The sequence below is a fragment of the Amphiprion ocellaris genome, chromosome 21 (genome assembly GCF_022539595.1).
Source record: "Amphiprion ocellaris isolate individual 3 ecotype Okinawa chromosome 21, ASM2253959v1, whole genome shotgun sequence".
NCBI lineage: Eukaryota > Metazoa > Chordata > Actinopteri > Pomacentridae > Amphiprion > Amphiprion ocellaris.
In genome coordinates this window covers 573,651-645,739 of record NC_072786.1, presented here as the reverse complement: position 1 = coordinate 645,739, position 72,089 = coordinate 573,651, and the positions used below count along the sequence as shown (strand labels likewise).

At 43.3% G+C, this 72,089-nt stretch overlaps 3 protein-coding genes across 4 annotated transcripts in view; all 3 read right to left on the bottom strand.

Moving 5' to 3' along the window:
- The window catches only part of LOC111571319 (potassium voltage-gated channel subfamily A member 1), a 46,677-nt gene extending 43,019 nt beyond the window's left edge, over window positions 1-3,658 (bottom strand). For both annotated transcript variants that reach the window (XM_055006760.1, XM_055006759.1), the window contains exon 1: window positions 1,020-3,658. In XM_055006760.1, the coding sequence (XP_054862735.1) occupies window positions 1,442-3,145 (1,704 nt within the window). In that variant the 5' untranslated portion in view covers window positions 3,146-3,658 and the 3' untranslated portion in view covers window positions 1,020-1,441. The remainder of the gene's footprint in view (window positions 1-1,019) is intronic.
- Window positions 3,659-28,942: 25,284 nt separating this feature from the next.
- On the bottom strand, window positions 28,943-36,553 carry kcna1b (potassium voltage-gated channel, shaker-related subfamily, member 1b). Its single transcript, XM_023274069.3, has 2 exons — window positions 36,102-36,553; window positions 28,943-35,863 (listed from the first exon to the last, which is right to left on the bottom strand). Exon 2 carries the CDS (start codon window positions 35,734-35,736, stop codon window positions 34,246-34,248), a length of 1,491 nt encoding a protein of 496 aa, XP_023129837.1. The 5' UTR covers window positions 35,737-35,863; window positions 36,102-36,553; the 3' UTR covers window positions 28,943-34,245.
- Window positions 36,554-47,900: 11,347 nt separating this feature from the next.
- Window positions 47,901-65,722, bottom strand: LOC111571019 (shaker-related potassium channel tsha2-like). The gene is made up of 2 exons (XM_023274071.3): window positions 62,303-65,722; window positions 47,901-51,201 (listed from the first exon to the last, which is right to left on the bottom strand). Exon 1 carries the CDS (start codon window positions 65,262-65,264, stop codon window positions 63,801-63,803), a length of 1,464 nt encoding a protein of 487 aa, XP_023129839.1. The 5' UTR covers window positions 65,265-65,722; the 3' UTR covers window positions 47,901-51,201; window positions 62,303-63,800.
- Between the last annotated feature and the right edge of the window lie 6,367 nt (window positions 65,723-72,089).

The following is a 72,089-nucleotide window of genomic DNA, read 5'->3' as shown; positions in this document are numbered from 1 at the left end:
ACATGTCAGGGTTCCAAGAAACTTCTAAATCTTTTGAATGTTGAGCTTCTTCAGCAGATGGATGTTTGTTAGATCTCCACTTTTAAATCAGTTTCATCAAAACCAGGCAACTGTTTTTATTTAACCCTCCTGTTGTCTTCATTTACAGGAACCAAAAATATTGTTTCCTTGTCTGAAAAAAATCCAGAAATTCAGCAAAAAAATTCCCCAAATTTCTGAAAATTTGCAAAACCTTCAGGAAGAAAATTCCAATAATTCCTTAAAAGTTTCCCTTAAAAGTTTTCTTTTAAAACAAAATCCCCCAAATTTGGCAAGAAAATTCTTGTAAATATTTTCAAAAAATGAGTAAAAATCTTCCCAAAAAAATCCTAAAAATATCTAAAGTGATTCCATATATATCAGTAAAACTTGTAATATTTTCTTTAGGAACATTAATATAAAAACATTTTTATGTGAATGTTCTTCAGAAACATTTTTAACTTTTCCTTTTTTCCACCAAAAAATGTTCAAAGATTTCCCAAAAATGTTGAAAATGTGGACATCAGAAGCTTCTCTGTGAAAATAGATTTTTTTTCCCCACATTTTCAAACTTTAAACCGATTTTGACCTGCAGGACGACATGAGGGTTAAAGTTTTCAATCAGCTTAAATCCAGAACTTTAATCAGGTTTCATCAGTTTCTATGATAAAAGATTTCTGCTTTTAATTTTCAACAAATTTGGAAAAAAGCGACATTTAAATCTTAAACATAGTGAAGAGTAAAGTTCCTGAAGAAATGTTTTAATATTATTTATAAAGATTAATAATCTGAGAGTTGAATCCATGAAATCTATGAAAAAAGTCTGAAGGATGTTTGTGATTCTGCACCTTTGAATGAATTAAATCTAACGGAATATTTTAGATGATGTTTACTGACAAACAGTTTTCAACCTAAAGCAGAAACCAAACATCATCTTCAGTGGATCTGAAGAACCTGAGGAGTTCTGGGTTCTCCTGATGCTGGAGGAGATGAAGACTCACCTGGTTCCAGTGCTGCTGGTCTCTCCAGATGTTCTCCTGGTTCTGCATACTTCCATGTTCTGTCCTTTAATTAAAAAAATGTTCTGTGGTTTAAAACGAGCAGAACAAGGCTGAGGTCCTCTGAGAAGAAGCTTCACACCCGAGCGGTGTCAAAAATAGACTTTTTTCCTCCAGAATCCAGCAGCTGGAATATTTACACAAAGAGCAAAAAGGCTTCTGTCTGGCTCTGCTTATTATGGGCTGTCCCAGCTTTCTGTACAGACTGCTAATCCTTCATGTCCTGCGGGCTCTGCTCATCAGCTCTGGAGGTGTTCTGGTAGTTAAAGGGCCGCTGGGTGCATCAGACCAGCGGATTAAATGTGCTTTTTAGAAAAACTCTCCTTAGTTCTGCTCTCTGCGGGCCGGACGTCCTGGTTCTGATTCTACAGGTCGGTCTCCCGGGTGTCCAGGCAGAAGGCGTACAGAGACCTCTTCAGGTCCAGGCTGCTGTTCGCCTTCATGTTCTTCTCCACCGCTGCGCCCGCCTCGTTGTTCTCCGCGTCCTGGGACTTGGCGGAGGATTTGCTGCCTTTGCGCTTCAGTTCGGGGCTGGTTCTGCCGCTGTTGGGTTCGTCCTTCAGGGAGGACTGGTCCTGGTCCGTCTCCCGGTGGTAGAAGTAGTTGAAGTTGGACACGATGACCGGAACCGGCAGCGCGATGGTCAACACGCCGGCGATGGCGCACAGCGAACCCACGATCTTCCCTCCGACCGTCACCGGCCTCATGTCCCCGTAGCCCACCGTCGTCATGGTGACCACGGCCCACCAGAAGGCGTCCGGGATGCTGGAGAAGTGAGACTCCGGTTCGTCCGCCTCGGCGAAGTAGACGGCGCTGGAGAAGAGGATGACTCCGATGAAGAGGAAGAAGATGAGCAGCCCCAGCTCCCTCATGCTGGCCTTCAGAGTCTGACCCAGGATCTGGAGACCCTTGGAGTGGCGGGACAGCTTGAAGATCCGGAAGACCCGGACCAGGCGGATGACCCTCAGGATGGCCAGACTCATGGCCTGCTGGCCGTTCTGGTGCTCCTGGCCCTGCTGCTCCGCCAGCTCGGTGCCCACCGTGATGAAGTAAGGCATGATGGACATGATGTCGATGATGTTCATGATAGTTTTGGAGAACTCGGACTTGCTCGGACACGCGAAGAAGCGCACGAACAGCTCGAAGGTGAACCAGATGACGCACGTGGTCTCGATGATGAAGAAGGGGTCCGTGAAGGTGAGGGAGGGTCGCGGCGCGGTGCTGTTGTCCAGCCGGCTGGTCACCGGCAGCTCCCGCTCGTCCCGGAACTCTGGCAGCGTCTCCAAGCAGAAGGTGATGATGGAGATGGTGATGACGATCACGGACACGATGGCGATGCCCCGCGCGGGGCTGGAGCTCTCCGGGTACTCGAAGATGAGCCAGACCTGCTTCTGGAACTCGTTCTGCGGCAGCGGCTTCTCCTCCTCCTTGATGAAACCCTCGTCCTCGCGGAACCGCTCCATGGCCTCCTCCCCCAGCTGGTAGAACCGGATCTCATCCGCAAACACGTCGATGGACACGTTGACGGGTCTCCGGATCTTCCCCCCGGACTGGTAGAAGTACAGGATCCCGTCGAAGCTCGGCCTGTTGCGGTCAAAGAAGTACTCGTTCCGGAGCGGGTCGAAGTATTTGATCCTCTTGGCGGGATCTCCGAGCAGCGTGTCCGGGAACTGGTTCAGGGTTCCCAGCTGGGTCTCGTAACGCAGCCCGGCGATGTTGATGAGAACCCTCTCGTTGCTCTCCGTGTCCATGTCCATGTCCAGCATGTCCTCGTCGAACAGATGGGGACTGTGGTCCGCGCGTAAAAGCGCATCCATGGCGTTCTCGCTGCAGCTGAAAGTGTTGTTCATGTCGTTGATCTTCCAGGAGCTCTGCTGAGGAGGAGGAGGAGGAGGAGGAGGACCGGAGCTTCCTCGGGTGTTCAGCTCCTTCCCGAAGTCCTCTCCGAGTCCGCTCTGAACAAAGCCCGACTGAGGCACATCCAGCGCGTTCCGGCAGCTCTCCTCCGCATTGCTGCCGCCGCTCCCTTTGGCGCCGCCGTTCTCAAAGCTCACCAAGGCTATCTCCATTCCGCAGCCATCCAGTTACCGACAGAAGGAGGGAGACTTGTTGAGCCGCAGCGCGAACATCCTCCCGACGCGTCCACAGGAGCCCAAGTGCAGCAGATGGAGACGGAGCCGCGCTCTGGACCGGGCCGGTATTGCGCTCTGGACCGGGCCGTGCTGCTCCAGCCGCCGCTCCGCTTCACGTCCTCGCTGCTCCTCCTCTGTTCGGGTCTGAACGGGACTAAACGGAGCGGCGGAGACCCGGATGAAGCCGCCTGATTATTCCTGACGTCAAAAGTGGAGCTGAAGCGCAGAGAGTGTCTGAGAGACAAGCTGTCATCCGCTGTTCCCTCCATCTGGCCTCCCCCCGTCGCTCCCCGCGGACACGCGCTCCGTTGGTGACAAAGTGCGCGCGCTGGCCGTCAGATTTGTTCCCTTCTTTTATTTAAAACGTCAATCAGAATGAGAACCTTTAATAGGACCAGAACACATGAAGTTCCTTTGGTTTAAAGGAAATAAACTAGAAAGTTCCACCTGTTTCTACAGAACCACAGTTACAACAGGAAGGTTCTACTGTTAGAACTCTGTTAGTGGAACCAAAGTTCTGCAGCAGAAAACCTTTTCTCTGTTTTAATTCTCACATTAAGAATCAAACTGGGTCAGAACCTGAAGTTTGGATGGGAACAGTCTCAGAACAGCAAAAACACTTTGGACAGAACATTCTGGTTCTCCATCGTTTATATCAGAACCAACTTTAGCAGCAGCTCAACATTTTCTATCTGTTCATTAAGAAGCTGGTTCTAAATTCAGTTCCCACTGTTCCACCTCAGCTGCTGTAGAACTGGACAGAACACTGGACTCTGCTGGGAAAGAAGTTCTGGTTCTGGTTCCATCCACTGTGGAGCTTCAACCTTTGATGTCCTGCTGCTCAGATCATCAGCAACTCCACAGTAAGAATCTTCAAATCACACAGAACCTCCTTTTAGAACCTCCTCACAGAACCTCCTTTTAGAACCTCCTCCCAGAACCTCCTCATAGAACTTTACTGATAACTGAAGCTGTTCTTCTCCAATCCACCACCTGAACCTAGAACCTGGAACTTCCTGAAATCTTCTTCTTCTTCTTCTTCTTCTTCTTCTTCTTCTTCTTCTTCTTCTTCTTCTTCTTCTTCTTCTTCTTCTTCTTCTTCTTCTTCTTCTTCGCCTGCTCGCCTCAGCAGCGCCACCATCAGGCGGCTCAGAGTCTTTATCTCCAGTAAACCTAAAAGGTCTTAATTGTGAGATCTTCAATAGAGTGGCTTGATTTCTTGTTTTAACTTAGATTTAATGTTTTTCATTGATTTTAGTCCACTTGTTGAAGTCCTCCAGAAGACTCCAGAAGACTCAGAAGTCCTGCAGTGTCTGAATCAGTGATGGAGGCCTGAAGTTTGTTGTAAAGAATTCTTTTGAAGCTCATACTTTAAATCTTGATTTTATTTTCTATCTTTTTTAACAGAAATTCCTGTTTTTTTTTAAACTATGACAGAAACGTTCCTTTAATGTTCCCGTTGACTCCAGAAATGCTGACAATGATTTTACTAAACATCACACCCACTGGAACACACTTGACCTGATTTTAGAGCAGAAGCAGCAGCATCACTGAGAGGAACATCAGATGTCCATTTTAGAAACATCTCACTCTGTTCCACACTTTAATGAGCAAAGTTCTCAAAGTTCTGCTCACTGTCTGATAACCAAAGTTTACTCCAATCTGAACATCCAAACACTGAACACCGACTGTTTACTTCAACCTGTTGATCACCATTAAATATTATTATTATTATTATTATTATTATTATTATTATTATTATTATTATTATTATTATTATTATTATTATTATTATTATTATTATTATTATTATCATTATCAATAATAATAATAATAATAATAATAATAATAATAATAATAATAATAATAATAATAATAATAATAAATATTATATTTATTTTGTTGCAGGACTGAAAAGGATCTGAAACCAGAGGACACCTTCAGAGGGCTGTGGACCAATCAGAGAGGAGCTCCAGTGTACTGCAGGTCTTAATGTTGTGGCTGATGGTGTCAGATGTTTTAAACCAGTTTTGAAATTGTTAATTGTTAACAGCAGCAGGAGATGAGAGTTTCTGTGGAAGCAGATGTTAAATCATCTGATTTACCTGCAGCTCCAACATTAACGTTTCGGTTTGTTTTCAGACCTGAATGCTGCTGCTTCCAGTGTGAACATAAAGGCTGCTTCCACATGACGACGGCCTTCATTCTGGGCTCTTTGTGGTCTTTGTGTTGGACTCCTGACGTCCACCAGAGCCCCAAGGCCACACTCTGTTCCTGCTGCCTTTACAGGAGAAGCTCTTCATTCTTCGGAGCTACAAAGGCTGAAAGCAGCTGTCCTCCTCAATGCCAGAGTCCTGAAGCTGCTCCGACTAACATCATGGAAAATAACTGTAGACTTCAGAACCGCTTTACACTTTAAACTCTGGATCCTCCTGCAGTCACAAAACTACACATGTACAAGTATTCATTTGGTTTGTTTTATTGTAAATGTAGCATCATCACAGCTCTGATTATTATCGCGAGTAACTGAACAGAACAGAATGTTTAATGAAATGGAGCATTTTTGGGTCCCATATCAGATGTAGAAATGCATTTTATCCAATTATTTTTTAAAGATAGATTTTTTGGGAGAAGAGTGGGACAAGAACCTGCAGTAAATATTTATGGGTCGGACTAGAACCTGACCACTATAGTTCCTGTTTGTGGGTCGGACTAGAACCATGATCACTATAGTTCCTGTTTATGGGTCGGACTAGAACCATGATCACTATAGTTCCTGTTTATGGGTCGGACTAGAACCATGATCACTATAGTTCCTGTTTATGGGTAGGACTAGAACCATGACCACTATAGTTCCTGTTTATGGGTCGGACTAGAACCATGACCACTATAGTTCCTGTTTATGGGTCGGACTAGAACCTGACCACTATAGTTCCTGTTTATGGGTCGGACTAGAACCATGATCACTATAGTTCCTGTTTATGGGTCGGACTGGAACCTGACCACTATAGTTCCTGTTTATGGGTCGGACTAGAACCATGACCACTATAGTTCCTGTTTATGGGTCGGACTAGAACCATGATCACTATAGTTCCTGTTTATGGGTCGGACTAGAACCATGACCACTATAGTTCCTGTTTGTGGGTCGGACTAGAACCTGACCACTATAGTTCCTGTTTATGGGTCGGACTAGAACCATGACCACTATAGTTCCTGTTTATGGGTCGGACTAGAACCTGACCACTATAGTTCCTGTTTGTGGGTCGGATTAGAACCTGACCACTATAGTTCTTGTTTATGGGTAGGACTAGAACCATGACCACTATAGTTCCTGTTTGTGGGTCGGACTAGAACCTGACCACTATAGTTCCTGTTTGTGGGTCGGACTGGAACCTGACCACTATAGTTCCTGTTTGTGGGTCGGACTGGAACCTGACCACTATAGTTCCTGTTTGTGAGTGGGTCATTCTGTTCTGGTCTTTGTTTTTCATCTCTTCATGACTTGTGGGATTTTTATGGTCATTTTGAGTGTTTTTACAGAGTTTCTTGGCCATTCTGCTTATTTTTTTTTTTTTGATTTTCTTTGTATTTGATCATTTAGACTTCTCGTTTGATGGTTTGTGTTTCTTTGCCGTAGTTTAGTTTGCCTATCAAGCTTTGTTGTGATCTTTTTGTGTCTGTCCAACATGAAGCCGTCACATCAGTCCTGCAGGAAGAATAATCCTGTTCAGGATGTTAAAGTGTGAACAGGATCCTGAATGCATGATGGCGATGCAGCTACAGAACATCAGTCTACATCCTGTGAGATTAATATTCTCATATTTTAGCCGAGGCCGATCCAAACAGAACCGAGAGAACAAACAGAGGACAGTGAGATGCTGAGAGCCGGCGGACAGAGCCTCAGTGTTGGTTTCTAAAAGCAGAGAAGGTGACCTATTTAAAAGGTTAGTTTCTTAGCCCTGTGGCTGGATTAGAAAACAAAGCACGAGCACTACATTTATCCTTTTCCTTATCTAATGCCCCCGCCTCATCATGATAAGAACTATGTGCATCTCCCCGCCCCTGGATTAATGCACTGTCCTCAGACTACTGCAGCCATGAATAATAACTCACCATCATGCAGCCACTGGCAACGCTGCGATTTCACGCACTGGATACGGCCATTAGATGTTTTTACAATAAACTTTATCATATTTGTCATGCACCGTCAGCAGCTCTGAAAACGTGAAAGTGGCTTCATGCTGTGAGGAACAAAATCAGTAAACAAGGAATAAAATCAGAAACAAGCATTTACCTCAGAGAGATTCTCCGTTAGAAGAACACGTATGTGAAAATATTTTCACCCTGATTATAGGAAAGTAAAATGTTTAAGTCACTCTGAAAGAAAATATGGTTTAACTCTCCTGTTGTCCTCATTTGCCGGCACCAAAAAATATTGTTTCATTATCTGAAAAAAATAAAAAAAATTCAGCAAAAAAACTCCCCAAATTTCTGAAAAATTCCAATAATTCCTTAAAAGTTTTGTTTTAAAAAAATCCCCCAAATTTGGCAAGAAAACTCTTGTAAATATTTTCAAAAAATGACAAAAAATCTTCCAAAAAAAATCCTAAAAATGTCTGAAGTGATTCCATATATATCAGTAAAACTTCTATTTTATTTAAGATCATTCACAAAAAATCACCCGAAATCCAGTGAAATTCGCTGGATTTTGGTTGATTTTTATGTGAATGATCTTAAACATTTTTAACATTTCTTTTTTTCCACCACAAAATGTTCAAAGATTTCCCAAAAATGTTGAAAATGTGGACAGAAGTTTCACTGTGAAATTTTTTTTTTTTTCACATTTTCAAACTTTAAAACAGGTCTATTTGACTAGCAGGACGACACGATGGTTAATGAATGTCCTCCAATGATGTGATGTTAACATAAGAAGTTAATCAGCTTCAAACAGGAAATTAAATATAGAATTAGGCAGCAAAAAGGCCCCAAACAGCTGCTGCAATAGAAGTTAAAAAATCTAATTGTCAACCTCATGGTGGCACTAGAGAGAAAGTCACATGACCACCATGTCAATAGAAAATCTCATCAACCTTCATCCAATACTTTCAGTCTGGAGATGGAAGAGTTTTTACATGCAGTACAACAGACTTTTATTGTGAAAACTGGAAGGTTTTCTTCATCACAGTCGACAGACAGAACAATAAAATCCAGTGAAGTCAGCAGTTTGAACTGGTTCCAGCTGGTTCTAGCAGTTTGAACTGGTTCCAGCTGGTTCTAACAGTTTGAACTGGTTCCAGCTGGTTCTACCAGTTTGAACAGGTTCCAGCTGGTTCTAACAGTTTGAACTGCTTCCAGCTGGTTCTAACAGTTTGAACTGGTTTCAGCTGGTTCCAGCAGTTTGAACAGGTTCCAGCTGGTTCTAACAGTTTGAACTGCTTCCAGCTGGTTCTAACAGTTTGAACTGGTTCCAGCTGGTTCTATCAGTTTGAACAGGTTCCAGCTGGTTCTAACAGTTTGAACTGCTTCCAGCTGGTTCTAACAGTTTGAACAGGTTCCAGCTGGTTCTAACAGTTTGAACTGCTTCCAGCTGGTTCTAACAGTTTGAACTGGTTTCAGCTGGTTCTACCAGTTTGAACAGGTTCCAGCTGGTTCTAACAGTTTGAACTGCTTCCAGCTGGTTCTAACAGTTTGAACTGGTTCCAGCTGGTTCTAACAGTTTGAACTGCTTCCAGCTGGTTCTAACAGTTTGAACTGGTTCCAGCTGGTTCTAGCAGTTTGAACAGGTTCCAGCTGGTTCTAGCAGTTTGAACTGGTTCCAGCTGGTTCTAGCAGTTTGAACTGGCTCCAGCTGGTTCTAGCAGTTTGAACTGGTTCCAGCTGGTTCTAGCAGTTTGAACAGGTTCCAGCTGGTTCTAGCAGTTTGAACTGGTTCCAGCTGGTTCTAGCAGTTTGAACTGGTTCCAGCTGGTTCTAGCAGTTTGAACAGGTTCCAGCTGGTTCTAGCAGTTTGAACAGGTTCCAGCTGGTTCTAGCAGTTTGAACTGGTTCCAGCTGGTTCTAGCAGTTTGAACAGGTTCCAGCTGGTTCTAGCAGTTTGAACTGGTTCCAGCTGGTTCTAGCAGTTTGAGCTGGTTCCAGCTGGTTCTAGCAGTTTGAACTGGTTCCAGCTGGTTCTAGCAGTTTGAACAGGTTCCAGCTGGTTCTAGCAGTTTGAACTGGTTCCAGCTGGTTCTAGCAGTTTGAACTGGTTCCAGCTGGTTCTAGCAGTTTGAACAGGTTCCAGCTGGTTCTAGCAGTTTGAACAGGTTCCAGCTGGTTCTAGCAGTTTGAACTGGTTCCAGCTGGTTCTAGCAGTTTGAACAGGTTCCAGCTGGTTCTAGCAGTTTGAACTGGTTCCAGCTGGTTCTAGCAGTTTGAGCTGGTTCCAGCTGGTTCTAGCAGTTTGAACAGGTTCCAGCTGGTTCTAGCAGTTTGAACTGGTTCCAGCTGGTTCTAGCAGTTTGAACTGGCTCCAGCTGGTTCTAGCAGTTTGAACTGGTTCCAGCTGGTTCTAGCAGTTTCTACTTGCTGAGATGATGATGGTGTGTTTGTGAAGGACAGTAAACGTGTTCACTATGATACCAAACTTCATGTTCTATTGAACTGAGCTGTACTTCTACTGAATATGCAGCTGATCTAAAAGGTTTCGTGTCTTTAAGGAGCTTCTTTAAGTGACGAAAGTGTGCTGAGCTGGTTATGAAACCAAACTAAACCAGGGTTTAAATTGTCCCAAACCCATCCATCCTGTGTTCTGTGTGGGAGATGGAGAGCTGAGCCCAGTCCCACTCTGTGGTACTTCAGGTCCTGTTGCCAGTTACAGAGGGAGACGGTAACCATAACAACAGGTAACCACTAACAACCAGCATCCATAATGACTGCAGCTCGCAAATCAGCTCTCTAATTACAGACGCAGTTCAGAGCTGCAGCAGTTGATAACAACAGGCTTTCTCAAGTGTTTTCATTTCTGAGTAAAACAAACGGCAGAAAACAAGAGCTGGTAGTCAAAGACATCAGCTACTGGAACCTCCTGAGAACATTCCAACATCTGACCTCCAACAGTTTCAGTCCAGAACAATCATTGCTCTCCATCCCATACTCCCAGATCTTTCTCCATATTGTCTTCTTCTTCTTCTTCTTCTTCTTCTTCTTTTTCTTCTTCTTCTCCTTCTTCACATGTGGTCCCTACCAGGTTGGTGGAACCTAAACATCCCTAAAAAGAACCCGTCTTCATTGTGAAGCAGCTGAAGGGTCTCAAAAATCAGCACATAATGCCACGTTCTAAAGAGATTTAAGAACAGATGAGGAACAAAGTCACTGACATCCATCAGTCTGGAGGGTTCCAAAACCATAGCTGAGGCTCTGGGACTCCAGAGGACCTCAGTCGGAGACATTATCCACAAATGGAGAAACATGGAAGAGTGGAGAACCTTCAGGAGTGGACCAACTATCTACATTTCTCCAAGAACATCAGCATCTAATCCAGGAGGTCACAAAAGAACCCAGAGGAACATCTAAAGATCTGCAGACCTCACTGGCCTCAGTTAAGGTCCGTCTACATGGTTCCACTATGAGGAAGACTCTGGGTTAGGGTTAGAATGAGATCCACATAAGGTACAATCCACTACTGACCACAAAAAACCCATACAGGTTCAACTGGTGTTTGCAAAAAAACATTTTGTCATCACTGATGGATCCATGAATTTGGTTCTCTATTAGAAGATTCTGCTGGAGAACATCCACCATCAGATCATGACTTGAAGCTGAACACTTTTGGGTCCTGCAGCAAGACAAAGACCCAAAGAACACCAGGAAGTCCACCTCTGTGTGGCTCAGCAAGAACTAAATGAAGGTTCTGAAGAGGACGAGTCAAAGTCTGGACTTGGATCCAGCTGAGATGCTGTGAGAAGACAAAGATCAGTTCATGATCTGAAACGATCGAATGAAGACAAATTAAAACTACTCTACAGAGAAGAGTGGAACGTTCCTCTGTGGATTTAGATGATGATCACAGCTTGAACAAACATTTAACTGTTGCTGCCAAGGAACTAACCAGTTTCTAGGTTCTTGGGGGCAATTATTTTTTCATAAGGGGATTTAAGTTTTCAATAATTCTTCAATTGACTCGGGTGGCAACCTCATCACAATGGAAGCAGACTGCCTCGAATGCTGGAAAGAGCACTTCAGCCTCCTTCTTCAGCACAACACCATCCCGGCTGATCCCAACATCGCAGCAGCTGCAAACGCTACGGTCCCCAATGACACCTGCTGCACAGACCCTGTCACAACTGAGGAAGTCCGAGCCGCTCTGAAAAAACTGAACAACAAGAAAGCCCCCGGCATTTGTGCCATCACTGCTGAGATGCTGAAATCAGGCGGCAATAGCATCATTGAGTGACTCACCCACATATTCAATCAGGTGTGGGAGACAGAGAGGCTTCCCAGCGACTGGACCAGAGGAGTCATCCTGCCCTTCTGAAAACGTAAGGGAGACAGGCTTGTTTGCAGCAACCACAGAGGCATCACCCTTCTCTCCATCCCCGGCAAGCTCTTCACCAGGATCTTGCTCACTCGTGCTCTCCCAGCCATCAGAGGCAGCCGCCGTCCCCAGCAGGCTGGCTTCATGCCCAACCGCTCCACAACAGACCACAACTACAACACCATTCTCCAGTTCGACCCGAAGGCCGCAGGTTGGACACGACCACGAGGCAAGCCCCGCACCCGATGGCTCGGCGTTGTTGCGGGCGACCTCAAACAACATGGAGTTGCTGTGGAGGATGCAGAGCTGCTGGCACAAGACCGCCAGCAGTGGAAGAAACTGGTTCATCTGGTCGGCTCGATGCACATGGATGGGATGCCCCGCCCTCTGCAGGAGCCCTAAGAAGAAGAAGATAATTCTTCAATAAACCATAATTTAAAAATGTCATTTTGTGTTGTGTGGGGTATCTCTGTATAATAATATATAAATATAAACATTAGTTTGATGATCAAGAACATTTAAGTGTCAGAAATATGCAGAAATAGATTTGTGTAGGGGGGCAAATACTTCTGCACGGCGCTGTATGTCATCTCGTGACTTTATATGGTGTAGCAAAGACGCTACAAATTCTAAACAGAACCCAACAAATCCAAAGTTTCCTTTGGGTTCTCTTTGAGTAGCACTTGGTGACAAAAGGAACAAAAAAAAACTCCTTTAGAACCAGGCAAAACCAAGTCAGGAAGAACCAGAACCAAGTGTAGGGAGGGCAGAGGTCTGCCTCGCCGGTCAGGGTGAGGGTGGAGAACAGACGTCAGAGAACAACAAAGACAAAATGTGAACTCTGTAAACAAAGAAAGGAGAGAGAACAGATGAAGCCTTGGCGTGTTCCTGAACATGTGATCACGTGTTCGTTGGTACAGTAGCGGTAAAACATCAGATTTGGACATGCAGGAGTCGAGCCGCCGCCGGCCGACAGTCGCCTGAGTCAGACTCCAACACCTGAGGCAGCATCACCCACCTCCCATCAGCACATCCGTGTGCGTTTCACACCGTGTGTCCTCACCGTGTTACTGTGCTGGATGTGTGTTTGGGCTCAGGGCTGCATGCAGAGCGGAGAAACGCTGCGATGAGTTTAAGAAGTCTTGACAGCAAATGCCTGCATAATACCACACAGAGAGGACACGTGCAAGCAGGAAAATCAAGGACACCACGTCATGCGTGCCACTCATTTAAAGTCACAGTTTCCTCCACAGCTTAAACATGCAGCAGATTATGAAAAGTCTGCAGATGCTAAATGGATTTGTAAATCGGTGTTGTGAAATGTATCCGTACAGGGATTTTAACAGACTTCTGTATTTTAGAGGTCAGCGCTGTTGCCAGGGAGGAGACCTGATGTATGGGAGGAAGTCCACCTCCAACCATAACTGGTCCTGATCCTCACAAACTCATGTTCCTGCCTGGTGTCCTGATTCTCAGAGAAAAACAACCAATCAGAGCTCATTCTGCTCCAGAGAGCCGTCGGTGTCAAGATGGCAGCAGTTTGAATGTGCTGCCTCCTCCACAGTGTGAGAGTCTGCTATCTCTGTGAGGACCGCTGGCTGCTGGGATGATACCTGGTCAGGTTAAAGCTCCGCACAAACCAAAGCCAGTAAAGCAGCTTCACTCAGAGTTTCCACATGTTGGCAGAGGAACATTCTGCTGTTGGTTTACCTGCTGCAGCTTTCTGTTTACTGCTGTTTCCTCTGAGCTTTCGCTGCAGATGAACGAAAAGCAAACAGAGTCCAACTGTTCTGTCTCTTTTCTCACTGTGCAGAAATATTCATATTCGATAGAAATACTCTGAAGCTTAAAGACTTTCTGTGAAACTAAAATACAATATTTCATTAACCCTCATGTTGTCCTGTGGGTCAAAACTGACTCATTTTAAAGTTTGAAAATGTGGAAAAAATATACATATATTCACAGTGAAACTTATGATGTCCACATTTTCAACATTTTCAGGAAATTTTTCAACATTTTTTGGTACAAAAAATGTTAAAGAAATTTGTCTTTAAGAACATTCACCAAAACATCTTTTTACTGGTATACTGGTTTTACTGATATATATGGAATCACTTTAGATATTTTTAGGATTTTTTTTTGGAAGATTTTTCTCATTTTTTGAAAATATTTACAAGAATTTTCATGCCACATTTGGGGGATTTTTTAAAAAATAAAACTTTTAAGGGAAACTTTTGAGGAATTATTGGAATTTTTCTGAAGGTTTTGCAAATTTTCAGAAATTTCGTGAATTTTTTTGTGGAATTTTTGTATTTTTTCAGACAAGGAAACAATATTTTTTGGTGCCCATAAATGAAGACAACAGGAGGGTTAAAACAGTGAGATCCTGGGGCACCCAGACCCATGAACAGGGGCAGCGGCCTGGGTTCGATTCCTGCTCACGGCCCTTCACGGCATGGCTTCTCCCTACTTTCTTGTCTGCCTCCCAACTGTAACTATCTAATAAGGCCAAAACAATAACTCCTGTCAGTCCTGCTTTATTTCCATTTATGTGTCTCCCAGCAGTGTTTTCCAGTTTCCTCCTGGTTGATGCTGTTCTCAGGCCAGATGAGATATAATCCAGACTGACCAGAAGCTGAACCATGAAGCAGGTTCAACATGTCTGTCAGTCGGCTCAACAAAACCTAAAACTCCTGTCAAAGATATCAGGTATCAGACGGTAGTTATCAGCTGTATTTGTTAAACAGGTTTTATGTTCAGATTGACCATATGATTATTAAACATTAACCAGTAACCATTAACCACTCACCATTAACCATTAACCATTGACCATTGACCATTGGCCATTCACCATTAACCATTAACCACTCACTATTAACCATTAACCACTCACCATTAACCGTTAACTATTAACCATTAACCACTCACCATTGACCATTAACAACTCACCATTAACCATTGACCATTGACCATTAACCATTAACCATTAACCACTCACCATTAACCATTAACCATTAACCACTCACCATTAACCGTTAACTATTAACCATTAACCATTAACCACTCACCATTGACCATTAACCACTCACCATTAACCATTGACCATTGACCATTAACCATTAACCATTAACCACTCACCATTAACCGTTAACTATTAACCATTAACCATTAACCACTCACCATTGACCATTAACCACTCACCATTAACCATTGACCATTGACCATTAACCATTAACCATTAACCACTCACCATTAACCATTAACCACTCACCATTAACTATTAACCACTCACCATTAACTATTAACCACTCACCATTAACCATTAACCACTCACCATTAACCATTGGCCATAAACCATTAACTATTAACCACTCACCATTAACCATTAACCACTCACCATTAACTATTAACCACTCACCATTAACCATTAACCACTCACCATTAACCATTAATCACTCACCATTAACTATTAACCACTCACCATTAACCACTCACCATTAACTGTTAACCATTAACCATCGACCATTAACCATTAACCACTGACCATTAACCATTAACCACTCACCATTAACTATTAACCACTCACCATTAACTATTAACCACTCACCATTAACCACTCACCATTAACCATTAACCACTCACCATTAACTATTAACCACTCACCATTAACTATTAACCACTCACCATTAACCACTCACCATTAACTATTAACCACTCACCATTAACTATTAACCACTCACCATTAACCATTAACCACTCACCATTAACCATTAACCACTCACCATTAACTATTAACCACTCACCATTAACTATTAACCACTCACCATTAACCATTAACCACTCACCATTAACCATTAACCACTCACCATTAACTATTAACCACTCACCATTAACCATTAACCACTCACCATTAACTATTAACCACTCACCATTAACCATTAACCACTCACCATTAACTATTAACCACTCACCATTAACCATTAACCACTCACCATTAACCATTAACCACTCACCATTAACTATTAACCACTCACCATTAACCATTAACCACTCACCATTAACTATTAACCACTCACCATTAACCATTAACCACTCACCATTAACCATTGACCATTGACCATTAACCATTGACCACTCACCATTAACCATTAACCACTCACCATTAACTATTAACCACTCACCATTAACCATTAACCACTCACCATTAACTATTAACCACTCACCATTAACCATTAACCACTCACCATTAACTATTAACCACTCGCCATTAACCATTAACCACTCACCATTAACTATTAACCACTCACCATTAACCATTAACCACTCACCATTGACTATTAACCACTCACCATTAACTATTAACCGCTCACCATTAACCATTAACCACTCACCATTAACTATTAACCACTCACCATTAACCATTAACCACTCACCATTGACCATTAACCATTAACTGACCCATAGACTCTAACAGCTGGATCCACCTGAGATCTGGAAATCATGGTCACATGTGGATCTACAGTAACACAATAAAGACCATTGACTTTTTTGGTGTTGTGGTGCACTGTAGGCAGAGACACAGGATTACACACTACACACACACTACATACACACACACACACACACACAGACACCGTGTCTGTCTATGTGTGTGTGTGTGTAGTGTGTGTGGTCTGTATTGGGGGGTTTGCGTTGAGGATTTTAATTGTCAGCTGTCTAAATCCTCAGACTGCCCCCCCTCAGTCAGTATTCAGGGTATTAACAGTGAAACGCATTAAAAGCAGATTTAAGTCTTCCACTCTCTCTCTCTCTCTCTCACACACACACACTACACACACACACACACACATATATACATATATCTAAACACATATATATGTACATGTGTATAAATTTCAGCTTTGCTATTTTACCAACAGACTTCAGATCATTTTAAACCTGACGCTAAACCAATGAAAAGCAATTCTTCAACAGAACAGAACTTGTTGGAACTAAACACCAGTTCTGATGTTCTCCAGTCAGGACTGGGCCTTGGAGAACATCAGTCTGCAGTGACCTAAACCTGGAGTTCCAGTCTTCCTGGACCGCAGTGCTGCCCTCTACAGTCCACCAGGAGAAGGTCCTGGACCAGCTGGAGGACTGAGTGATGAACCCGTCTGGATTAGTGTCTGTAGACCATAATAAGCTGTGGAGTTTGCCATGGCTCCTTTCTGGAGCTTCTTCTGTTCTATAAGAACATGAGATTCTAGAGAACAACCAGATCTTTAACCAGAAGTCTGCAGACGACCCACAGCTTTATAAACGTCTTAGAGGACCAGATCCACATTTAGAGCTCAGGATCCAACAAACCCGTTAAAAACTACAAACCAGAACCAGAAACCACCTGAAGAACATCCAGACTCAAAGGACTCACATCTGAGCAGGACTCAGAAAAACCCGATTGGACCAGAGTTCTCAGGTCTCTAAGAACTCCGTCCAACAGCTGCAGCTGCTTCAGAACTGTAGACCACATCGGTCCAGTTCTCTCTAAACCTGTTGGTTTATAAAATAGATCTGTCATCTGCTGAACCATCCAGTCGACCTTCTGTTGTTCTCTGTTTCTAACTGTGTTGAAACGTTGTTTTTAGCTGGTTCTATGTTCCATCAATGCTTTTTATGTGAAACCCTTAGAACTAGTGTTGAAATGTTACAACTAAAAAACTTCTGTTTCTCTGAAAGCTGCTGTTCTGGTTTCTGGATGTTCTACGCTGTTAGCTCTGTGTTCTGTAGGGGTTCTCCAGGTGTTGTCCAGGTGTTCTGTTTGGGTTCTGCAGGTGTTCTGCAGGTGTTGTGCAGGTGTTGTTATGCATCAGTTGTTTAATCTGCTCTCAGTCTGTTTCTTCCATCAGGAGAAAAGTTCTCCATCAGGAAGGCTCCAGGAGGAATCCATTATTTTGGAGGAACAGATCACCTGTGGACACCTCCATGTCTTCACACTCTTTTTTAATGAACTAAATCCTACTCTGAAGCTAAATCACATCACTAAATGTCTCGTTCTAAACTTTCCAGAAACCAGCAGAGAGAAAAAGAAATATGGAGATACTTGATGATCTACAGGACGACGAGATGTTTGTTCCACAGCTTTAACATCTGAGAAACCATGTTAGGGATGATGATTCCCTTTTGTAAAATGAATCTTTATTTTGCTGGTTTCCATGGCTCTCCCTGACAGACAGAAGGTGTCTCTGAGTTCTCTCCTTCATGATGTTCTGGTTCCTCAGAGATGCAGGACTTCCATGAGGAGGTGAAGTGTGTGACCTCAGATAAATGTGTTGTTTGTTTGAGAAGCGCCAGCAGGAAGAGGCTGTCCTACTTTATCTCATTAAGCTGGTCACACATCAGCCTGGAATCATCAGAGTTCCTCTAAATCTCTGGTTGGATTTCAGTCTCATCTCTGAAAACCAGCTCGTCCTCCGGGAGCTTCTCTTACATCATGTCATAATAGCTGTTTGGATTTCATCTTCCTCCCTCGCTTTTTGACATCTCCTCCTGTCTTCCCTCTCACCAGGTTACCATGGCAACACATGGTAGCATTTGCCTGTTGCCAAGGCTCGTCTCCACACAGCATCCTCCCACGGCGATGTGACGGAGCGTGTCTCCATCACGCTTCACCAGGAGATAAACCACCTGCAGTGCTGCAGAGACGCCACCAGGTGGAGCTGTAGGCCTGCTGATTGGACAGGAGAATGGATAGATACACCTATATACCTGCAAATATAAATAAAGATGCAACTCAGGGAACCTCTTCTTTCTGCAGGTGTTTGCATCTAGGGTTAAACCGCTCACTAACTCATCTCCTCTTTCAGCTCCAGACATTCTGCTGTGAATCTTTCATGAGCTGATATGATCCATGGAGGAACTGGACACCCAGCAGAGCCCAGCTCTCCGGGTTCCCCCTCAGGTCTCTGTGAGTCCAGGATGGTCCAGGTCCTCCTGAGAGAACGTCTCATTTATTAGCTACTATTTCTGCTTTGGTTTGGATTCCATAAAATCATTTCCTCCACAGTCGACCTGAACCCGGTTATTTAAACGTGATTAATAATCTGCAGTGGCAACAGAAATGGAGCTGGTTGTGGACCTGGTTCTGGTCCTGCTGGCGTCCTGCTGGTGGTCCATATGGATGCTTGGCGCCGGCTGCTCTGCTCTGCGTCACAGGAAGAGATGAAACCTGAGCGGCCGTCTGTTCTCAGACTGTCTGCTGCTTTGTGTTGGTTAGAGACAGACAGGCCTGGCCCGGCTCGGCTCGGCTCGGCCCGCCTCCTCTCCGCCTGAATGCATCGATGGCGGCTCAGGGAGGAGCTGAAACGCTGCAGTGGAAAATGAAACTCGAGGAGACGGCGATTAGCCTCGTCTGTCTGCCGGTAATCAGCAGCAGAACCTCAGAGGTTCTGGTTCTGTTCAGAACAGCTGACTGGACCGGCTTTCAGCTTTTATTCATTCAGCTCCAAAAGGTTCTGATCCAAGTTGAGTCTTTTTATACACTGAATTCTGGAATTACTGCAGAATAAAGACAATAAAGCTTCTGGTTCTCCTGGAAACACAGAACACAGAACAGCTGAATGATGTTCAAACTGCTGCTGCTTTATCTGGAACTGATCCAGAACTTATTTAGAATTTATCTAGAACTTATTTAGAACTTATGTAGAACTTATCTAGAACTTATTTAAAATGTATCTAGAACTTATCTAGAACTTTTAAAACTTATCTAGAACATATTTAGTTCCTGTTTTCAGCTGATGGAAGCGTTCAATGGGTTTCTGAAACACTTCCAGGACTGATGGAGCTCCATCTGAAGACAAATCTTCTGTTCAGGACCTCAGAAGCTCCAGGGTTAGGGGTAGGACCGTGTTCTTGGAGCTGCTTCAGACCAAATTCTCTGATTGTTCTGTTACTGAAAACGCAGCGACGTTCATCCAGAGCAGTCCCTGTGGAGTCCTATTCATTCTGTGTAGGAGGAGTTGGATCTACTTCAAACAGCTGGACTCTCTTCATCTGTTTCCATTTTCAGCATCATTTGTGGTGAATCCTGTAGTCTTAAAGCCTCCAATCCAAACCTCCACCTTTCAGTGACTGAAACTCTAACCGATCCTGCTACCAGACTCACATGTGTGCTGGTCAGAGCATTATTAGCTAGCTAGTTAGCTTAGCATCAGCCTGAGATTTAAGGTGACATGTTGGAGAAATGTGAATGGATTGGTGGTGAGATGCTCGGTTTGTTTGTAGACTCAGGTTTGTTTAATCCTGAGTTTAAGGGTTTCATCCGAATTTCTGCCATCTGAGCCGAGTTAAAGATAAAATCTTGCATTTATTCTCCAAACAATAATCTCCAGGTGTTTTCGTTTACATTTGGTGAGACGTTGAGCCTGTAAGCTGCTTTTTGATGCTGAATGGAGATAGACGAGATAAAAAGTGGACAGCTGCAGTCGATCTAAGGCAACATGCTGCTGATAGAGTTCTCTGTTACCCTGGCAAGAATAAAAGGTGAAGTCTCAGTGGTTCCAGAGCCTGTTGACGCCTGCAGCCGTGGCTCTGCTAAAGACCACGTTACGAAGACTTGGCTTTCCGAGCGTGCACCTCTTCCTCTGGGCGGCCGGCCTTTGCATCATTTACATAACCCTGCCCCTTACCCTTTGTTTTCTCCATGTCTCCGGCTTGTTTTCTGCACTGTCGTCACCCCCTGCCTGCAGTGAGGCCGAAGCCGGATGGCCGGTGAGGCTCTAATGCTTCCTGACAGCAGACCGGCTCTGCTTGTGTAACGTACTGTAAGGAGGCCGGAAACACTGTGCTAAAAATAGGAGCTGTGAATAATACCGCAAAGTCTTCAGGACGTTTGGACACGCATCTTCAGAGGGACAGAACCAGAACCAGAACCCTTTCAGCAGCTCTGGGGTCATGTTCTCCAGAGGATCAGGGATCTTTTCTCTGAGCAGGTTCATGTCTAACAGGTTCTCCTGAACCAGAACACGATGCCAGCTGGAGCTCCAACATCAGGATCTTCCATCACTTCAGTGCCTGAACACAGGTGTGTTCACCTTCCACATCCTGGGAGGAGCATCACCTGAGGAGACCCTGAGTTTCCCAGCATGCACCTTCAGCTGGTGCTGTTTGGACTAACAGCCTCCTCCATTAGATTAGTGCTGCTCAGAGGGGATTTGGGAGGCAGCATTTTGCTAAGGCGACCCATCGACAGCCCATCACTCTCATCAGCAGCAGGAATGTAGAAATGTGTCATCTGCTTGGCTATTTTAAGGCCACTGCAGACTAATATTTATCCAGAAGCAGCAAAGCAGCGTAAGTGCAGAGCTGGAAATGGGAGCAGAAAAAAGATGAAACTCTGTCAGAGCAAACAGCTGATTAAAGCTCTCAGAGATCTGCTAAAAACTGAGAACATTCAGCTGCTTCACAAAAGACTTCATCTCAGCTGCTTCTGGTCTAGGATGAAGGTTCAGATGAGGGTTTGATTGTGTCCAAATATGTAAAATATCTATAAACAGGAAGTATTCATTCTCTCATCAGTCCTCATCCTCATCCTAACCCAAACCCTAGTAACCCTACTAACCCTAGTGACCCTACTAACCCTAGTGACCCTACTAACCCTACTAACCCTAGTGACCCTACTAACCCTACTGACCCTAGTAACCCTAGTGACCCTACTAACCCTAGTGACCCTACTAACCCTACTAACCCTAGTAACCCTAGTGACCCTACTAACCCTAGTGACCCTACTAACCCTACTAACCCTAGTGACCCTACTAACCCTACTAACCCTAGTGACCCTACTAACCCTAGTGACCCTACTAACCCTACTAACCCTAGTGACCCTACTAACCCTACTGACCCTAGTAACCCTAGTGACCCTACTAACCCTAGTGACCCTACTAACCCTAGTAACCCTAGTGACCCTACTAACCCTAGTGACCCTACTAACCCTACTAACCCTAGTGACCCTACTAACCCTAGTGACCCTAGTAACCCTACTAACCCTAGTGACCCTACTAACCCTAGTGACCCTACTAACCCTACTAACCCTAGTGACCCTACTAACCCTACTAACTCTAGTGACCCTACTAACCCTACTAACCCTAGTGACCCTACTAACCCTACTAACCCTAGTGACCCTACTAACCCTAGTGACCCTACTAACCCTACTAACCCTAGTGACCCTACTAACCCTACTGACCCTAGTAACCCTAGTGACCCTACTAACCCTAGTGACCCTACTAACCCTAGTAACCCTAGTGACCCTACTAACCCTAGTGACCCTACTAACCCTACTAACCCTAGTGACCCTACTAACCCTAGTGACCCTAGTAACCCTACTAACCCTAGTGACCCTACTAACCCTAGTGACCCTACTAACCCTACTAACCCTAGTGACCCTACTAACCCTACTAACTCTAGTGACCCTACTAACCCTACTAACCCTAGTGACCCTACTAACCCTACTAACCCTAGTGACCCTACTAACCCTAGTGACCCTACTAACCCTACTAACCCTAGTGACCCTACTAACCCTACTAACACTAGTAACCCTACTAACCGTAGTAACCCTACTAACCCTAGTAACCCTAGTGACCCTACTAACCCTAGTAACACTACAAACCCAAAACCCAAACCAACATCCAGTTTAGACCTCAGTTTGTCTCCTTGTCTCCTCTGTCCTCGTCTCCTCTGTCCTTGTCTCCTCTGTCCTTGTCTCCTCCATCCTCGTCTCCTTGTCTCCTCTGTCCTTGTCTCCTTGTCCCTCTGAATGATTGATCAGAGACTAACAGGTAAATCGTCCCGTTAATGATAGATGATCAACAGTCGACTCTCCAGTTACAGCAAAACACCTGACACTGTGTGTGTGTGTGTGTGTGTGTGTGTGTGTGTGTGTGTGTGTGTGTGTGTGTGTGTGTGTGTGTGTGTGTGTGTGTGTTATATAAAGCCTGCAAGTACACAACATAAAGACACAAAACAACAGAGAGAATCAGAGATCTGAGTTATCGATAAAATTGATCAGTTCTAATTAATAAAGTTGATCAGTTGTTTTATTGATCATTCTGTGTAACTGAAGGTTGACTGGATGTTTTTAAGGAACGTTTTTCTAATCAAAGACGTTTCAGAAATTCAGATGTTCCTTCATCTCTCCAGTGTTTCTGCATCAGATCTTCTCCAGAGTTTGGTTTCATATCCAGACGTTTCCACCAGCAGCTCCTCTACATCTAGTGAACGTTTAATAAGAATATTTCTGTTGTGTTTTTCTGTCTCAGGCCTTGTCCACACGTAGCTGGGTATCTCACAAAACGAAGATATTTTTCTACGATTCGGCCTATCATCCACACGAAAACGCAGATTTACGTCATCATAAACGATTCTTTTTAAAAATTCCGACCAAAGTGAAGATTTGCGAATTCTCCGTTTTATGCGTCTGCATGTGGACATCAGTAACCGGGGTTTTGCGTTTCGAAACGTCACCGCCTGCGACAAAATATGTTCTTACGTCACATATGCGACCTGTGTTTACATTTGGTAACAGTATGGATGCTCTCACAAGGTTTTGGGCGATGTTTCTTGTACAGGCGCTTTTTACTTGCTTGTTTTTACAAGCCCAGATACTGCTCCACATTCAACAACACAGGCGAAGGACGACGTTAAGGACGGTTATTCTCCACCACCTTGCTAGGATTTGGGGAACTACTGCCACCTAAAGGTCCGGCATGCTTATGAATGTGCTTAAAAACGCACTTATGCGGTTAGGTGTGGATGAAGTTTTTTTCTGAAAACGAGGTGGTGTGTACGTAAGTTTTTTTCTAGACGGAGGGGGAAGGATATGCGGTTTTACAAAAACCCGGCTACGTGTGGACAAGGCCTCAGTCTCCTTGTTCTTTCCTCAGATAGCGAAGCTCTCGGTGTTTGTCTCTGATTCAGTGGAACTCCTGTGCTTCCACCCACATCAGCCCAGCATGGTCTCTGCCCCAGGCTGCCTCATCTACTGAAGGTTTACTGGATCTGCAGCTCACTGGGATTCATCCTGATAAAACCAGTGGAGGACTAAAGTCCAACATCTACAGGAGACGAAAAGCTCCAGAAGAACTCCAAAGTTTTCATTTCTGGAGGCTGAAGTTTGTGTTCAAACTTTCTTCACTTAGCTTTGTTTCATTTCTCTAATCTCCAGGTCTCATTGTTCTCCACTGTGGTTCATGTTTAAAGTCCTGCAGCTCTGAGGAACCAGAACATCATGAAGGAGAGAGAATCAGAGATGTCTTCTGTCAGAACGATGGAAGCCAGGATAATGAAACCTCTCTTTGGTTATTTATTTTCCTAACATGTAAAAACCAACATGTTTCCTCAGATGTTAAATTCATCTCCTCGTCCTGTAGATGTTGGACTGGTTACACGTTTCTCTACAGACCAGAAGAAGGTTTTTACAGAACCTGGTTGGAGCAAATAAGTAGCTTCAGGGGAATTTTAGAAACCAGAAATGCAAAATGAAGTGATTTTGATCAAATATGAGGATTTTAAGCTGAAGTCTGGTTCATTTTTCTCGCAGAACATTAAGTCACACACGATACATTCAAGGAACGTTAAAAATCCGACAATCCTTTCTGTTTTTACAATTTCTGTCATTTTTAACTAAACTTTTAAAGCAGCCAGCAGGTTTTTCTGTCAGGTTCAGTTCAAGAGAAGATCCTGGTTTGGGTTAACCCTCGTGTCGTCCTGCGGGTCAAAACTAACTCGTTTTAAAGTTTGAAAATGTGGTGAAAAAAAATATTTTCACAGTGAAACTTCTGATCTCCACATTTTCAACATTTTTGGGAAATCTTTGAACATTTTTTAGTGGAAAAAAGAAATGTTAAAAATGTTTCTTAAGAACATTCACAAAAAATAAACCAAAATACAACAAATTTTGCTGGATTTTGGTTGATTTTTTGTGAATATTCTTCAAGAAAATATTAGAAGTTTTACTGGTATATATGGAATCACTTTAGATATTTTTAGGATTTTTTGAAAGATTTTTACAAATTTTTTTGAAAATACAAGATTTTTTTGCCAAATTTGGTGTATTTTTTTAAAAATAAAACTTTTAAGAGAAACTTTTAAGGAATTGGAATTTTCTTCCTGAAGGTTTTGTAAATTTTCAGAAATCTGGAGAATTTTTTTGCAGATTTTTTGCATTTTTTTCAGACAAGGAAACAATATTTTCTGGTGCCTGTAAATGAGGACAACAGGAGGGTTAAACATTATTTCACAGCGCTAGCTCTATGAGAACCTTCAGACTGTTTCAGAAACTCACTGGTTTTATCTTCTTCATCTTTATCCTGCATTTTGATGCTAAAGTGAACTTCCTGCACTCAGATGTGACGTCCTGATGAAGCAGCCAGACATGAGCTCATCCACAAAGAGCTTAGCTTAGTTTAGCTTAGCTTTTCAGAGTTTCCAAACTATTGACTCTCGACAGTTCGACCGTTGAACAAACATCAGAGACTGAAGCAGCCGTCCATCAATGTTCACTCACCAATGCTGTCACCATTCCTGCTTCCTGAATGGATCTTCAGGTGGCAGGTGGTGCTATGCCTTGCCAAAGGGAAGCCGGCTGTTAGCAGCTAACGCTCATATCTGAGGACTGTTCCTCTATCTATCCACTACCTGAGGACCTGCTTCTGAGGACCTGTGGATGAGGGTTGTCATCTCCACACCACTAACACCACTTTGACCTTCTACATCGGGTAGAAACAAGACAGATTGGACTCTTCCTGAACGCTAGAAAGGTGAAGTTCATGCACCTGAACCCAACATCTGAGGAGACACTGCAGCACTAGATGGGTCAGAAATTGAAAAAGTTGATGATTTCCTAGATCTTGCAGGCTCCACCAACACAGCACATGATATAGAAACAACTGGTAAAGCTTGGGGAGCGTTAAACTCTCTGTCAAAAATATGGGAATCTCCAATTAAAACAACACCACAATGAGAGGATTCAAGGCATCAGTGGAATCCATCTGGCTCTATGGATCCGACTCCTGGTCATTAACGAAGACTCTCTCAGAAAGAACTGGTGGGACTTCTACCAGAATGTTAGGGATGGAAAAGAACACCTGGACATCACACCTCACCAACAAGTCTCTGTACGGTCCACAGCCACGCTGGGCAACCATTATTAGACAACGTAGACCAGCCCTGGATGGACATGTGGAGACACAGCGAAGCAGCTGGTCGTTGCTATGGAAAACTGATACTATCAGAAGAGCCGGAAGGTTCTAGAAGAAGACACTGGTCTGGACGGACTGCAATGCTGGACAGAGGGAGCTGGAGGAAGAACCGTATTCATTCAGCTTAGCTTAGCACAAAGACTGGAAGCAGGTGGAACTTGTTAGCATAGCTCCATCAGACTCAAATATCAGATGTTACCAGCCTTTAAATGGGATTTTATTCCCAGTCAGACTGACCAGTTCAGACCAGTATCACCTCATTCAGTGCTAACATTGAGGCTCCACCTGGTCAGGTGCAGAAAGGATCAAATAACCGTTGATGTTCAAAGCTCCACATTTCTAGAGTCACCAGCCGTTTTACATGAATGTTTTCACACCACTTCAGATGACCGTTACTTCTGTCAGAAATCAGAAGAATCCGGAGCTGCCAGAAGGTTGAGAACGTTCCTGCTGGTCCAGATATCTGGAGAAGATGTGCAGTTATAGCAGTCATTTAACACTGGAAGCCCAAAGCCACAAAGAAACAGATTTTAATTAATGAGAGCAGAAAATAAGAAGAAAGAAAAGAAGAAAGGGGAGAAGAGTGAAGGAAGGAGAGAAAAAGGTAGTGAGATGTAAACAGGAAACAGTGGGAGGAAAACCAAAGAACCAAAGAGAAAAAGAAAAGTTTAGGTTCCAACAGGACTCTGAGTGTTTTTAAGCTTCAGGACAAACTGAGTCAGAATCTGCTGCTGGTGACCTTCAGTGTTTGCAGAACATCTATAGACTCCATAACGTCCTGAAGAGAAGCTGCTCAGTGGGACGAAGTGAGTCACTGCAGCTATTCTTACCCCGCTAAGAATACACACTGCAGCTACACAATGCTGCTACACACAGCTACACACTGCAGCTACACACAGCTACACACTGCAGCTACACACTGCTACTCACTGCAGCTACACACTGCAGTTACACACTGCTGCTACACTCTGCTGCTAAACACTGCAGCTACACACTGCAGCTACACACTGCAGTTACACACTACTTTCTTTTCTTTTCCTGCTCTCTTCTGTTTAATTTCGTTTCATTTTTGTTTTCTTTCCTTTTATTTTCCTTTTCATTTACTTTCCTTTTCTTTTCTTGTCCTGCTCGTCTGTTTCATTTCATGTCTTTTCTCTTTCGTGTTGTTGTCCAGGATCAGTAGCTGACTGACGACTCCTCACTGCTTTAAATGCCGTTTCTATTTTAATCGTCTCCACGTGCTGCTGCTGCTGCACTGGTTTGTTCTTTGACTTTGTTGGTGTTGATCCTGCAGAGCTGCCAGTGATTCGCTTCCAAGGCGTCCCAGAACCGGATTCTATTACTGAGCAGCTCAGTGTTCTCTCATTCAAAGGACTCAGGCTTTATTTATACATACAGGTGATAGAAAACATGATGACTGGAGTGATAACCGGACCTTTATGTGGGGATCAGTTCTTCTGAGCAGGACGTCCAGATTTTACAGATAAACCTGCTGAGACGAAACATTCTACCCTGAAGAAGCGGAAATAAACAAGTTCCGGGGTCAAAACCACCAAAATAATAACCTCCAGGGTCAAAACGACATCAATAAAGAAGCAGTTCAGATTAAACACTGGGAGGTTTAACGTCCCGTCCTCCACCCCGACCTCCTCTCTGCTGCCACAATCACTACCACCTCCAGAGGGCGCTGTGGCAGGAAACTAAAGGGTGGAATAACAATAACTTATCAGCTCAGTGCTGATTGGCTGAACTCAGAGAGAACAGAAGCTGATTGGTTGAACTCTTAACCAGTGATCTGCTGGTTCTTCATTAATAAACACAGAAAGCAGTTTATTGTCTGCAAAGAACTAATAAAATAAAGTTTAAAAAAACTCCCTTCTGCTTCACATTAGTGAAATTTAAATGGTTTAAACTACCGCAGAATGAAACACATTTAACCAGAACAGGAAAGTTTCATCTTTCAAAATTTATTGAACTGCTGTTATATGATGAGATAGACATGAATTAACCCTCCACCCTCAGCATCACAACAAACACTGGACCCTGCAGCAGAAAAACCAAAACACCAATGAAACGCTGGGATGGAATGAATCCAGGAGGGAAACAGGTCTGATGTCATTCCTCATACTTTGGCTTCTGACTGAGAAAACACACAAATAAAGCTAAACGAGGTCCGTCTGACTGAAATAAAAACACTTTTTTAACAGAAATAAAGCTAAACGAGGTCCATCTGACTGAAAAAAACACTTTTTAAACAGAAATAAAGCTAAAAGAGGTCCGTCTGACTGAAAAAAACACGTTTTTAAACAGAAATAAAGCTAAACGAGGTCCGTCTGACTGTATTTTAGAACATCGCCCTGAATAAAGGTTTCATCATCGTGTTCGTATGAATTAAAAGTATTTATCAGCAGCTTTAAGTTCAGGTTGGAATCATGTAGTTCATCTGGTTCAGGACATCCAGAAATATCTCCAAACTCTTCATCATCATCATCATCATCATCGTCATCATCGTCATCATAACCTTCATCATCATCATCATCATCATCATAACCATCATCATCATCATCATCATCATCATCATAACCTTCATCATCATCATCATCATCATCATCATAACCTTCATCATCATAGCCTTCATCATCATCATCATCGTCATCATCGTCATCATAACCTTCATCATCATCATCATCATCATCATCATCATCATCATCATCATAACCATCATCATCATCATCATAACCTTCATCATCATCATCATCATCATAACCTTCATCATCATCATCATCATCATCATCATCATCATCATCATCATCATCATCATCATCATAACCTTCATCATCATAGCCTTCATCATCATCATCATGACCATCATCATCATCATCATCATCATCATCATAACCTTCATCATCATCATCATCATCATAACCTTCATCATCGTCATCATCATCATCATAACCTTCATCTCCATGGTGGTTCCTCCAGATTTCCTCGAGAGTTCCTCAACTGGTTCCTTCCACTTCTCAGAATCAGATCAGATCCAGAATCAGAGTTCTAACGTTTTAAACGGATCAATTTATTAATAATTATTTAACTATTTATTAGAACCAGAAGCCTATTAATGTTCCTCAGGTGTTCTACTAATGTTCCTCAGGTTTTTCTACTAATGTTCCTCAGGTTCTTCTATTAATGTTCCTCAGGTTTTTCTACTAATGTTCCTCAGGTTTTTCTACTAATGCTCATCAGGTTCTCTACCAGGCTGTTTGATCTTTCAGTGGATCTGAACCAGGCTGAGGAACTCTGTTAGAATCATAAAAATGTTTTAGGAGTTTTTCTGAGAGAAGCAGAAATAAGAAACGATTTAAACGTTTGATCTGCAGCTCAAAGCCGATCGATCACTGATAACCTCACTGATTGGTCGGTTTGGACGGGGTAGTAGGAAGCTTGTAAACGGACTCAGATTGATGGCAGTTTTAGAATCTAACTCGGGTTCTTCTGCCCTGTTCGGTTCTGTGATCGTTTGAGCTGAAGATCTGATGAAGTAGAAGCTGGTTTGGTCCCTTAAAAACCAACAAACAGAAGCTAAAAGCAACAAGCTGAAGATGTTCCCACTGACTCCACAATTACGTCTTCTTCTTTGTGATTTTACCTCTAAAAAAACGTGGAATTGTAAATTTTGCTCCCTCGGGATGAAGCTCTGATTAATTTACCTCTGAAATGTTCTTTAAAGGGATTTTTGATTCAGCAGCAGTTCAGGAAACAGATTGTGGTTGGTGACACACAGCTCAGTACACCTAGAAGATGAAGCTAAAACCAGAAGAAGAAATCTAACTTTTATCAGCGACTCGTGGAAACAGAAAAGTTTGGTTTTCTGTCTTTATCATATGATGGAGAATTTTTCATAAATCAAACAGAAGCTTTGGCTGAACTTAACGGGATGATTAGATCATTAGAGATCAAATTTTCAGTTTTTTATCATTGTTTTTAATCAGGTCATCTCATCATCAGTCCAGCTGCAGCAGCAGATCAGGAGACTTCGTGTGGACGTTTGGTTGGATCCTGATCGTAGTTATTGATCACACCTGATCACATCTGTGTCTGTATCCAGGAATACTAAATAAAGCAGTAAACTGGTTGGATAGTAAATAAAGCAGTAAACTGGTTAGATATTAAATAAAGCAGTAAAGTGACTGGTTGGATAGTAAATAAAGCAGTAAACTGACTGGTTGGATAGTAAATAAAGCAGTAAACTGACTGGTTGGATAGTAAATAAAGCAGTAAAGTGACTGGTTGATTGAAAGACGCAGCGTTTTTCCCTGAACTCTGCAGCAGCTTCAGAGCGAGGAGGAAACGGCAGCAGCAGCCATTTTACGGCTGCAGAGTGACTAACGCCTGTGGTGATGTTGTGTAGAGGAAACGCTGAGGTCAGATCCATCATCTCTGCAGAAACATCCAGCCAAGCCTGGCAGTAGCACTGAGCTGCATGTTCTTCTCCAGAAACGCTGAGTTAAACCATCATTTGCTCCATTTTTACTGCAGTTTTTCTGATCTGTTTTCAGTCAGAACCTTCCTGAAGTTCTAGAAGATCGGCTGCTTTAACAACACGGAACATTTCCAGCTTTTCTTTACATTTTTTTATGAATTTGTCCATAAACTGGTTCATCTCTCTGATTTACATTTAACCCTCGTGTCGTCCTGTGGGTCAAAGTTTGAAAATGTGGGAAAAAATATATTTTTATGTCCACAGTTTCAACATTTTTGGGAAATTTTTTAACATTTTTCTGTGGGAAAAAAAAAGCAATGATTTAAAAAAAATGTTAAAAGATTTACTGATATATATGGAATCACTTTAGATATTTTTTGGCTTTTTTGGAAGATTTTTGCTAATTTTTTGAAAATATACTTTTAAAGATTATTGGAATTTGCTTCCTGAAGGTTTTGCAAATTTTCAGAAATTTGAGGAATTTTCTTCTGAATTTTTTTTTAATTAATCCAAGGAGCTTCTTCTGAGTCTGGTTTAGTTTTTTAACTAGTAGTTTGTTGGATAAACCAGAACCAGGAAGCTAAAGCTGCTAATCTGCTGAATAATTAGCATATTTTATTCTGTGTAGACTCAGCTAGCCTGGTTAGCCAGTTAGCCTCCATAGCTAATCCAACAGGATCGTTTCTGTTGCATCATTAGCCACAGCTGCTAACACACAGCAGCAATGTGGGCATTTCTATCAGTTAGCTTCTATGGCTAATCCAGAGCTAATAGAATGAGCATGTAGTTAACCGAAGCAGATGATATAAGATGGTTTCTTTGAGTTTGAATCTGTAGACGAACAGCTGAACCCTCATTAGAACCAGAAGCAGCTCAGTTCAGATCTACTTCTGCTGCTTCATTTCAGGTTTATTCTCATTAACCCTCCTGTTGTCTTCATTTACCAAAAAATATTGTTTCCTTGTGTGAAAAAAAATCCAAAAACTCAGCAAAAGAATTCCCCAAATTTCTGAAAATTTACAAAACTTCAGGAAGAAAAATCCAATAGTTGATGAAAATTTTCCCTAAAAAGTTTAATTTAAAAAAATAATTTGGCAAGAAAATTGTAAATATTTTCAAAAAATGAGTAAAAAGCTTCCAAAAAATCCTAAAAATATCTAAAGTGATTCCATATATATCAGTAAAACTTCTATTTTCTTCAAGAACATTCACAAAAAAATCAACCAAAATCCAGAGATTTTCGCTGGATTTTGGTTGATTTCTATGTGCATGTTCTTAAGAAACATTTTTTTTCCACCAAAAAATGTTGAAAATATGGACGTCAGAAGTTTCACTGTGAAAATATACGTTTTCCACATTTTCAAACTTTAAAAATTTGACCCGCAGGACGACACGAGAGTTCAAGATTCACTGCTTAAAACTGCATTTCTCTAATTTCCAAGTGAATAAGCAGCAATATTTGGCGAGAACATTGAGGAGGAACACTAGAACACTGAAGAACCTGCAGATATCCAACAACAGAAGACACATATTTGACATTTTCTGTCTTTTCTGCCGCTGTGTGTCACCACCCAGGACCGGTTTAATAAACTGCTGAATAAATTCAGTTCCAGAAGTTCAGCTCTCTGTCGCATCGGAGGCACTTTATTCTATGGTCAGACGGGGTTCAAGGCACTAGAAGCTAACTTTAGACACACCTGTGAAGTCTGATAAATATTCCTGCCTTCCTTCTTGAACGGATTAAAGGTTGAAATGAAAACACAGAGATGACCCATGCACTCCTTCATCAGAGATCACAGCTTCAACAGAGAAAGTCTTTTTTTTTAAAGAGATCCTCAAATTCTCTTTTTTTCCCCCTTGATTCTGTTTTTTTTTTTTGTGTTTTATTCTAGCAGATTTGTCCCCTTCGGCTCCGTCATGCATCCTGTCGACAGTAATGAGGATCATCGTCATCCTCACCTTCATCCCTCCATGACTGCAGGCATTAATACTGACACTGTCATGCATTGAGTATACGTAGCTAAACCATGGAGCTAATTAGGCCTTGATGCTTTAGTATTTGGACATGCCATGATCTTCGTAAAGGTGGAGTCCTGTTCCCTTAAACATTCAACACTGAACGCTCCCGAAAACAGAACAAACAGCCAGTGCACTTTGGTGAAAACTGATGAGAGAAAATCCAGGAGGAGATGAAGGACAACAGAGAAAAAAAATACAAAAAACAAATGAGGTAACGTCTTGTGCATGCCGATATAAGAGAAGAGAGTCTCCACATGCGTTGGTATAAAGGAGCGTTGCATGGAGGAACCCCGCAGCCTCCCGGTCCTTTAAGGTGCCTGAAGAACGTCCCTGATGTGCCACAGAAGAACACACCTGAGCTCCACCTGGAATCCAGCAGGATGTGAAACTTCCTCCAATCTAAGCTGGGCTTCGTTTGTTCCTCGATCCTGAAATCTGAGTCTGACGCACAAAGTCTGGCAGGTTTGATAAATTATCGGCTAATTAGTAAATTGTCCCCACAAAGAGTAAAAGTAGCTCCAGTTATTCTGCTTTTATTCTTTTAAAAACCAGAACAAACAATTAATCGCCATCAATTATTCAGTTTAACCCTCATGTCGTCCTGCGGGTCAAATTTTTAAAGTTTTAAAATGTGGAAAAAAATCGATTTTCACAATGGAACTTCTGATGTCCACATTTTTAACATTTTTTGGGGAAATTTGTGAAAATTTTTTGGTGGAAAAAAAGAAATGTTCAAATGTTTCTAAGAACATTCACTTAAAAATCAACTAAAATCCAGCGAATTTCACTGGATTTTGGTTGATTTTTTTTTTGTTAATGTTCTTAAAGAATATATTGGTAGTTTTGCTGATATATATGGAATCACTTTAGATATTTTTAGGATTTTTTTGGAAGATTTTTACTAATTTTTTGAAAATATTTACAAGAATTGTCTTGCCAAATTTGGAGGATTTTTTTTAAAAATAAAATTTTTAAGGAATGATTAGAATTTTCTTCCTGAAGTTTTTGCAAATTTTCAGAAATTTGGAAACTTTTTGATGAATTTTGGGATTTTTTTCATACAAGGAAACAATATTTTTTGGTAAATGAAGACAACAGGAGGGTTAAGGAACATTTCGGTAAAAACGTCTGAATGTTTTCTGGTTTCATTCTCTCTTTGGACGAAACGAGACATCTGAGGAAACTGATCCACATTTTTCCCAGTTTTCTGATCATTTCTGATGCAGATATTTGACTAAAATAACGATCCCTTCCTGCTTTATTCTCTGTAAACCCTGCAGCTGCTTCTACTGCCTGTTTTTCTGTCACATGTAAAGTGCAATGAATGGTCTTATTGTTGGAAAGTGCTGCTAAATAAACCTGCATTGCGTTAAACTTGCAGACCGGATCGTCTACGGAATGTCGAGTTTGAACCGCTTCTATCTGAAGTATCTCGGTGCAAAGTGGCAGTGCTATTGCTGTTAAAGGGGAACTCCGTCAGGTCTGTTTTAGAGAATATTTCTGCTGAAAAGTGGCAGTTTAAACTCAAACAAAGCGGCTGCACCCCACGGCAGTTGAAGTGACTCTAGATCAGAGGAGTTCCTGTAATTTAGCGAGAGAATTCGAGGGCACAAGTCACTACATTTAGAGAGTAATTCATCAAAAACACCTGCTCGTCTTTGTGCTATTGCCAAACAAATCTGCACGGAAAGTCTTCACACGTCTGAATGGATGCAGAGAGAGTCGAATGCACCATTGGGAGTAAAGCATCCGGGAATTTCTACATATTTACAGGAGCGTTTCCGTCTCCGCCTCACACGTCGGTGAGCAGCTTCGTCTTGTTCACGCAGTTCTGGCTCGGCGCCGTGCAGTTGGCAGTTCTGAGGTTGGCCTCCCTAAAGTTGTCGATGCTGTTGTTCATGTCCTCGTCGATCTCCATGTACTCCGACTTGCTGACGACAGACGAGCTGCGCCGGCTGGAGTTGGTGTCGGACGCCAGGTTCTGGTTGCTGACATTGAGCAGTTGGGCCTGCTCCTCACCCTCCGTCTCCCGGTGGTAGAAGTAGTTGAAGTTGGACACGATGACTGGAACCGGCAGCGCGATGGTCAACACGCCGGCGATGGCGCACAGCGAACCCACGATCTTCCCTCCAATGGTGACAGGGTACATGTCCCCGTAGCCCACCGTCGTCATGGAGACCACGGCCCACCAGAAGGCGTCCGGGATGCTGGTGAAGAAGGACTCCTTCTCCTCGGCCTCGGCGAAGTAGACGGCGCTGGAGAAGAGGATGACTCCAATGAAGAGGAAGAAGATGAGCAGCCCCAGCTCCCTCATGCTGGCCTTCAGAGTCTGACCCAGGATCTGGAGACCCTTGGAGTGGCGGGACAGCTTGAAGATCCGGAAGACCCGGACCAGGCGGATGACCCTGAGAATAGCCAGAGACGTGGCCTGTTCGCCGCCGCCTTTCCCCTCCCGGTTCTCCTGGTCGTCGGCCAGCTCGGTGCCCAGCGTGATGAAGTACGGGATTATAGCCACGATGTCGATGGAGTTCATCATGTTCTTAAAGAATGCCGCCTTGCTGGGACACGCAAAGAACCGAACTATCAACTCAAAGGAGAACCAGATGATGCAGAGCGTCTCCACCACGAAGAAAGGGTCTGTGAGGACGTTGGGTTTGTAAAGCACGGTGGTGTTTCCCACCGTCTGCATCCGGTAGCTGGGGTCCTCCTTCAGCTCCGGTAACGTCTCCAAACAAAATATGACGATAGAAATAAGAATAACCATCACCGACACGATGGCGATCCCCCGGGCTGGACCGGAACTCTCCGGGTGCTCGAACAGGAGCCAGATCTGCCGCTGGAACTCCTTCTCCGGCAGCGGTCGCTCCTCCTCCCGGATAAACCCCTCGTCCTCACGGAACTTCTCCATGGCCTCGGCGCCAAGCTCGTAGAACTTTATCTCCTCTGAGAACATATCCAGCGGAACGTTGACCGGCCTCCTCAGCCGACCCCCCGACTGGTAGTAATACAGGATGGCGTCGAAGCTGGGCCGGTTCCGGTCGAAGAAGTATTCGTTCCGTAGAGGGTCGAAGTAGCGCATCCTCTTCTTGGGGTTCCCGAGCAGCGTTTCCGGAAACTGAGCCAACGTCTTGAGCTGCGTCTCGAAGCGAAGCCCCGAGATGTTGATGACGACACGCTCGCAGCAGTCGTGGTCGTCGTGGTCGTCGTCGGGCGGATACGGGTCCTGAGGGTGACCCGGCAGGGTGGAGGTCTCATCCATGTTCTCTGTGGACACCACGGTCATCCTGCTGCTGGGTGGAGGGTGGAGGTTCAGCTGGAGATCAGAAGCTCCTAAGAGCTGAGCAGAGCCTCCTGCTCCTTCATCATCATCATCATCATCATCACCATCATCTCCTTCAGCTCTTCATCACCTGCAGAGGATAAAACACATCCAGTCTGAGCAGCTCCGAGTCTCTGCAGAGATGCAGCAGAAAAACATGCAGCGCTGCAGCTGCTCATTTTTACCGCATACATCAAGTTCACTGCGCCGTTCTCTGCGCGCATTAGCTGCAGTTTCCCTCCGTTAGAAGCAGATACAGATTCTACACATTCACCCGAACCGAACCAGAACCTCAGCAGCCTCTCTGATCAAATGAGCAGAAACGATACCTGAGTCCAGAGCTGGAACCGCGTCCCGTCGTCCTCCGGCCGCCCACCGCCTCCTGTTAACGCTGATATCGCTTTACAGTATCTCTGAAATATTAATAGACTATGTAGTCTTGGTCCACATCCGGATCCTCTCGGTTTTCAGCGCGGACCGCAGCAGCCCGCAGCGGGAGGAGGAGGAGCGGGAGGCGGCTTCACACGGAGCGGAGTGGCGGCGCGGCGGCGAAAAGCGAAGATTTGTCCAAATCATTGTGGAGCCGAAGAAGGACGCAGCGGAAGAACCGCAGCTGAAAGAGCCGCAGCCGCACGCCGAGCCGCTCCGAGTGCGTCTTTCTGCCGCTGCGCAAAAACAAGAAGCCGCTGAGAAGAAGAAGGAGAACAAGCTGCAGAACCGGAGAGACTGGAGGGAGGAGGGAGGGGCGAGCTGCGACGCAATGCAGACACACTGTACTGGTTCTACGGAGAACACTGAGGGTTCTACGGACGCACTGTACAGTCTGGTTCTATGGAGAACACTGAGGGTTCTACGGACGCACTGTACAGTCTGGTTCTATGGAGAACACTGAGGGTTCTACGGACACACTGTACAGTCTGGTTCTATGGAGAACACTGAGGGTTCTACGGACGCACTGTACAGTCTGGTTCTATGGAGAACACAGGGTTCTGCAGACACACTGTACAGTCTGGTTCTATGGAGAACACTGAGGGTTCTACGGACACACTGTAAAGTCTGGTTCTATGGAGAACACTGAGGGTTCTACGGACGCACTGTACAGTCTGGTTCTATGGAGAACACAGGGTTCTGCAGACACACTGTACAGCCTGGTTCTATGGAGAACACCGAGGGTTCTATGGACACACTGTACAGTCTGGTTCTATGGAGAACACTGAGGGTTCTACGGACGCACTGTACAGTCTGGTTCTATGGAGAACACCGAGAGTTCTATAGACACACTGTGCAGCCTGGTTCTATGGAGAACACTAGGGTTCTACAGACGCAGTGTACAGTCTGGTGCTACGGAGAACATTAAGGTTCTACAGACACACTGTATAGCCTGGTTCTATAGAGAACACTGAGGGTTCTACAAACACACTGTACAGTCTGGTTCTATGGAGAACACTGAGGGTTCTACGGACGCACTGTACAGTCTGGTTCTATGGAGAACACAGGGTTCTGCAGACACACTGTACAGTCTGGTTCTATGGAGAACACTGAGGGTTCTACGGACACACTGTAAAGTCTGGTTCTATGGAGAACACTGAGGGTTCTACGGACGCACTGTACAGTCTGGTTCTATGGAGAACACAGGGTTCTGCAGACACACTGTACAGCCTGGTTCTATGGAGAACACCGAGGGTTCTACGGACACACTGTACAGTCTGGTTCTATGGAGAACACTGAGGGTTCTACGGACGCACTGTACAGTCTGGTTCTATGGAGAACACAGGGTTCTGCAGACACACTGTACAGCCTGGTTCTATGGAGAACACCGAGGGTTCTACAGACGCACTGTACAGTCTGGTGCTACGGAGAACATTAAGGTTCTACAGACACACTGTATAGCCTGGTTCTATAGAGAACACTGAGGGTTCTACAAACACACTGTACAGTCTGGTTCTATGGAGAACATTAGGCTTCTACAGACACACTGTACAGCCTGGTTCTATAGAGAACACTGAGGGTTCTACACACACTGTACAGTCTGGTTCTATAGCGAACACTAGAGTTCTATAGACACACTGTGCAGCCTGGTTCTATGGAGAACACTAGGGTTCTACAGACGCACTGTACAGTCTGGTGCTACGGAGAACATTAAGGTTCTACAGACACACTGTATAGCCTGGTTCTATAGAGAACACTGAGGGTTCTACAAACACACTGTACAGTCTGGTTCTATGAAGAACACTGAGGGTTCTGCAGACGCACTGTACAGCCTGGTTCTATGGAGAACACTGAGGGTTCTACAGACAAACTGTACAGCCTGGTTCTATGGAGAACACTGAGGGTTCTACAGACAAACTGTACAGCCTGGTTCTATGGAGAACACTAGGGTTCTACAGACACACTGTACAGCCTGGTTCTATGGAGAACACTAGGGTTCTACAGACGCACTGTACAGCCTGGTTCTATGGAGAACACTAGGGTTCTACAGACGCACTGTACAGTCTGGTGCTACGGAGAACATTAAGGTTCTACAGACACACTGTACAGTCTGGTTGTATGGAGAACATTAGGGTTCTACAGACACACTGTACAGCCTGGTTCTATAGAGAACACTAGGGTTCTACAGACACACTGTACAGCCTGGTTCTATGGAGAACGCTAGGGTTCTACAGACGCACTGTACAGTCTGGTGCTACGGAGAACATTAAGGTTCTACAGACACACTGTACAGTCTGGTTCTATAGAGAACACTGAGGGTTCTCCTGCAGATTCTGCAGTGCTGAGCTGTGATTGGCTGCTGAGCTGTTTGCATGGTGGTGTTGCCATGGTAACAGGGAGAGCCGCAGAATCTGATAGATCAATAATCAATAAATGTTCTCAAAGCATAAAGTTACAGAAGTACAGTTAAAAAAGCACAAAAAATGTTCTGTAATAAATGTTCTGTCATAAATGTTATATAGTAAATGATTTATAATAAATGTTCTATGGTAAACGTTCTATAGTAAATGTTCTATAATTGTTCGATAATAGATGTTCTCTAATAAACTAATGAACCTGAAGCTCTCATTAGAACGTTGGGTTCTAATGAGAGGAATTGTTTAAAGGTTGGGTTTGAATATTTTGGTCTAAACATCCCATAAAAGGTCCCTAGAAATGAATCTGTAAAGAAAACACAAATATTATTGTATTAGATTGTTCTCTGCAGAACCTAAAACATTAAAGTTCCAATGAAGAGACACAAAATCACTACAAAGAGGCGATCAGCTGGTGGTTCTGCTGAAGAACCATGGACCAGAAAAAACCTTCAGGACCTTCAGCATCACGTGACCTCCAACACCAGAGAAGGTTCTGCAGGAGAAGCTCATAGTGGAATGATAAAACTATAGATAATACTTTAATCTGAAACAATAAATTAGTATTTATTATTATAGGGAGTGTACAGTGTGTAGATGATAGGGTGAGTGTGTAGATGAAGAGGTGAGTGTACAGTGTGTAGATGAAGGGGTGAGTGTACAGTGTGTAGATGAAGGGGTGAGTGTACAGTGTGTAGATGAAGGGGTGAGTGTGTAGATGAAGGGGTGAGTGTACAGTGTGTAGATGAAGGGGTGAGTGTACAGTGTGTAGATGAAGGGGTGCGTGGTAGATGAAGGGGTGAGTGTGTAGATGAAGGGGTGAGTCGTAGATGAAAGGGTGCGTGTGTAGATGAAGGGGTGAGTGTGTAGATGAAGGGTGAGTGTACAGTGTGTAGATGAAGGGGTGAGTGTGTAGATGAAGGGGTGAGTGTACAGTGTGTAGATGAAGGGGTGAGTGTGTAGATGAAGGGGTGAGTGTACAGTGTGTAGATGAAGGGGTGAGTGTACAGTGTGTAGATGAAGGGGTGAGTGTGTAGATGAAGGGTGAGTGTACAGTGTGTAGATGAAGGGGTGAGTGTACAGTGTGTAGATGAAGGGGTGAGTGTGTAGATGAAGGGGTGAGTGTACAGTGTGTAGATGAAGGGGTGAGTGTACAGTGTGTAGATGAAGGGGTGAGTGTAGTGTGTAGATGAAGGGGTGAGTGTGTAGATGAAGGGGTGAGTGTGTAGATGAAGGGTGAGTGTACAGTGTGTAGATGAAGGGGTGAGTGTGTAGATGAAGGGTGAGTGTACAGTGTGTAGATGAAGGGGTGAGTGTACAGTGTGTAGATGAAGGGGTGAGTGTACAGTGTGTAGATGAAGGGGTGAGTGTGTAGATGAAGGGGTGAGTGTACAGTGTGTAGATGAAGGGGTGAGTGTGTAGATGAAGGGTGAGTGTACAGTGTGTAGATGAAGGGGTGAGTGTACAGTGTGTAGATGAAGGGGTGAGTGTACAGTGTGTAGATGAAGGGGTGAGTGTGTAGATGAAGGGGTGAGTGTACAGTGTAGATGAAGGGGTGAGTGTACAGTGTGTAGATGAAGGGGTGAGTGTGTAGATGAAGGGTGAGTGTACAGTGTGTAGATGAAGGGGTGAGTGTGTAGATGAAGGGGTGAGTGTGTAGATGAAGGGTGAGTGTGTAGATGAAGGGTGAGTGTACAGTGTGTAGATGAAGGGGTGAGTGTGTAGATGAAGGGGTGAGTGTGTAGATGAAGGGTGAGTGTGTAGATGAAGGGTGAGTGTACAGTGTGTAGATGAAGGGGTGAGTGTGTAGATGAAGGGGTGAGTGTACAGTGTGTAGATGAAGGGGTGAGTGTGTAGATGAAGGGGTGAGTGTACAGTGTGTAGATGAAGGGGTGAGTGTACAGTGTGTAGATGAAGGGGTGAGTGTGTAGATGAAGGGGTGAGTGTGTAGATGAAGGGTGAGTGTACAGTGTGTAGATGAAGGGGTGAGTGTACAGTGTGTAGATGAAGGGGTGAGTGTACAGTTTGTAGATGAAGGGGTGAGTGTGTAGATGAAGGGGTGAGTGTACAGTGTGTTTTTTGCCTTCTTTTTTGTTTTCTTTTGTTTTGCATTTCATATTTGTGTTAATCTGGGTTTTTTTTGTCATTTCCATCTTTTTGTGTTTCTTAGTGGTTGTCCGGAGTCTTTATCTGTCATTTTAGGACTTTTTCTTTCAGTCGTTTTCATCTTTTTGGCTTCATTTTGTGCCTCTTTAGTTGTTTTTTTTTCATATTTTGAGGGTCTTTATGGTGTTTCTGTCTCTTCTTTTGTCTCTGCAGCGGTTTTTATGTTTATTTGTGTTCATTTCGTTGTTCTCTTGTTGGTTTTTGTGCGGTTGTCTGATTTCCTTTCCATAAAAAGACCTGCTGACAGGATGTTCAGTGGAGATTCATTCATTTAAACTGTTATTTTTACTGTTTTTCTAGTTAAAATCACACACAAACTAAGAACCCGAAGCAGCTTTCTGATCATCTCATGTGTCGAGGCGTGAAGCAGAACATGTGAAGAACACGGAGAGCTGAAACATGTGAATCACCGGCCTCCTGCTGAACACACATGTTCACCCTCTGACACAAATGAGCTTCATCCCGTTTGATCTGCCGTCACTCGATCCGTCAGAAGAGAATCAAGTTTCTCCTGAGAACCTCCAGCTGCTGCTCGGCCAATCAGCAGCCGCCTCGTCAGGCAGCCTCTGATTGGTGGACGAGGACAGGAAGTGGGTTGTCTGACGGTCCCTGAACACATTGTCCCTTAATGAACCAAATCTGAGCTAAAAGTTGGAAGATTTCCTCAAAATCACTGAATTCTGGGTTGAATTTTTGCTGTTTTTCCTCAGAGCATGAGCTGGTCCAACATCTCCAGTCTGAGGAGACATCAGGACCTCCTCTGTTTGAACATCTGGAGACAAAATGAATAATCAGAGGAACATTTTCTGATCCCACAGAGCTGAAAATGAGACAAGAGAAGAAAAAAACACCCAGAACTGCTGGTCTCCTCCTGCTTCTAAATGTGAGATCAGATCTTAAATCCTCCTGTTGTTCTCATTTACCGGCACCAAAAACTATTGTTTCCTTGTCTGAAAAAATTCAAAAATTCAGCCAAAAAATTCTCCAAATTTCTGAAAATTTGCAAAACCTTCAGGAAGAAAATTCCAATAATTCCTTAAAAGTTTTATTTTTAAAAAATCTCACAAATTTGGCAAGAAAATTCTTGTAAATATTTTTTTAAAATGAGTAAAAATCTTCCAAAAAATCCTAAAAATATCTGAAGTGATTCCATATATATCAGTAAAACTTCTGATATTTTCTTTATGAACATTCACAAAAAAATCAACCAAAATCCAGTGAAATTTGCTGGATTTGGGTTGATTTTTAAATGAATGTTCTTAAGAAAAAAAATTTTTCCACCAAAAAATGTTGAAAAATTTCCCAAAAATGTTGAAAATGTGGACATCAGAAGTTTCACTGTGAAACTACATTTTTTCCCCCCACATTTTCAAACTTCAGGGTTAAATCCACCACCGTAGCTCCAGCTGATGTTCCTGCAGCTTTAACGTCGGTTCTTGGTGCTGCTTCCCTCCGGCCTGTCAGCCTCCTGCACGAATCAGAGGCAGCGTCCTCATTAGCTCCCCCATCCTCCTCCGTCCTCCCCCGTCCTCCCCGTCCTCCCCCATCCTCCTCCGTCCTCCCCCGTCCTCCCCTTCCTCCCCCATCCTCCTCCGTCCTCCCCCGTCCTCCTCCGTCCTCCCCCGTCCTCCTCCGTCCTCCCCCGTCCTCCCCGTCCTCCCCCGTCCTCCTCCGTCCTCCCCCGTCCTCCTCCGTCCTCCCCCGTCCTCCTCCGTCCTCCCCCGTCCTCCCCGTCCTCCCCCGTCCTCCTCCGTCCTCCCCCGTCCTCCTCCGTCCTCCCGGCCTACATTCAGAACGTCAGAGAGCTGCTGAGGAAATCTGATGGAACCACATGAAATATTCATGTGATCAACATGCAGCTGGAGAGGAGAGGCGGCCTGTGATTGGCTGGAAATAATCAGAATAAAGGAAGCTTTAGTTTGGACCTGGTCTCCTCCTGGACCTTAGAACTTTAGTTCAGTTTGTAGATTTTTTATTCTTGATCGTTCATTTATTTATTTCTGGAGCTTCCAAACTTCTCTTTGTTGTTGCTGGAAGCATCTAAGCTTCGCTAAGCCGTTAGCATTCCTCTCTTTCTCAGTAGGACGTCAGTTCAGAGTTCTTCTTCCTCCAGAATAATTCCATCTTCAGTCCCGTCCTTCGTTATGATGACTGGTTGGTTCAGAGACACAGATGATGAGGAGAACGTCTGAAGAACCGCTGAGGTTCTAAAGTCCTGCAGCTCTGAGGAACCAGAACGTCATGAAGCGACTCAGAGACGACTTCCGTCAGCAGGACCCAGAATCTGAGATTTATAGATTTATATTTATAGATTTATTATATTTATATTTATAGATTTAATGTCCATCAGACGCTGCTATTTACAGCTCCACTGCATGCAGCGGCAACCATGCAGCGGCAACCATGCAGCGGGATCCATGCAGCGGCAACCATGCAGCGGCAACCATGCAGCGGCAACCATGCAGCGGGAACCATGCAGCGGGATCCATGCAGCGGCAACCATGCAGCGGGAACTATGCAGCGGGAACCATGCAGCGGGATCCATGCAGCAGGAACCATGCAGCAGCAACCATGCAGCAGCAACCATGCAGCGGGATCCATGCAGCGGCAACCAAGCTAATGGACGGATGCTAATGAAGGAAAGCTAACGGAGAGATGCTAATGGAGAGATGCTAACTGAGAAACGCTAATGGAGGGATGCTAATGAAGGAAAGCTAACGGAGAGATGCTAATGGAGAGATGCTAACTGAGTAAAGCTAATGGAGAATGTGAAGATTGTAAACGGTTTGATCCGTCTTCAGTTTGTTTTTTTCAGTTCTCTTTAACCTCACCCCGATCAGTGGAGGCAGACATCTGCCCTATCAGAGCCTGGATCTGTGTGTGTGTGTGTGTGTGTGTGTGTGTGTGTGTGTGTGTGTGTGTGTGTGTGTGTGTGTGTGTGTGTGTGTGTGTGTGTGATCTATTTGTGTCAATGAGGGATTCTCAGTCTATTTCTGAGGGTCCTGGTGGATCGAACCATTCTCCCTGTGGAGGGGGGGGCGCTGTGACTGAATGTTGTGTCTCTGAGTCTGAACCCCCCACCAGGACTGTGTGGTGTTTCCTGCCCCCCCGGCTCCTCCACACGTGGTACGACCCAAGATATTATAAAAATAAAATAAATCCTGTTAGTCGACCTTCATTCGTGCTCCAGTCAGAAATGTTCACAAACATCCAGTATCAGACACAAACCAGAGGCCTTATTCACTTCAGATTCTCATTTCATATCGGTTTTTACCCTCATGTCATCCTGCTGGTCAAAATTGACCCGTTTTTTCAAATGTGAATGTTCTTAAAGAAACATTTTTTATCTACCAAAAATTGTTGAAAACTTTCCCTAAAATGTTGAAAATGTGGACATCAGAAGTTTCACTGTGATAATATTTATTTTTTCATCTTTTCAAACTTTAAAACGGGTCAATTTGACCCACAGGACGATACCAGGGTTAATCTCCTCTTCCTGCCTGAACTCGGCTGATCTGAACGCAGCTGAACTTCATACACTGATGACCAACGAGCTGCAGACAGACTCAGAGTTCAGCAACATCCAGGCAGAAGATTCGTCTGTTTTCGGATCGTCTGATCGGCTTCAGGCTGAGAGGTGAGAGTAAATCTGAACCTAGAAATTGTTCCAACCTGAAGCTTCAGTCTGAGCAGGTGAGTCTCCATGCAGGTGTTCCGATGTTTAGATCAGAGTTATCAGACCAGGTGGGTTCAGTTTGACACTAAAGAACAAACTCCAGACGAACTGTTTTCATCTCTTCTGGTTGATCTTAATGATTTTATTTTAGAAATGGATCTTACAAATTGCTCTCCTGTTTTAATTTATTTTATTTAATTTTAAACATTGATTTTTAATCTATAAAATATAACAAATAATCTAAAATACTGGACTAAATGAGGTTCTAAAGATAAGAAACTACAATATCATTAATTATCCAGGTTGATTCAACTAGTATAAATATTCTATTCTATTTATTTATTCCAGTAATCATAAACCATCTGCAAACAACAGTTTGACCAGCAGCAGCACTTCCTCCTTAAGAAGCTGCTTCTGGTTCCACCTTAAGAAGCAGCTTTTGGTTCCACCTTATGAAGCTGCTTCTGGTTCCACCTTAAGAAGCAGTTTCTGATTCCTCCTTAGAAGCAGCAGCACTTCCACCGTAAAGTGGAGACTCTGATTTCCACTGATAACCCCTGAGTCATTTAAGGAGCTCTGATTAGTGGTACTATGATTCCTTCTAGACCTCCTGATTAGTGGTACTATGACTCCTAGACCTCCTGATTATTGGTACTATGATTCCTCCTAGACCTCCTGAGTAGAGGTACTATGACTCCATCTAGACTTCCTGATTAGTGGTACTATGACTCCTTCACTACCTCCTGATTAGTGGAACTATGACTCCTTCTAGACCTCCCTATTACTGGAACTATGACTCCTTCTCTACCTCTGATTAGTGGAACTATGACTCCTTCTCTACCTCTGATTAGTGGTACTATGACTCCTTCTAGACCTCCTGATTAGTGGTACTATGACTCCTAGACCTCCTGATTAGTGGTACTATGACTCCTGTTCCCCCTGATTAGTTGTACTATAGTTCCTCCTATACCTCCTGATTAGTGGTACTATGACTCCTAGACCTCCTGATTAGTGGTACTATGACTCATTCTAGACCTCCTGATTAGAGATACTATGACTCCTTCTAGACCTCCCTATTAGTGGAACTATGACTCCTTCTAGACCTCCTAATTAGTGGTACTATGACTACTAGACCTCCTGATTAGTGGTACTATGACTCCTTCTAGACCTCCTAATTAGTGGTACTATGACTACTACACCTCCTCATTAGTGGTACTATGACTCCTCCTAGACCTTCTGATTAGTGGTACTATAACTTCTCCTATACCTCCTGATTAGTGGTTCTACAACTCCTTCTATACCTCCTGATTAGTGGTACTATGACTCCTTCTAGACCTCCTGATTAGTGGTTCTACAACTCCTTCTATACCTCCTGATTAGTGGTACTATGACTCCTTCTAGACCTCCTGATTAGTGGTACTATGACTCCTTCTAGACCTCCTAATTAGTGGTACTATGACTACTAGACCTCCTGATTAGTGGTACTATGACTCCTTCTAGACCTCCTAATTAGTGGTACTATGACCCCTAGACCTCCTGATTAGTGCTACTATGACTCCTTCTAGACCTCCTGATTAGTGGTACTATGACTCCTTCTAGACCTCCTAATTAGTGGTACTATGACTCCTTCTAGACCTCCTGATTAGTGGTACTATGACTCCTTCTAGACCTCCCAATTAGTGGTACTATGACTCCTAGACCTCCTGATTAGTGGTACTATGACTCCTTCTAGACCTCCTGATTACTGGTACTAAATGAGTGTTGGTGTGTTAAAGGAGACTCAGCCGGTACAGGACAGTTCATTTATGTTTAACTTTAATAAATCATATCATACAAATCATTGTTGCCAGCAGTAGTTACAGGAAGAGAAAGAAAAGGCCACATTAAACGTCGTCACAAATAGTACCCAGAATGACTCTGTTGTGCATATACAGTATCCAAGCCGGACATCTATTCACATTATGAGGCTGTTTTTTCTTCTTTAAGCTTAAATCTGAGACACACACATTAAAAATAAAATCTATCTCTGAGCTCTAACACCGAGGACACGAGCTGAAGTTTCTCTTTTCTGTAGTTTGAGTCGATCTGAAAACACAAAGACTCAGAACCCTGTAGATCTTTCTTCTTCTCAGTTTAGCAGATAGAACAGACAAACAGGAAGTCCATGTGGTTCATAATTAACTCTGAAGCTGCATTCGGTTAGTTCATCCAGACAAACCAAATCTAAGAGATTTTACAAAAAGATGCATCATTTTGATTCTGAATCTCAACATTTTAAATCCTCCTGTTGTCTTCATTTATGGGCACCAAAAAATATTGTTTCCTTGTCTGGAAAAAATCCAAAAATTTAGCAAAAAAACCCCCCAAATTTCCGAAAATTTGCAAAATCTTCAGGAAGAAAATTCCAATAACTCCTTAAAAGTTTCCCTGAAAAGTATTATTTCTAAAAGAAAATCTGCCAAATTTGAAGTGATTCCATATATTTCAGTAAAACTTCTAATATTCTCGTAAGAACATTAAGAAAAAAATCAACCAAAATCCAGCGCATTTTGCTGGATTTTGGTAGGTTATTTTCTGAATGTTCTTAAGAAACATTTTTAACATTTCTTTTATGCCACCAAAAATTTTTCAAAACTTTCCCAAAAATGTTGAAAATGTGGACATCAGAAGTTTCATTGTAAAAATATACATTTTTCCATATTTTCAAACTTAAAAATGGGTCAATTTTGACCTGCAGGACGACACGAGGGTTAAAGAAAAAATAAAAACGACACATCTGGCTGGAATGTGATGGAGGGTTCAGTTAGCATCAGTTATTTATTATAGAAGACTGATTTCAGCTCTTCTTCATTTTTCACATCAGTTTTTTCTTTTTTTATTGTATTTCAACAAATAAAAATAATTAAAAATACAATACTTTTTTTTCCAATTTTCACATCCCTCTTTTCTTTTCTTTGTCATTTTTTTAAAATGTGAAAGTTCGAGTTTAACCTTTGTGTCGTCCTGCGGGTCAAATTGACCTGGTTTAAAGTTTGAAAATGTGGAAAAAAAATATTTTTACAGTGAAACTTCTGATGTCCACATTTTCAACATTTTTGGGAATTTTTTGAAAATTTTTTGGTGGAATAAAAGAAATGTTACAAAAATGTTTCTTTAAGAACATTCAGAAAAAAATCAACCAAAATCCTGCGAAAATCACTGGATTTTGGTTGATTTTTTTCTGAATGTTCTTAAAGAAAATATCAGAAGTTTTACTGATATATATGGAATCATTTTAGATATTTTTATGATTTTTTTGGAAGATTTCTATTAATTTTTTTGAAAATATTTACAATTTTTATTTTTTTTATTTTTCAAAATTTTTATTTCTTGCCAAATTTGGGGATTTTTTTTCTTTTTTAAATAAAATGTTAAGGGAAAATTTTAAGGAGTTTTTTTTTACATTTTCTTCCTGAAGATTTTGCAAATTTTTATAAATTTGGGGATTTTTTTTTCTGAATTCTTAGATTTTTTTTCAGAGAAAGGAACAATATTTTTGCTGCCCCTAAATGAGGACAAAAGGAGGGTTAACTCAACTAACCTATTTTCAATCAGTAAGTGTTTATAAAACACTCTGAAATAAAGGCTGAGATGTACTCTGGTTTGAAACTGTCATTCCACATTAAGATTAAAGTATTTTGGTACTTGAGAAACAGAATGTTCAAAAAACCAAACTACAGGAGCTCAGAGAGGACATTCCTGCTGCTCGTTTTTTTACTTCTTTTATCCTAAATTTGTCATTTAATGTCGATGAAACTATTTTTCTGTGACTTTGTCTCAACATTAAATCAGTGTTTTGTGTTTTTCGGCCGGTTTTCTACAGGAAACGAACCAAAATTGCATTTTCTCCAGGAGATAAGTCTTCTAAATGTCAAACACTCAGCAGCAGTCTGTCTTCTCAGACTCAGGCTCTTTAAGATTTTTTTCTTCTTCAGTTTTTCCGTCCAACACCAAGCAGGAAGACTTCTTACTGTACATTCAAGACATTAATCTACATTAATTCTTTATTCTTCTAACACGGACACACACGTTCTTCTTCTATGGTACTTCAGATGCATTAACAGGTTAATAACTTAACATCATTATGGTTATTAAGGCACTATTTACTTTTTATGCACAGATATGAACAACCAGACAACTCATCTTTTGCTGATGACGTTGTACTTTACATGCATTATTGCTTATTGGTGAATAGCTGCTGGTTTCTATGGTTACGACATAAACATCTGCACAAACTACACACATTAATATTGTACAGATCAGCAGGACAGTGAAGGCTGGGTTTGGTTTAGACCCTCAACATATGAGCTGAAACTGGATGGAAACGGCTGATGAACATAAATAATATTTATAAAAACACAAATCAGACCATGAAGCTGTTCAATGATTCTGATGTATTATTTTATATTTAACCCTCAACTACAACACTGTGACTAAGTAACTAACCCCTAATCCAGGACTAACCCCTAATCCAAAGACTAACCCCTAATCCAAAGATGATCAAACTGCATCAGATCTACTTTGAGAAAAGCTGCTGTCTGACCTGCTCACCAATGTATTCATCCACCACATTAATGGAACTAAACAGGAACTAGGTTTTAGTCGATGAATGTTTTACTGATCAGCGTCTCCATTAGGGATGGATTCAAACACACCGACAGAGAATTATGATCTCATCTCATTAAAGATGATAAAATAATCTGTCAGAATATCATGGAACATGTGATGTGTTCAAACAGACTTTTGTAACCTGTCTGAGGTGTATTTGAAGCCCCGCCCCTTCAAGAGAACACCTGGAACCTCAGCATGGATGAAGTTAATTCACTGTTTAACCAAACCTTCTTTTCTTGGCTCTGACTGATTTTTAAAATAAATAACCAAAGGAGAGTTTATTTCTTCTGGTTTCCGTCGTTCCATCTCTGAGTTCTCTCGTTCATGATGTTCTGGTTCCACAGATCTGCAGGACTTTAAACTGATCTACAGTTAAAATGAACCAACAGAGTTAAAATGATCCACTGACTGAAGATGGTGATGACATCATAACACAGGAAACAGGAAATGACACATCTGCATGTGATCATGTGACACATGCAGATCGATCAGGATTAAAGATTCATTTTATCAAAAATAGATCACAATTCAAGATTGTCAAAACAAACATGGGGAATAAAAAAGAGAAACAGAAAGCCTTCAGCTTCCCGTCTATTGTTGTATGAATGGATGAAGAGCAGATGGATGGAGGAGCATGAAGCTAGCGCTAGCACTGCGCTATTACTGCGCATACAGGAAGCAGAACACGCTAAGCAGAGCTGAAGCACAACAGTGGAAGCATCAAGACAGCTGATTGGTCCCAGAATCAGACAAGATAAAACTATTTGCTTAGCTACTAGCTTCAGAGGGGGAAACTGTTAGCTTAGCTCTTAACTTCAGAGAAGAAAACTGTTAGCTTAGCTTTTAGCTTCTGTGGAGGATAACTATTAGCTTAACTAATAGCTTCAGTGGAGGGAAACTGTTAGCTTAGTTATTAGCTTTAGTGAAGGATAACTGTTAACTTATCCTAGCTATTAGCTTCAGTGGAGAGTGATTGTTAGCTTAGCGAGTAGCTTCATTGTAGAAAACATTAGCTTAGCTTCAGTGGAGGGAAATTGTAAGCTTAGCTTAGGTGTTAGCTTCTGTGGGGGAAATGCTTAGCTTAGCTTGTAGCTTCAGTGGAGGGAAACTGTTATCCTAGCATACCTGTTAGCTTCAGTGGAGGGAAACTGTTAGCTTAGCATAGCTGTTAGCTTCGGTGTAGGGAAACATTTCCATTTCTTATCACTAATATTAGTTTTATGGAGATAAACCCACATTTTATTCTGGGAATATTTTTCTTATGTCTGAAAACTAAACAACTGAAACTGGAAATAAGTGAAAAGAGCAACAGAGACTAAAAGCAGAAACAGAAAGGTGAATAAAAATGCCACTTAATAAATCCGTGTTTAGTTTTCAGACTTTGCTGTGAAACCAACAGCAGCATTTGTTGGTTTTTCAGGTTTAGTTGAAGTTTAGCTGGAAGCAGAAACTTGGTCTGATTCTGGGAAAACAGGAAGTGAAAGATCAGTTTCAGCTTTTTAAGACGAGTCGCTCTCAGAACATTATTGCCTTTAAATCAACATTTAACTCAAACTCTCACATTCACTCCGTTTCACAAATAAATTAACAAAATGTGCAAAACAAAACGCCTGAACCGTTAATTATTGGCTTCATATTTAGATTCTGTCTACATCTTCTATGTTTTGTCGGCAGTTTGTAGAGCTTCAGTGAGTCGCTGCACCAGATGTTGGAGATCATGGAGGTGTTAAAGCTTCTGATGAACTGAGGTAGATGTTACTCATATTCTGACCAAAAACACAGAAACATTCAGAGAATCTTTTTCCTGCCAAACATTCATGGACGGTTTGACCGCTGGAGCTGCTTCGTCTTCACCAAGGCAAAAAAGAACAAAAATCAAAATACATTAGAAAAATGTTCCGAATCTAGAAAATAATTCCCAAGGTGGACGATTTCTCCCCGTAGAAAACCAGCATGGTGCTAAAAAATAGAGATTAGCAACAGAATAATTCCATGACGTCCATGTTGATGTTCCTGCGGTTCTCAGAGCTGAAGTCCTCTTCCTCATGGACTCATGAAGGACTCCCTGATGATGATGGACTCAGCATGATCCTCCTGAAAACAGAGAAGACAGATGAACCTTTTAGACCCAAGTTATTCTGGAGAACATCCACAGATCTCAGCAGGTCACAATAATCTTTGATTTCCCAACATTTACTGAAGACCTCAGAGATCTTTGTTGTAAATGAGTTGACATGCTGGTTAAACAGAGGGTCAGTAGACAGAAGAACCTGTAGGAGCCTCCAGGGCATCAGGCTCTGCTTAGTTTCAGCTCTTTGTGGATGTTCTACATCTCATCAGTAGTTTTGTGTTTCTTTTTCAAAGTTTTCTAACATTGTTTTGGTTGGTTTTCGAAGGTTTTTGTGGTCTTTCTGTGTCACCGTGGTAACCGTGGGGTGACTTTGTGCCGTTTTTGTGGTCATTTTATGTAAATTTTGTTGTTAGTCATTTAGCATCTTTTTTTGTTCTTGGTTTGTGTTTGCATCTCTGTGATGGACTGTTACCTGTCCAGGTGAACCTGCCCTCACCCTCCTAAGATAGACTCCGCCCCCAATACCCTACAGAGGATGAAGAGGATGATGGATGGACGGATAGATGGATGGATGGACGGATGATGAATGGATGATGGATAGATGGATGGATGGATGATGGATGGATGATGGATACATGGATGAATGATGGATGGATGGATGATGGATGGATGACGGATGGATGGATGGATGGATTGATGGATGGAAGATGGATGATGGATGGTTTGATGGATGATGGATGATGATGGATGGATGGATGATGGATGGTTTGATGGATGGATGGATAATGGATGGATGATGGATGGATGACGGATGGATAGATGGATGGATGATGTATGGATGATGTATGGATGATGGATAGATGATGGATAGATGGATGGATGATGGATGATGACGGATAGATGGATGGATGGATGATGGATAGATGGATGGATGATGGATGGATGGATGGATGGATGGATGGATGGATGGATGGATGATGGATGGATGGATGGATGATGGATAGATGGATGGATGATGATGGATGGATAATGGATGGATGGATAGATGGATGGATGGATGATGGATGATAGATGGATGATTGATGGATGATGGATGGATGATGGATGGATAGATGGATGGATGATGGATAGATGGATGGATGATGGATGGATGGATGATGGCTCTTTTTGTGGTCACTTCGCGTCCTGTTTGCTGTTTTTTGTCTCTAGTCATCACTCTTTGTCTTCTTTGTGGCTACTTGAAGTACATCTAGGCTTTTTGTGTTTTGGACCCACAAATGAACCGTTTTCCTCGTGGAGTTTTGTATTTAGGAACAAACCAGAGTCCCACAATGTGACCGAGTCATCATCCTCATGAGTAAAACCCTGCAGGCCTCCATCAGTCACATGCTGAGGAAGCAGAGCCCAGAGCAAACATCACTTCCTGTTTACTCTGTCCTGACAGGCATCAAACCGACCGACTGACACCAGCGTCACTGTGGCCTCATTAGAAAACAGACGATACGTCAGTATATCTCATGTTTAAACCTCATGTCGTCCTGCGGGTCAAAATTTACCCGTTTTAAAGTTTGAAAATGTGGGAAAAAAATATTTTTTCACAGTGAAACTTCTGATGTCCACATTTTCAACATTCTGGAAAAATTTTCAACAATTTTTGGTGTAAAAAAAGAAATGTTAAAAATGTTTCTTAAGAACATTTACAAAAAATCAAATTTTTAATGAATGTTCTTAAATTAGTTTTACTGATATATATGGAATTACTTTAGATATTTTTAGGATTTTTTTGGAAGATTTTTACTAATTTTTTGAAAATATTTACAAGAATTTTCTTGGCAAATTTGGGGGATTTTGGAAAATAAAACATTTAAAGAACTATTGGAATTTTCTTCCTGAAAATTTTGCAAATTTTCTGAAATTTGGGGAATTTTTTTGCTGATTTTTTGGATTTTTTTCAGACAGAAAACATAATTTTTTGGTGCCAGTAAATGAGGACAACAGGAGGGTTAAAAACCTTTTCTTTCTGCAGCACTTTGAGGTCATTTTGCATCTTCTTCTGGTCTCCTTGTGTTTCTTTTGGACAGTTTTTCATCTTTTTGTGGAAACTTTGAGTGTTTGTTGTTATTTTGCATTTTTCTGGTCATTTGATGAACTTTAAAATCATAAAACAGAAGCTTCTTCCTGCACAGTAATCCATCCAGTCACCGGTTCTTCCTGAAGATACACATTTTTATAAAACACAGAATGATCTGAGATACTTTCACCGCTGTTCACTGGATCTGTTGACAACATAAAGATAGAAAATCACTAAAGGTGTATTTTAGGAGCCTGTGAACCAAACACCGGATGCAGGTGTTAAAAACCAGACATGCTCAGTGATAATGCGCCTTCAGCCAGCAGACAATGATCTGAGGATGCTGGTGGGAAACAGGAAGAATAAAAATGTGCTGTAGAAGAGATGAGTGGAAGCAGGACGAGCAGCTGGACCAGAAGCTGCAGCTCCAACCAGCTGTGGACTCATTTGGAAGATCATCCAGTCAAAGCGCTCGGTGCATTTTCTCCAGCTTCACTTCACTCCAGCGAATTCTACAACCATCATCAGCTGGCTTCTTTAGGCATGACTGCCTCTCCGTGCAGCCGCTCTAAAAATAGACCGTTCTGCATGAAGGCAGAGCAGGGATCATAATCAATAACCGATACCAAAGATCAGCTCTGATCACCTGCTGCAGCTCATTAAAGGATTCAGTCCGATCTCAACTTGACCCTAACTAGCTAAACATTAACCCAACCGTAACCTGGACAACCTGACGAGTTAAAGATGTTAACCAACACTAACCCATGTCTAACCTCATACTAACCTCATACTAATCCATCTGTAACCTAATACTAACCCATCTCTAACCTTATGCTAACCCATCTCTAACCTCATACTAACCCATCTGTAACCTTATGCTAACCCATCTCTAACCTCATGCTAACCCATCTCTAACCTCATACTAACCCATCTGTAACCTTATGCTAACCCATCTCTAACCTCATGCTAACCCATCTCTAACCTCATACTAATCCATCTGTAACCTAATACTAACCCATCTCTAACCTCATACTAACCCATCTGTAACTTCATGCTAACCCATCTCTAACCTCATACTAACCCATCTGTAACTTCATGCTAACCCATCTTTAACCTCATACTAACCCATCTGTAACCTAATACTAACCCATCTCTAACCTCATACTAATCCATCTGTAACCTAATACTAACCCATCTCTAACCTAATACTAACCCATCTCTAACCTCATGCTAACCCATCTGTAGCCTTATGCTAACCCATCTTTAACCTCACACTAATCCATCTGTAACCTTATGCTAACCCATCTCTAACCTCATGCTAACCCATCTCTAACCTCATGCTAACCCATCTCTAACCAACCTCTACATGGTCAAACAGAGCTAAATATCTTCAGGTCATTGTGCTGCTTTCAGCGCCTGGAGGGCAGGAAGTGAATGATCCGTAGTTCAGTGTGAACATCTGGACCTCTATAGAGTCCAACCACAGCCTGGTGCTGATCAGAACCAACATCTGGACCTCTGTAGCGTCCAACCACAGCCTGGTGCTGATCAGAACCAACATCTGGACCTCTGTAGCGTCCAACCACAGCCTGGTGCTGATCAGAACCAACATCTGGATCTCCAGACAGAACAAACCAACCCCATCATGTACAGAACAGCCTCTGGTTAACTTCCATCCTCCACCCAGCAGAAGGCATTGTAACCAGACACTGTCAGGACATAGGTAATCCTCTCCAACCTGTCAGAATGCAGTATCCTCTGTTGCCATGGCAACATAAAAAAATACAACCAACCTCCCACAAGCAGCTACCATTTGCTAAGATGACATTTACTGTGAGCTGAGTCTCTGGAGGATTAAAGTTCTTATGAACTCCATGAAGGAGACAAAAAGGCTTCAGATAAACTGAAAAATTAAAAGAACTGTTTTCTGGTTTCCATCATTCTGACTGAGTCCTTCTGACAGAAGATGTTTCTGAGTTCTCTCCTTCTTCATGTTGTTCTGGTTCCACAGAGCTGCAGGACTTTAGATTAAAAATGAACCACAGTGCTGAAGGCTGTAAGGGTTAACCTGTTCTACCAGAACCTGTGATGTTCTACCAGAACCTGTGATGTTCTGCCTGAACCTGTGATGTTCTACCTGAACCTGTGACGTTCTACCTGAACCTGTGACGTTCTACCTGAACCTGTGACGGTCTACCTGAACTACTGACCTCCACCATGTGCTGTGAGGTAAACAGGTTTCTCCTCGGACGTCGCTGATGCTGTTGACAGTTAAACTCTGACAGCTATTGTTAGCATCTGGATTAGCACTCAGGGAATCTGTGCTGAGGCCTGTAGAGGAACAACCACCACCAGTAACACCACCAGTAACACCACCAATAACACCACCACTAACACCACCGCTAACACCACCAGTAACACCACCGCTAACACCACCAGTAACACCACCAATAACACCACCACTAACACCACCAATAACACCAGCAGTAACACCACCACTAACACCACCAGTAACACCACCACTAACACCACCACTAACACCACCAGTAACACCACCACTAACACCACCAATAACACCACCAATAACACCACCAATAACACCACCGCTATCACCACCAATAACACCACCAGTAACACCACCACTAACACCACTGCTAACACCACCAGTAACACCACCAATAACAATACCGCTAACACCACCGCTAACACCACCAGTAACACCACCAATAACACCACCAATAACACCACAGCTAACACCACCGCTAACACCGCCAATAACACCACCAATAACACCACCAATAACACCATAAATAACACCACAACTAACACCACCACTAACACCACCAGTAGCACCGCCAATAACACCACTGCAAACGCCACTGCTAACGCCACCACTAACGCCACCGCTAACACCACCACTAATGCCACCAATAACGCCATCAGTAATGCCACCGCTAACGCCCCACTAACTCCACCACTAACGCAACCAATAACGCCACCCGTAACGCCACCAATAACACCACCAATAACAACACCAGTAACACCACCAATGACAACACCACTAACACCACCAGTAACACCACCAGTAACATCACCAATAACACCACCAGTAACACCACCAGTAACACCACCGCAAACACCACCAGTAAAACCACCAGTAACACCACCAATAACACCACCAATAAAACCACCAGTAACACCACCAATAACACCACCAATAACACCATTAATAACACCACAACTAACACCACCAATAACACCACCAGTAACACCGCCAATAACACCACTGCTAACGCTCCCACTAACGCCCCCACTAACGCCACCACTAGCGCCACCACTAACGCCACCACTAATGCCACCAATAACACCATCAGTAATGCCACCACTAACGCCCCGCTAACACCACCAGTAACACCACCAGTAACACCACCAATAACACCACCAATAACACCATCAACAACACCACCGCTAACACCACCAATAACACCACCAGTAACACCACCACTAACACCACCGCTAACACCACCAGTAACAATACCGCTAACACCACCGCTAACACCACCAGTAACACCACCAATAACACCACCAATAACACCACAGCTAACCCCACCGCTAACACCACCGCTAACATCGCCAATAACACCACCAATAACACCATCAATAACACCACTGCTAACACCACCACTAACACCACCAATAACACCACCAATAACACCATCAATAACACCACAACTAACACCACCAATAACACCACCAGTAACACCGCCAGTAACACCACTGCGAACGCCACTGCTAACGCCACCACTAACGCCACCGCTAACGCCACCACTAATGCCACCAATAACGCCATCAGTAATGCCACCGCTAACGCCCCGCTAATGCCACCACTAATGCCACCACTAACGCAACCAATAACGCCACCCGTAACGCCACCAATAACACCACCAATAACAACACCAGTAACACCACCAATGACAACACTACTAACACCACCACTAACACCACCAGTAACACCACCAGTAACACCACCAATAACACCACCAGTAACACCACCAATAACACCACCAATAACACCACCAGTAACATCACCAATAACACCACCAGTAACACCACCGCAAACACCACCAGTAACATCACCAATATCACCACCAGTAACACCACCAGTAACACCACCACTAACACCACCAGTAACACCACCGCAAACACCACCAGTAACACCACCAGTAACACCACCAATAACACCACCAGTAACACCACCAATAACACCACCACTAACACCACCAATAACACCACCAATAACACCATCGCTAACACCACCAATAACACCACCAGTAACACCGCCAATAACACCACTGCTAACGCCACCACTAGCGCCACCACTAATGCCACCAATAACGCCATCAGTAATGCCACCGCTAACGCCCCGCTAACACCACCAGTAACACCACCAGTAACACCACCAGTAACACCACCAATAACACCACCAATAACACCATCAACAACACCACCGCTAACACCACCAATAACACCACCAGTAACACCACCACTAACACCACCGCTAACACCACCAGTAACAATACCGCTAACACCACCGCTAACACCACCAGTAACACCACCAATAACACCACCATTAACACCACAGCTAACACCACCGCTAACACCACCGCTAACATCGCCAATAACACCACCAATAACACCATCAATAACACCACCGCTAACACCACCACTAACACCACCAATAACACCACCAATAACACCATCAATAACACCACAACTAACACCACCAATAACACCACCAGTAACACCGCCAGTAACACCACTGCGAACGCCACCGCTAACGCCACCACTAACACCACCGCTAACGCCACCACTAATGCCACCACTAATGCCACCACTAACGCAACCAATAACGCCACCCGTAACGCCACCAATAACACCACCAATAACAACACCAGTAACACCACCAATGACAACACTACTAACACCACCACTAACACCATCAGTAACACCACCAGTAACACCACCAATAACACCACCAGTAACACCACCAATAACACCACCAATAACACCACCAGTAACATCACCAATAACACCACCAGTAACACCACCGCAAACACCACCAGTAACATCACCAATATCACCACCAGTAACACCACCAGTAACACCACCACTAACACCACCAGTAACACCACCGCAAACACCACCAGTAACACCACCAGTAACACCACCAATAACACCACCAGTAACACCACCAATAACACCACCACTAACACCACCACTAACACCACCAATAACACCACCAATAACACCACCGCTAACACCACCAATAACACCACCAGTAACACCGCCAATAACACCACTGCTAACGCCACCACTAACGCCACCACTAGCGCCACCACTAATGCCACCAATAACGCCATCAGTAATGCCACCGCTAACGCCCCGCTAACGCCACCACTAACACCACCACTAACACCACCACTAACACCACCAATAACGCCACTGCTAACGCCACCACTAACACCACCAATAACGCCACCACTAACGCCACCAGTAACACCACCAGTAACACTACCAATAACACCACCAGTAACACCACCACTAACACCACCGCTAACACCACCACTAACACCACCAATAACACCACCAATAACACCACCGCTAACACCACCACTAACACCACCAATAACGCCACCACTAACGCCACCAGTAACACCACCAGTAACACCACCAGTAACACCACCAACACCACCAGTAACCACCACCAGTAACACCACCAGTAACACCACCAGTAACCACCACCAGTAACACCAATAACACCACCAGTAACACCAGTAACCACCACCAGTAACACCAATAACACCACCAGTAACACCAGTAACACCACCAGTAACACCAATAACACCACCAATAACAACACCAGTAACACCAGAAACACCAAATTTTTTTGTAAATAAAACTTTAATTATTGGAATTTTCTTCCTGAAGGTTTTGCAAATTTTCAAAAGTTTGGGGATTTTTTAGCTGAATTTTTGGATTTTTTTCAGACAAGGGAACAATATTTTTGGTGCCTGTAAATGAAGACAGTAGGAGGGTTAAGAGTTGGTATTTCAGATCTCCATCTGATCACGTCTGGACGTTTTTCTGTGATCTTTCTGGTGTTGGTACTGCTGTGTCTGTGAGTTTTTGATGCATTGTGTCATGTTCGATATAAAGTCCTTCATCAGCTCATAAAAACCAGCTGGAGTCTATCCCAGCTGACTCAGGCGAAGGCAGGGGACACCCTAGACAGGTCACCAGTCTGTCGCAGGGCTACATATATATATACAAACAAGCACTCACACATTCACACCTACGGGCAATTTAGAGTAATCAATTAACCTCAGCATATTTTTGGACTGTGGGAGGAAGCCGGAGTACCCGGAGAAAACCCACGCATGCACAGGGAGAACATGCAAACTCCATGCAGAAAGATCCCGGGAAAGCCGGGACACAAACCAGGGATCTTCTCGCTGCAAGGTGAACGTGCTAACCACTACGCCACTGTGCAGCCCCCAAGTTTCATCCTTCAGTCAGAAACAACCTGAAACAGACAGCATCTGCTGCCTCCTGCTGGTCCATAGCGGTACTGTACCTTTCAGATCCTAACAGACCAACATCCATCCATCAAAGCAGGAGGTTCATCACAGGTTTACTGAGAGACGGACTGAAATCATCCTCTCAGTCAGATAAACGTTCTGAACAAACACGCTGATCTAGTTTGTCTTTTTGAAAACAGTTGTTTTGCATCAGGTTCCTTTATTTAGTCTGAATCTGTTTATCCCTCAGTCGTCCTGCGGTTCAAATTGACTCATTTTAAAGTTTGAAAATGTGGGGAAAAAATATTTTCACAGCGAAAACTTCCACATTTTCAACATTTTTGGGAAATCTTTGAACATTTTTTGGTGGGTAAAAAGAGATGTTAAAAAAATGTTTCTTTAAGAAGACTCAGAAAAAAATATACCAAAATCCAGTGAATTTTGCTGAATTTTGTTTGATGTTTTTCTGAATGTTCTTAAAGAAAATATTAGAACTTTTACTGATATATATGGAATCACTTTAGTTATTTTTAGGATTTTTTTTGAAGATTTTTATTCATTTTTTGGAAAATATTTACAATTTTTATTTTTTAAATTTTAATTTCTTGCCAAATTTGGGGATTTTTTTTTAAATACAACTTTTAAGGGAAACTTTTAAGGAATTATTGGAATTTTCTTCCTGAAGATTTTGCAAATTTTTATAAATTTGGGGATTTTTTTGCTGAATTTTGGATTTTTTTCAGACCCGTTAATGAAGAAAACAGGAGGGTTAAAGGCATTTTTTAGTGATGTTAAAGTCACTTTGTGTGTTTGTGTTCTCTATCTTTTGTGAGTTTTTCAAGTTGTGGTAGTTTTGTGTAACTTTCCAGTTGTTTTGAAAATGTTTGCAGTATTTTAAAGTATGTGTATGTGTGTGTCTTCAGTGTGTCATAGTTGTGGCTTTTTGTATTCGTTTGTCATTTTCCAATCACTGTCTTTCTTTTGGTTCTTTGTAGACGTGTGCAAAATCCCTTTGTGTTCTATCTGAAGTCATTTTGTGTGTCTTTGTGGATGCTGTGTTTGGTTGCAGTAAGTTTTTTAGTCATTTAGATTTTTATTTTTTTACTTGTTGGGTCAATATACGAGTGCAGGACTTTTTGTATCATAGTGGACATTTTTGCTGTTTTGGCCGCCACTAACCAAACACCACACGGCATTTAGAGAAAGATTCTTCCAAATATTATAGATGCAACTGAGTAAAACAGAAATGTAAAGTTCTTTCTACAGATATTGTAGTAAACCTGTTGACTACTTTATATTAAATAACTCAGAAAGCCTTGGAGTCTGGCCAGTCTTTTGTTCAGGAGGAAATGACATCATGTGGAGCAGGTCATGTGATCTGGAATTAACACACTTCCTTGAGAGGTGGTTTTGTAATGGAGAACTTAGTGGAAAGGGATTTAATTTGTTATTTTCCATATAAAATGTGATATATTGCCAAAAAAGAAATATCTGTGATGATTATCTCAACTTAATGAAAAGAACACAATCCAAACTATTTCTGAATCAGCTCATTTTATTATTGTTTAGCTCATTAGAAGGTGGTTGGTATTAAATTCAGACGGTTACTTAGTTGATATTTTAATGACATCGAGTCATTTTTTATTAATAAGTGATTGTTTCCATAATAAATAATTATGGAATTTATAAAGGCATGATCATAATGAACATGAAAAAACACTATTTTTTTTACTTTTAGTAAAAATGTATGCAGATATATCCCATGGACTTCAAAAATCCCTCAGTTATAGATTGACCCAGACAAATTTTGAGTAATTTTGGACAATTTCATTGTCATTTTCAACAAGTTTTATGTCAGCTTGGATCATTTCTCGTCATTTTGGATCATTTTTGTGTCTTTGGGATAATTTTCAAGTCATTTAGGACAAATTTTATGTCATTCTGGACTAATTTTCTGTAATTATTGATCATTTCCAAGTCATTCTGGATGGGTCGATGTATGATTGTGGGACTTTTTGGATCATAGTTGACATTTTAGTGATATCCAATCATTTTTATTAATGTGATTGTTTCCATAATAAATAATTATGGAATTTGTAAAGACATGATCAAAATGGACATTAAAACATTTTTTTTTTTTAAATTTTAATATACTAAAATACTTCAAAAGTCCCTCAGTTATAGATTGACCTTGTTCTTGTTGTTTGTCTTTATGGTGATCTTTGTGTCTAGTTTATTATTTTGATGTCGTGCATTTGTTTTCAATCATATATTAGAGGTTTGACTTTTTACTCTAATATCAAAAAGAAATAATGAAGTTTAATGAAGAATCTTTAAGTTTAGTTTCAGTGATTAAAGTGGTTCTAATGACTGCAGCCGTTTCATTCAAACATTAGTCACCTGTTTGACAGCAGAACGAATCCTTTTCTGATGAGTTAGAACGTCTCAAACACACTGAAGCTTCTACAAACTCACCTCAGTCTGGACCAGAACCTGAAGTCCGTCAGCTTCTAAACATCCATCGGTCAGAAAATAATCCACCAACAGGACGCCCAGTTCAGCCTTCACAGCAACACGTCCATTTAATTCCATCAGTTAAATCCACCGTACGTCCAGCAGGTGTCCCTGAGTCCAGCTGAGTCCAGCTGAGTCCACCATGAAGAGTCCTTCAGCTCCTGCAGCTCCATCGTGGACTTGAACCGATTAATTAAAAGAAAAACCTCAGATTTCATCTTATTTCACCACTATGGAAGGAAAAAGATGCCAGACTTTTCTCTTTTTTTTAAACACAACTCAGGAATGAACATTTAAATAGTGCTGGATGTAAAATGTTTATTATATATTCTAATAATAGAATATTATTATAATATATAATGTCTAAATCCCTTATTCTTGAAAAAAAAACAGTGAGTTTAAGTGGTTAAAATTCTGTAATAAATTATTTTGGTTTATTTAAATTCCCTCCAGAGTTTCTTGGTTTTTGCTGCATGAAAGTTAAGATTGGAGCTTCATTCATCAGCAGATTTAAATTCACCTTAACTTGAATTTTCATTTAGTTTTTCTGGACCGGACTGTTGGGTCCATATTAAAAAGTCAATTCATTTAAAAAAGAAAGGAGGAAACAACAAATAAACTTTGAAATGTCAGAAATTATGTGTATAAATCATGTAAACTCAGATGGTTTTCAAAATGAAGTTAAACCAAATTAGACATTCTAACAGCTGATATTTTGGCCCTTTGGGGCTTCCGTACCTCATGTCTGTTTCTAATCAAATTAAATTTTTTTGTCTTGTTTCGAAATATAGTAGTATAGTATAACTTCCTTTCAGATTGGTGGGGCATATTTTCATGGGTTTTTTTGGTCTTAAAACGTCATTTAAACGGTGATTTGAGGAAACTGTGATCCTAAAATAAGATCAAATGTTTCTGAGGATCTGCTTCATTTCTGAGCTCCTAAAATCCAACAACATGGAGGCTCCACAACATGGTGGTTCATTCTCCACCTCCATCCCTGTGGAGACGAGACAGAAAAGTCTGGAAGGTTGCTATAGAAACTGCATCCAGCATGCAGCACCGCTCTGCGTCCATACGGTGGCGCTGCAGGTCAGGAGAAGGCTGCAGCTGATTCCATCATGATTCAGACAGAGTTAAAATAACTGCTGCCCTGAACGCCGTCTGTCAGGCTGAGCGCTGCTAGAGACCAAAATAAACCGGTTAATATGCAGCAGGTGGTCCTGGTGGTTCTGGTCCTTCTGGTTCTGATGGCTCTGGTTCTGGTGGTTCTGATGGTTCTGTTGCTGCACTCGGATACAAAGCACATGTAAACTTTAACCTGCATCATGAGACTTACTAAGAAACGATACGATCATAAAGTGCTACAGTCATCTGGACTCATGACGTAATGGAAGACAGTTTGAACGGAATCCGGTGGTTCTGGTGAAGAACAAAGACGAGCTCTTCAGTCTGAGGTTCCTCACACGTCAGTGTACGTTCCTTTGTGTGGGCTGCAGTTGGTGTATTTGATGGAGTCAACGTCCTCGCTGTCCCGGAAGTCGTCCTTGGACAGGAAGTCGTCTTTGGACAGGAAGTCGTCCTTGGACAGAGACGGTTTGCTGTCACTCTTCCTAAACTCGGGGAACTGCTGCTGGCCGCAGGTCACGTGGGTGTACTGCAGCTGCTCCTCGTGTTCCGTCTCCCGGTGGTAGAAGTAGTTGAAGTTGGACACGATGACCGGAACCGGCAGCGCGATGGTCAACACGCCGGCGATGGCGCACAGCGAACCCACGATCTTCCCTCCGATGGTGACTGGACACATGTCCCCGTAGCCCACTGTCGTCATGGAGACCACGGCCCACCAGAAGGCGTCCGGGATGCTGGAGAAGCTGGACTCTGGGTCGTCGGTCTCAGCGAAGTAGACGGCGCTGGAGAAGAGGATGACTCCGATGAAGAGGAAGAAGATGAGCAGCCCCAGCTCCCTCATGCTGGCCTGCAGCGTCTTACCGAGGATCTGGAGACCCTTGGAGTGGCGGGACAGTTTGAAGATCCGGAAGACCCGGACCAGGCGGATGACCCTCAGGATGGCCAGACTCATGGCCTGCTGGCCGTTGCCCTGATGCTCGGCCAGCTCCAGACCCAGAGTGATGAAGTACGGCATGATGGCCACGATGTCGATGGTGTTCATGATGTTCTTGAAGAAGGCGGGTTTGCTGGGGCAGGCCAGGAACCGGACCAGCAGCTCGAAGGAGAACCAGATGATGCAGAGCGTCTCCACGATGAAGAACGGGTCGGTGAACGGGTTGGGCTTCTTGGCTCGAGAGGTTCCGTTCACCAACAGGTGGTCGTCAAAGGTTCTCGCCTCTTCTCGGAACTCCGGCAGCGTCTCCAGGCAGAAGATCACGATGGAGATGAGGATGACCAGCACCGACACGATGGCGATGCCCCGGGCCGGACCAGAACTCTCCGGGTACTCGAACAGGAGCCAGACCTGCCTTTGGAACTCGCTGTCCGGAAGCGGCCGCTCCTCCTCCTTGATGAAACCTTCGTCCTCCTTGAAATTCTCGATCACCTCCTCACCCAGCTCGTAGAACTTGATCTCCTCCATGAAGATGTCCACCGGCACGTTCACGGGTCTCCGGAGCCGCCCGCCGGACTGGTAGTAGTAGAGGATGGCGTCGAAGCTGGGCCGGTTCCGGTCAAAGAAGTACTCGTTCCGGAGCGGATCGAAGAAGCGCATCCTTTTGCGCGGGTCTCCGAGCAGCGTGGCGGGAAACTGAGCCAGCGTCTTGAGCTGCGTCTCGAAGCGCAGCCCCGAGATATTGATGACGACCCGCTCACAGCAGTCCTGGTTCTGGTTCCGCTCCGGGTCCAACACGTCCTGGGCGGACAGCGCGGCCAGAGCCACCGTCTCATCCAGGTTCTCTGCGGGCACCACGGTCATGGTTCTGTGAGTGTTTGGTCCGTGGCTCGGTGTCACGGCAGCGGACTGCCCGGTTCGGCGGACATTGCTGCCGCTCCGCTCACCTCCGTCTGGCTCCGCGCTCACATCAGCTGCATTTTAAACAGCTCCCCCCGCCCCCCGCGGAGGCGTGTGCACGCCGTCTCACTGAGGGACACAAACACACGCACGCACACGCGTGACACACCAACAGCTGTTGACGGATCCGTGGTGTTGAAGGCTCGGAACATCCACGAAGCCGCTTTTTCTCCGGAGCTCCGACGAGCCACAGGTTCACGGACACGCGTCGTGTGTGTGTCCGTGGAGCAGAAACACGGAGCTGAATCCACGAGGAGCTGAATCCACGAGGAGGTGAGTCCACGCAGCGCTGAGGGAAACTAAAGCAACAAGTCCAGAAACAGACCAAGAAGAAAAAAGCTGGAGAGCGGAGAGCTGACGTGATGTCCGAGAATAGAAGCAGGAGAGTTCCCACGAACCCAGACACACAATACACACTAATACACAATACACACACTAACACACACTAATAGACAATACACACACATTAACACACACTAATACACAATACACACACAATACACATACTAACACACACAATAATACACAATACACACACTAACACACAAAATACACACTAACACACACACTAATAAACACTATAGACATCATACACTGCGGACACAGTAACAGATATATCAACAACACAAACAGCTGATTTTTCTTATTTCTTCACACTTTAGTTGAAACTTTCTAAAAGTTTGAAGCTGATTTAATAACGAAATAAAAGCTGAACATGATGAAAACAGATTTATTATGAAATATTTCTGATTATTATTATTATTATTATTATTATTATTGTTCTTTAACAGCAGCTTTAAAATGGCTTCATGCTGGTGATGTCACTTATGACATCACAGCAGGTGAACTTTCAGCCGTTGGTTGAAAAGATGTGAGAATAAATAATAATAATAAAGGATTTCCTCTCTGACTCCTGCAGATGTTCTCTCACCGTTCCAGTCGTTGGTCTTTAATCTGCAGAATATCTGCTGGTTCTGGTTCTGGTTCCTCTCTGACTCTGACTCGGAGTAAATCTGCAGTCTGACAGTTCCCTGTTTCCTGAGTCTCTGTGGGTTCTCTTTGGTGCTCTGTGGTTCTCTGTGGTTCTCTTTGGTTCTCTGTGGTTCTCTGTGAGTTCTCTGTGAGTTCTCTGTGGTTCTCTGAGTTCTCTGTGGTTCTCTGAGTTCTCTGGGGTTCTCTGTGGGTCTCTGTGGTTCTCTGTGGGTTCTCTGAGTTCTCTGTGGGTCTCTGGGGTTCTCTGTGGTTCTCTGTGGGTTCTCTGGGTTCTCTGTGGTTCTCTGAGTTCTCTGTGGTTCTCTGTGGGTCTCTGTGGTTCTCTGTGGGTCTCTGGGGTTCTCTGTGGGTCTCTGGGGTTCTCTGTGGGTCTCTGGGGTTCTCTGTGGGTCTCTGTGGTTCTCTGTGGGTTCTCTGGGTTCTCTGTGGTTCTCTGAGTTCTCTGTGGTTCTCTGAGTTCTCTGTGGTTCTCTGAGTTCTCTGGGGTTCTCTGTGGGTTCTCTGTGGTTCTCTGTGGGTTCTCTGGGTTCTCTGTGGGTCTCTGTGGGTCTCTGTGGTTCTCTGTGGGTTCTCTGGGTTCTCTGTGGGTCTCTGTGGGTCTCTGTGGTTCTCTGTGGGTTCTCTGGGTTCTCTGTGGTTCTCTGAGTTCTCTGTGGTTCTCTGAGTTCTCTGGGGTTCTCTGTGGGTTCTCTGTGGTTCTCTGTGGGTTCTCTGGGTTCTCTGTGGGTCTCTGTGGGTCTCTGTGGTTCTCTGTGGGTTCTCTGGGTTCTCTGTGGGTCTCTGTGGGTCTCTGTGGTTCTCTGGCAGCTCATCGTCTTTCTTTCCGTCCAGGTTCCTGCTGGACGGCAGATCATCTGCCAGAACCAGATCCAGTCTGTTTAACCTTTAGAACAGGTTCATTTCTACAAACATTCAGCTGCAGAACCTGTGTTTATGGGGAACAGGTGGAACTCCAGGAGAACATCTGCTGCAGCTTCATTCAGTTACAGAATTATAGGGTTCTGTTTAAAGAACCGGAGTGTTTTGGGTTTCAGAGCTGCAGAACATTCTGACCCCGTGACACCAACAGTTTCTGGTCCTGGACAGAATGCTGAACTAACCTGGTGGGAACCTTCATAGAACCCAGCTGAAGGTTAAATGTGCAGAAACTATTTAGCTTCAAATCAGAACAGCAGAATGTTCCGTTTAGTTTCAATGATTTAATGAGGATCTAAGAGAACATGAGCTGTTCTTCTGAGAACATGAGCTGTTCTTCTCAGAACATGAGATGTTCCTCTGAGAACACGAAGTGTTCTTCTGAGAACATGAGATGTTCCTCTGAGAACATGAAGCGTTCCTCGGCTGAACTCTGCTGCGTCTTTAAATATCTTCAGAACTTTGTGGGTTCTCTTCCCACCATCAGACCTTCTTCATGACGTTCTAAAGGATGTCAGCAAACAGGAACTCTGCTGGGTTCTGGATCACTCCAGAGTCTGACATGAAGAACGTCTGAATGTTCTCTGAGGTTCTGATGATCTGAAGCTGGTCCCTGGATTAGTTGAGTGAAAAACAGTGAAGTTTAATGTAGAGTTCCAGAATGAATTATCAGCGGAACACTTTGACCTTCACCGGTTCCTCTATCTTCAGAACGGATTTATGACCCTCAGCTGATGCTCGTCCGGTCTGACTGGGTTTGGTTCTGCAGTTAATATTTAGACTTCCTTAATAAAATGTTCCTCTGAAGGGGGCTGTTAGGAGACAGCAGGAAGAATGATGAAGCAGAGATACGGTGAAGGATCCAAACATCTGGAGAACATTCAGCAGCTGAGATCTTAATCAGATTCACTTTCGTCATGTTTGAGCCTTTGTTCTTCAACTCATTTCTCCATCAGTGTTCTCCTTCAGACCTTCAGACCCAGAAGTATAAAAGTTGTGTTTGAATGCAGCTGCTGATCCCAGAGTCTGAAACGGTTTGTAGAAAAAAACATCAAAAACAGCAAACTGGTCAACCAGCAGAGAAGAAAATAAACGTTTTACATCATTTATTCACACGTTCAGCAGCAGAATGCTACAAAGATGACATTATATTTATTTAATATTTATATTTAGATGCAGTTTCATCAGGGTTCTGCAGAACTCAGCTGCTTCAGGCAGAACCAGGATGGAAAGTGGTGAGTGGTTCCACTGGGGAACGGTTCTGCTGGTGAACGCTTCCGCTGGGGAACGCTTCCGCTGGTGAACGGTTCCTGGTGAACGCTTCCACTGGTGAACGGTTCCGCTGGTGAACGGTTCCTGGTGAACGCTTCCGCTGGTGAATGGTTCCGCTGGGGAACGCTTCCGCTGGTGAACGGTTCCGCTAGTGAACAGTTCCTGGTGAACGCTTCCGCTGGTGAACGGTTCCGCTGGGGAACTCTTCCGCTGGGGAAAGCTTACTCTCGGGAACGCTTTCGCTGGTAAACGGTTCCTGGTGAACGCTTCTGCTGGTGAACGGTTCCGCTGGTGAACGGTTCCTGGTGAACGCTTCCGCTGGTGAATGGTTCCGCTGATGAACGGTTCCTGGTGAACGCTCCCGCTGGTGAATGGTTCCGCTGGTGAACGGTTCCTGGTGAACGCTCCCGCTGGTGAATGGTTCCGCTGGGGAACGGTTCCTGGTGAACACTTCCGCTGGTGAATGGTTCCGCTGGGGAACGCTTCCGCTGGGAAACGCCTACTCTCGGGAACGCTTCCGCTGGTGAACGCTTCCGCTGGTGAACGGTTCCTGGTGAACGCTTCCACTGGTGAACGGTTCCGCTGGGGAACGCTTCCGCTGGTGAACGCTTCCTGGGGAATGGTTCCGCTGATGAACACTTCCGCTGGGGAATGGTTCCGCTGGTGAACGGTTCCCCTGGGGAACGCTTCCGCTGGGGAACGCTTCCTGGTGAATGGTTCCACTGGGGAACGGTTCCTGGTGAATGGTTCCGCTGATGAACGGTTCCGCTGGTGAACGCTTCCGCTGGGGAACGGTTCCGCTAGGGAACGGTTCCGCTGGTGAACGCTTCCGCTGGTGAACGGTTCCTGGTGAATGGTTCCGCTGGTGAACAGTTCCGCTGGTGAACGCTTCCACTGGGGAACAGTTCCGCTGGTGAACGCTTCCGCTGGGGAACGCTTCCGCTGAGGAACGGTTCCTGGTGAAAGCTTCCGCTGGTGAACGCTTCCTGGTGAACGGTTCCGTCGGGGAACGCTTCCGCTGGTGAACGATTCCTGGTGAACGCTTCCGCTGGTGAATGGTTCCGCTGATGAACGGTTCCTGGTGAACGCTTCCGCTGGTGAATGGTTCCGCTGGTGAACGGTTCCTGGTGAACGCTCCCGCTGGTGAATGGTTCCGCTGGGGAACGGTTCCACTGGATCAGTTTGACGTCTGTGTAAAATAAATGACAGTTATTTTTCATGAAGCCTCACGTCATCCAGGATTTATAACATGTTTTGTAACAAGTCATGAAGCTGCTTCATCATAACGTTCAGGTAACGTTCAGGGAATGTTCAGATAACATTCAGATAACGTTCAGGTAATGTTCAGACAACGTTCACGGAACATTCAGCGAATGTTCAGGGAACATTCAGGGAATGCTGCATCAGAGAACAACTCACTGTTAGACCTGGAATAACTGGGAGAACAATTTCCAGAATACACTGTAGTACTGCAGAACGGTTCTGGATCTTTTCTCTGCAGATGTCAGTCAGACTTCAGGTCAGACAGGAAGCAGTGTGTGATGCTGAAGGAGTCTCAGGTGATCCAGGTGAATCCTCAGGTACTGCAGTACTTGTGTTTTTAGTTGTGAGGCGTTTGAGGGCAGACGGAGCTCAGCAGCAGCTCAATGAAGCGTGTGGTGGAAGATGCTGATTCAGGACCGACTCGGTTCCAGGAAACCTGCCGAGACGAGGAAACCACTACCGCTGACCTCATAATGCAGCAGAAACATGAAGATATTTACATCATAATGCACCAAGACGGGTTTATTTCAATCAGATGTTTGTCTCTAAAATGTCAGAGAGAATTTATACCTTTTAATAAAACAACTTCAATCAGTTACCAAAAATGTGGCAACTAATTAAATATTTGACAAACAGTTGATCACCTGGAGAACTCCACAGTCATGTTTCGTTTCCCTCCACAGACCTGATCTCATCTCGGAGCTGACCTGCAGGAAGCTTCACCTGAGATACCTGATGGAACTGGACGGAACAGGACAGGACGGGACAGAAAGGGACGGAACAGAACGAAATGGAATGGGATGGAACAGAACGGGATGGAATGGAACGGAACAGAACGGGACGGAACGGAACGGGATGGAACAGAACGGGACAGGTGAGTCTGAACTATGGAACTAAGGAACTATGTCATCAAGTTTAAAGACAGACAGAATCTGCAACACAGACATCAATCTATAATCAGTCTATAATCAATTTATAATCGGTCTACAATCAATCTATAATCAGTCTATAATCAATCTATAATCAGCCTATAATCAATAATAATCAGCCTATAATCAGTCTATAATTAGTCTATAATCAATCTATAATCAGTCTGTAATCCATCTACAATCAGCCTATAATCAGTCTATAATCAGTCTATAATCAATCTATAATAAGTCTATTATCAGTCTATAATCAGTCTATAATCAATCTATAATCAGATTATCCTAAAACGTTCTGATGGATTGTTGGTTCTCTGTGGTCCTGTTAGTTCTCTGTGGTTCTCTCTTGGTTCTGTTGGTTCCGTTGTTTGTCTGTGGTTCTGTTGGTTCTCTGTGGTTATGTTGGTTCTGTTGGTTCCGTTGTTTCTCTGTGGTTCTGTTGGTTCTCTGTGGTTCTGTTGGTTCCGTTGTTTGTCTGTGGTTCTGTTGGTTCTCTGTGGTTCTGTTGGTTCTGTTGGTTCCGTTGTTTCTCTGTGGTTCTGTTGGTTCTCTGTGGTTATGTTGGTTCTGTTGGTTCCGTTGTTTCTCTGTGGTTCTGTTGGTTCTCTGTGGTTCTGTTGGTTCCATTGTTTGTCTGTGGTTCTGTTAGTTCTCTGTGGTTCTGTTGGTTCCATTGTATCTTTGTGGTTCTGTTGGTTCTCTGTGGTTCTGTTGGTTCTGTTGTTTCTCTGTGGTTCTGTTGGTTCTCTGTGGTTCTGTTGGTTCCGTTGTTTCTCTGCAGTTCTGTTGGTTCTCTGTGGTTCCGCTGTTTCTCTGCGGTTCTGTTGGTTCTCTATGGTTGTGTTGGTTCTCTGTGGTTCTGTTGGTTCTGTTGGTTGTGTTGGTTTTCTGTGGTTCTGTTGGTTCTCTGTGGTTCTGTTGGTTCTGTCGGTTCCGGAGCCTGATCATTGATGTTCTGATACAATGAACTGAATTAAAGTGTTTCCTGTAGCTCAGTTTTGGTCTAGATAGATAGATAGATAGATAGATAGATAGATAGATAGATAGATAGATAGATAGATAGATAGACAGACGATAGATAGATAGATAGATAGACAGACTATAGATAGATAGATAGATAGATAGATAGATAGATAGATAGATAGACAGACTATAGATAGATAGATAGATAGATAGATAGATAGACAGACTATAGATAGATAGATAGATAGATAGATAGATAGATAGATAGATAGATAGACAGACTATAGATAGATAGATAGACAGACTCTAGATAGATAGATAGATAGATAGATAGATAGATAGATAGATAGACAGACTCTAGATAGATAGATAGATAGATAGATAGATAGATAGATAGATA

Coding starts and splice junctions, on each gene's coding strand:
- kcna1b (XM_023274069.3), bottom strand. CDS start 35,736: ATGACCGTGGTGTCCACAGAGAACATGGATGAGACCTCCACCCTGCCG.
- LOC111571019 (XM_023274071.3), bottom strand. CDS start 65,264: ATGACCGTGGTGCCCGCAGAGAACCTGGATGAGACGGTGGCTCTGGCC.